We start from the raw sequence: 64,466 nt of genomic DNA, 5'->3' as shown, positions 1-64,466 counted from the left end.
CGAACGCGGGAACATTGCTTTTATATTTCAATCGAGCTATAGTGTGGATCCTCCACGATACTTCTGCAATACGGATTTAATCCAGCCCTTAGTCTTTTGTACTGAAACAGCTGTGGCCACTGTTTCTCCCATTAACCATTCTCCTCCATCTAGTGAAATGGCGTGAGGAGTTCATGTTAAGAAAGGCCTTCATCCTGAGTTCCCTCAGCTCCTTATGAGACCAGGCTGGAATTCCAGGAAATTTGCTTTAAAACCACAACATTTTCTCTCCATCCTGTGGGGAAAAGAAATGTGTAGAACTGCAGGAAATTCGCTTTAAAATGGCAAAGTGTCCTCTCGGCCCCACGGAATTTTGAAATAAAAGGTCAATAACAGAGTTTTTTTAATGAACTGCCCTCTTGTCCAGGTCTCCCTTGTGAGATACGCTGGATAAAAGGTTCAATAAAGGCTCTATAATAATGAGCTGATGTTGATCTCTGATGTTGATCTCTGATGTTGGTCTCTGATGTTGATCTCTGATGTAGGTCTCTGATGTTGGTCTCTGATGTTGATCTGTGATGTTGATCTCTGATGTTGGTCTCTGATGTTGATCTCTGATGTTGATCTCTGATGTTGATCTCTGATGTTGGTCTCTGATGTTGATCTCTGATGTTGGTTTCTGATGTTGGTCTCTGATGTTGATCTGTGATGTTGATCTGTGATGTTGGTCTCTGATGTTGATCTCTGATGTAGGTCTCTGATGTTGATCTCTGATGTTGATCTCTGATGTAGGTCTCTGATGGTAATCTCTGACGTTGGTCTCTGATGTTGGTCTCTGATGTTGGTTTCTGATGTTGGTCTCTGATGTTGATCTCTGACGTTGGTCTCTGATGTAGGTCTTAAGGAGCGTTAGAGTCTCGTGAAAGGTGACTCCTCCTAGTTGGAGTCTGTAGTGATTAGAAATCTGACAGGGAATATTTTGTTTGCTGATTTCTCTCTCTCACCAATGTTGATAGAACTCTGGTGGTTGCATTTGTGGTCTGCTGTTTACGATGTCTTTCATAAAACCGGCCCATTATGTATGACAGAACTCCGGAAAGCACCAGTAATTCAGTACAGAAGTAAGCTACAGAGTACGGGGCTACGTTCCAAATAGCGCCCTATTCCCTACATAATGCACTAATTTTGACCAGAGCCCTATGAGGCTTGGCTTAAAGTAGTGCACTACAGTACATAGGGCACAGGGTGCCATTTGGGATGCATACGGATCTGTGATTATGAGAACCATACACACCAGGATAGATACAGTAATGAAAAACACACATTAGTTAAACACGGTAACTCACTGCTTCACCATAGAGACCAATCTGAGAGAGAGTATTTACTCTGCCATTATGCTTTCAGATGTTAAGCAGTTAGGCGTAGCTAGCAGGCTGATACAGAGCAGAGCCCCATGGCGGGGTTCACCCCTGGCCAGTGGTGGTTACAGTATTTCCCCTCTCTGTACTTTCCCCTATGTGCTGTTTTCCATTCTACCTGCATGAAGATATCCTCGTCATCTCGTTTGCAGAAATGTTTGAATCACTCTCTCTGATGTGGTTCTGGCTGTTCCAGAAGCCTCCTGTGAATTCTAGAACATCTCCTCATTGCAGTGCTAACTGGTAGGACACTGAACAGATTCCATCCATAAGGTTCCGGAGGTGCATTTATGAGTATGATTGAGAGAGAAAAGCAAATAGAGGAGAATTTGACAAACAGGTCTAGAAATGAATTGATTGCTAATGGCATGTCGTTTGTTCCTTCCCTGCTAAAATATACTGTACATGATGTTCGGTTTGATGCAAAAACAAATCTGCAGTCAATTAAATATCCAAAATCACGTGGAGCTCAGATGATTATTGTTCATGAATAAACCACCCCAGTGCTGAACACTTCTATAACAGTGAGGTTACAAAGATCATCGGATAACAAACTCATTTGAACTACTATTGTACCTCAGAACGAGTTTCCTTTAAACTCGTTCAAGGGGAGAATACTTTAAACCGAACAACATTCTTCTCTGTTGGAAGGAACCAGGACGGTTGTTACTGTGGTTTCCTCTGATACAATCCTGTCTCGACCAATCAAATAGTGTTTCTTTTTTTGCGGGGATTTTAAAACCACATATCTGGCAACCCCAACCCTATCACTGCCTGTCCTGCTGTGCTCCAGTCTTGTGGCTAACATGGCAACCCATAATAAAGTGCTAATCACATATCATCTCAATGGGAGGTCGGGATGGATTTCAAGTCGTTTGGGATCCAGTTCCATTAGTGTCCTGTATAACACAGCTTCAAACAATCTAATCTGATCTCTGTAACCTCGTTCTCTATAATCTGACAGCTCAGACATTTATTTAAAAAATATATATATTTAACCTTTATTTAACCAGGTAGGCTAGTGGAGAACAAGTTCTCATTTGCAACTGCGACCTGGCCAAGATAAAGCAAAGCAGTTCGACACATACAACAACATCCCTCAATCTGAATCAAAACCAGCACAGAGCCTTTACTGAGATCAAAAATATAAGACTCATGAAGGCCATTGGAGAATAGAGACCAAGACAACTAACTTCCTCTCCAACTTCTCAAAGGGGGACATGGGGATTTAAATTTAAGACTGTCTTTCTCTATCTCTCTCTCTCTCTCGCTTACTCTCTCTCTCTGTCTGTATGATATAAAAAGTAAGACGGTTCGAAAATAAAACTGGAATGCACCAAGTCTGAGAACCTCGGTGTGTCTCCATGGCAACCGTCTCCCCTCTCCAAAACACAAATAAACTCAGTCTTGATTTTCTCTCCAGATGAAAAAAAAGAGGGAGGGAAAGAGAGAGAGCAGAGAAAATGCTTTCCCAAGCTGTGTAGCTGTAGAGGGGAACCTGTGGTGGTTCTGCAGTATGTGGGAACGCTTTCAGACCACTGAAGAATTCAGTACAATAATATCTGGAGCTGCAACTGTGAACTGAACTGGGCTGGCATGCGAGAATGGGATTTTGGTTGATCCCTGCTTTTCCCGCCTGTTGACATTAGTTCTGGTGAATGTAACAGTACTGCACTATATTGTGAAGTTAGGGTGACCGAGGTTAAAAAGCCACAGATGTCAAAAAGCAACAGGCCACTGTGACTGAGTAGAAAACTACACAAGAAAATGTAGGCTATTCTTATTCTCAGGAATGATGTTAGCTATCCTTTTCACTACAAGTGTCAGGTGAGACTTGACACTTTGTATTCAACTTGAATGATTGTCTAATTGACACCTGTTCCACCTCTTTCGCTCATTATCTACTTACCCTCAAACTCATTATCATCCTCCTACTAACCACCTCCAGCACTTTGGTCCTCCACTCCCCTCAACAGTTTTTGGTAACACTTCATTTGAACGGTTCATACACCATTCATAAGGCATTTACAAACCGTTTGCTCACCATTTATTAATCATTACTCCCACATCTGTAAATGTTAGTAAGCTAGTTAGTCACACATGTACATATTTCATTAAACACCCTGTGTTGTGTGATTGTTCTTTGACCAGGTGCTGCAGGAATGTCTATTTTTGTGAGAAATTACTCTGGTCACTCATTTATAAAGTATTTATAAAGTATACATAGTGCTTACTCTAGATTAGGGACTGCAAAAATACTTACTAATACTAATGATTGGAAAATGGTTTATAAATGTGGAAGTAATGATGAATAAAGGGTGAACACACAAGATTGATTGATTTATTATAGTGTCTTCAGGATGCCCAGTGCATCTTCAGGATGCCCAGTCCACATGGGCTTATAAGACATTGTATTTGCTGTAGCAAAATACAAGAATAATGTCAATAAATGCACACATACATCTATATAAACATACGTTCATACGGCAGTGAAAAACAATTGAGAAAACAAAACAAAAACATTTAAAGTATACAACTTATCTTGTTGCATCTTCTATGGAGATAACATTTGCAACCAGAAATTATAAAGGGCACAAGGCGAGACCCAAATGCAGACACAGGAGGCAGATGGTTGAGCTCTGATATTTATTACAACAAAAATGGGTAGGCAAAAGGCCGGTCGGGGACAGGTAAGAGTTCATAAATCAGGTCCGAGTCCAAACAGTACCAGGGGATAGGCAGGCTCGAGGTCAAGACAGGCAGGGTGGTCAGAACCAGGAGGACTAGGAAAAAACAAAGACTGGGAAAAATAGAAGCTAGGAGAACCGTTGGTTAACATGGCATAACAAGACGAACTGGCCCAGAGAGACAGGAAACACAGGGATAAATACACCGGGGACTAATGGGGAAAACAGGAGACACCTGGAGGGGGGTGGAGACAATCACCAAGACAGGTGAAACAAATCAGGGCGTGACAGTAATACTTCTTTCCTAAATATCCATTCAAATTTTTATTAATCTCTAATCCAGAATAGTTCCTGTTTTCTTTGAAATATTTTATCAAACAGTATAGCTCTCAAATCATCATATAAAGTGCAATGCAGTTTATTCTCGACCTCTCCTAAATCACAGACAGTACATAGTCGCTCTTCTTCATCTATTGCATTGATTTCATTCAATTGCCAGAGACAGTATCCCGGTTCTCAACTGGGCACACAAGGACCTTTGGTTTCTGGTTAGGTGAAAGGTGACATAAGGTTCTGGATGTTAGCTATTTTTGATCTGGTTGTAAATTCAGAGTTTTGGTTTTAGCCATATGTCAGTTGACCATTTTTCTTTGTAGCGTAGAGTTAACTTGTGTTTGATCATATTGACATTGCGTCATAACTTGTTTCTAAATATGTGTTGAAGATCAGCTTCCTTAAATATGTCAATTAGCTCCTTTGTCCAACGGTAGTTGTGTGTTTAATCCCAGTTTTTAAACCTTTTTGTTACTGTTTTGTTATAAATGCCTTATAAATGGTTTATTACGGACCCTTAAAATATAGTACCAAATATTCCATCCCAGTCTGGTAGCCCTGACACTGGGGCCATTGTGTGACGATAGGCCTTCCTTTCCCTGGTTCCCCAGGCCGGAAAGCACAACCACAACAGAATGTTGACATCCCTGAGGTGTGGTCTTGGGATGCTGGGCTGAAAGCTGAAGGTGAAACCTGATCAAAGATTTATATAACTAACCCCAAGATAGACCACCGTGTCATTTCCAATGGGAGCAAATGAATCATAGTGGGCAGAACAAGCAAGGAGATGAGCAGAGCCAAGCACAAGCTGGCACGTTTTAGCATGTATTTGCATATTTTCGTTAGGGAACGCCTACTCTGTGAAGTGTGTGTGTGCAATAACTCAATTAGCCTTATAAAGTACAATTTTTTTTGACACTTTGGCAAAGAGTAAAGTCTAAAAAGCTTAGTCCACTCTGTCCATAACATATTCTAGTTTTGGAAACAGAAACTGTATTGAGATCAAACGTTTCATCGATGAGAAAATGTGCAGAATGTCGGCCAAAGTCCATCTTCTTACATCTTCTCCCACTGGGCTTCCTCTCATCACCATATTTGGTATTGAGTGGAAACGCCAACCGAATTCTTCACATTTATACATTCGGTGAAATATCTGGCTCATTGTTCTATCTGTGACCTGGTGAGTTGAATAAAAACTAGCTAATTATACTGTAGACTGGAATGGACTATTAAGCGATCTAGCTAATTGGTAGGCTGCTATCTAGCTAACTGGCAGACTGCTAGCTAGCTAACTGATAAGCTACTAACTAGCTAACTGGTAGGCTATTAGCTAGCTAACTGGTAGGCTGCTAGCTAGCTAACTGGTAGACTACTAGCTAGCTAACTGGTAGGCTAACTGGTAGGTTGCTAGATAGCTTTTGATGGTTATGTTGCTCAAATTAAATAAAGAGAAACTCAAACATGGTTTCTCATGTGTGCCCTGTGCATGCCAGGAAGAATACCACTTAAGACGAGTTACTATGTTTCAATAAATAGGTCCTTAGGCCTGTGATGTATTAAATGTCTACAGTACACTTCTCTAAGTTATTCACTTTGTTTGTATGCAGACTTAGCTTATATATAGGGAAAGGGGGGATACCTAGTCAGTTGTACATCTGAATGCCTTCAACTGAAATGTGTCTTCTGCATTTAACCCAACACCTCTGAAATAGAGCGGCGCTGGGGGCTGCCATAATCAACATCCACATCTTCAGCGCTCAGGGAACAGTGTGTTAACTGCCTCTCAACAGATTTTTACCTTGTCAGCTCGGGGATTCAATCTAGCAACCTTGCGGTTACTGGCACAACACTCTAACCACTAGGCTACCTGCTGCCCTCAGGCATATGTATAGGATATGACATCATGCAAGGTGATTTGCTTCTGTCCAAATATTGAGTAATGATTTAAAATGATACAATTATAACTTTAGCTCACGTTATTCTCATTATATTATTGTTTAACAGTTAGGTGTACATGTCATCACAGGGCATTACAACACAGTAAACACATGAGAGCTGACAGGGTTACTGTAAAGAGTAACAACAGAAAAGGCAGCGACGTTATGAGGGACAGACAGATGTATTGAGGGGCATTGAGGCCCATAATAAGTGATCAGCTAGCCATCTGTTTCCTGATGTCTGAGAGGTGCTACAGTAGACTGAGATTACATGGACATTATAAAACCCAATGACTCTATAGGGTTGACTTCCACATTTACGGTTCAATCACACCAGTGCTAAAGGAAGAATATGTGTGTGTTCACATGTATGTATGTATATCAGTATTGCTTCCGGCCCTCTCCTCGCCCCTACCTGGGCTCGAACCAGGGACCCTCTGTGCACATCAACAACTGTCTCCCACGAAGCATCGTTACCCATTGCTCCACAAAAGCCGCAGCCCAACAACTACTTCAATGTCTCAGAACGAGGGACGTCACCGATTGAAACGCTATTAGCTAGCCATTTCACATCGGTTACATGTGTGTGTGTGTGTGTGTGTGTGTGTGTGTGTGTGTGTGTGTGTGTGTGTGTGTGTGTGTGTGTGTGTGTGTGTGTGTGTGTGTGTGTGTGTGTGTGTGTGTGTGTGTGTGTGTGTGTGTGTGTGTGTGTGTGTGTGTGTGTGTGTGTGTGTGTGCATGCGTGCATCCATTTGTGCGTGTGTGTAATGTGTATAGTTGCTTATCTCTGTAGTAAAGGCGGAGAGGAAACTCAGTGATAGCTCCCTCTCAGAAACATGGCCGCCTCCAACCAGAAGATAAAGAGCAGGGGAAAGGCCTGGTATTGGTGTTGGAACAGAAACCAAAGGGAACTGGTGAGCTGCTGTTGGATGGCTTCACTAGCTAATCTATGATGTGATTCCCTGCCTGGACTGGACTGTGTATACTACAGTAGACCAGGGGCCAACTGTTTACACCAGGGGCCCAGAGACAAATCAACACTTATCCCTGTGTGTCCTCCACTGGCCTCCGCTGTCCCCACTGTCAACTCTCATCACAAAACAGACACACAGCAGGCAATAACATGATAAACAGCTGGTTCCTATGAGATACAGTAGACACATACATCATATCAATTCCTACAGACGCCCATCCATAACCCCTGTACAAAAAGCTCATAGAATATTCTTTGATCAAGTGTTGGTCTTTCTGCCTCATAGGGCCAATAGGGAGAGAGGAACATAGTCAACTGTGGTATAGGAAAGCAGAGGAGAAGGTGGAGGAGAGGAGGGAGGGAGGATTTTGGCTCCTGGCCTTGACAGGAGCAGGGAGCCATGGTCTTGAGTGTCTCTGCTACTCTCATCAATTGGAAACGTTAGTGTGCCTGCCAGGCCGGCCCACCTGTGCCGAACTGAGCCATTATGTGATAATGTAGAGGAGTGGGAGGATCAGGGGGGGTGGGGTAGTCAGGGCCAGTCCAGGGTTGGGGTCGGTGGGTCCAAACATGGGGTAAGGACCGGGTCGGGCTGGGAATCTGTCTTGGCCCTCAGGGTAGCAATGGAGCTCTGCGTCCCATTTGAACCTCCTCTTTCATCATTGTATCATTACGACATTAAACCTGATCACAGTTTTAAGGGGTAGTAAGTTCATTGCTCTCTTTCTCTTCAGCATGAGTAGCGAGGATGTCCTAAGCAGAGAGAAATAGGGTCTGGAGAGAGAGAGAGAGAGAGAGAGAGGGTGGAGAGATAGAGAGAGAGAGGGAGAGGGAGAGAGAGAGAGAGAGAGACAGAGGAGTCATCGATGTGAAGCACACCCATCTGGGATCCAAGTAACACATCTGTGTCTAAGCCTGAGCATGACTCCAACTGCATTTCTTTTGATTGGTCCTGTTTATCTCCTCCTATCTGACTGTCTGTACTACCCAGGGCCTTGCTGATCTCCTCCTATCTGACTGTCTGTACTACCCAGGCCCTTGTTTATCTCCTCCTATCTGACTGTCTGTACTACCCAGGCCCTTGCTGATCTCCTCCTATCTGACTGTCTGTACTACCCAGGGCCTTGCTGATCTCCTCCTATCTGACTGTCTGTACTACCCAGGCCCTTGTTTATCTCCTCCTATCTGACTGTCTGTACTACCCAGGGCCTTGTTTATCTCCTCCTATCTGACTGTCTGTACTACCCAGGCCCTTGCTGATCTCCTCCTATCTGACTGTCTGTACTACCCAGGGCCTTGTTTATCTCCTCCTATCTGACTGTCTGTACTACCCAGGGCCTTGTTTATCTCCTCCTATCTGACTGTCTGTACTACCCAGGGCCTTGTTTATCTCCTCCTATCTGACTGTCTGTGCTACCCAGGGCCTTGTTTATCTCCTCCTATCTGACTGTCTGTGCTACCCAGGGCCTTGTTAATCTCCTCCTATCTGACTGTCTGTACTACCCAGGGCCTTGTTAATCTCCTCCTATCTGACTGTCTGTACTACCCAGGGCCTTGTTAATCTCCTCCTATCTGACTGTCTGTGCTACCCAGGGCCTTGTTAATCTCCTCCTATCTGACTGTCTGTACTACCCAGGGCCTTGTTAATCTCCTCCTATCTGACTGTCTGTACTACCCAGGGCCTTGTTTAATCTCCTCCTATCTGACTGTCTGTACTACCCAGGGCCTTGTTAATCTCCTCCTATCTGACTGTCTGTACTACCCAGGGCCTTGTTAATCTCCTCCTATCTGACTGTCTGTGCTACCCAGGGCCTTGTTAATCTCCTCCTATCTGACTGTCTGTACTACCCAGGGCCTTGTTAATCTCCTCCTATCTGACTGTCTGTACTACCCAGGGCCTTGTTAATCTCCTCCTATCTGACTGTCTGTACTACCCAGGGCCTTGTTAATCTCCTCCTATCTGACTGTCTGTACTACCCAGGGCCTTGTTAATCTCCTCCTATCTGACTGTCTGTACTACCCAGGGCCTTGTTAATCTCCTCCTATCTGACTGTCTGTGCTACCCAGGGCCTTGTTAATCTCCTCCTATCTGACTGTCTGTACTACCCAGGCCCTTGTTAATCTCCTCCTATCTGACTGTCTGTACTACCCAGGCCCTTGTTAATCTCCTCCTATCTGACTGTCTGTACTACCCAGGCCCTTGTTAATCTCCTCCTATCTGACTGTCTGTACTACCCAGGGCCTTGTTAATCTCCTCCTATCTGACTGTCTGTACTACCCAGGGCCTTGTTTATCTCCTCCTATCTGACTGTCTGTACTACCCAGGGCCTTGTTAATCTCCTCCTATCTGACTGTCTGTACTACCCAGGGCCTTGTTAATCTCCTCCTATCTGACTGTCTGTACTACCCAGGGCCTTGTTAATCTCCTCCTATCTGACTGTCTGTACTACCCAGGGCCTTGTTAATCTCCTCCTATCTGACTGTCTGTACTACCCAGGCCCTTGTTAATCTCCTCCTATCTGACTGTCTGTACTACCCAGGCCCTTGTTAATCTCCTCCTATCTGACTGTCTGTACTACCCAGGGCCTTGTTAATCTCCTCCTATCTGACTGTCTGTACTACCCAGGGCCTTGTTTATCTCCTCCTATCTGACTGTCTGTACTACCCAGGGCCTTGTTAATCTCCTCCTATCTGACTGTCTGTACTACCCAGGGCCTTGTTAATCTCCTCCTATCTGACTGTCTGTACTACCCAGGGCCTTGTTAATCTCCTCCTATCTGACTGTCTGTACTACCCAGGGCCTTGTTAATCTCCTCCTATCTGACTGTCTGTACTACCCAGGGCCTTGTTAATCTCCTCCTATCTGACTGTCTGTACTACCCAGGCCCTTGTTAATCTCCTCCTATCTGACTGTCTGTACTACCCAGGGCCTTGTTGATCTCCTCCTATCTGACTGTCTGTACTACCCAGGGCCCTGTTTATCTCCTCCTATCTGACTGTCTGTACTACCCAGGGCCTTGTTAATCTCCTCCTATCTGACTGTCTGTACTACCCAGGGCCTTGTTTATCTCCTCCTATCTGACTGTCTGTACTACCCAGGGCCTTGTTTATCTCCTCCTATCTGACTGTCTGTACTACCCAGGGCCTTGTTTATCTGATCTCCTCCTATCTGACTGTCTGTACTACCCAGGGCCTTGTTAATCTCCTCCTATCTGACTGTCTGTACTACCCAGGGCCTTGCTGATCTCCTCCTATCTGACTGTCTGTACTACCCAGGGCCTTGTTTATCTCCTCCTATCTGACTGTCTGTACTACCCAGGGCCTTGTTAATCTCCTCCTATCTGACTGTCTGTACTACCCAGGGCCTTGCTGATCTCCTCCTATCTGACTGTCTGTACTACCCAGGGCCTTGTTTATCTCCTCCTATCTGACTGTCTGTACTACCCAGGGCCTTGTTAATCTCCTCCTATCTGACTGTCTGTACTACCCAGGGCCTTGCTGATCTCCTCCTATCTGACTGTCTGTACTACCCAGGGCCTTGTTTATCTCCTCCTATCTGACTGTCTGTACTACCCAGGGCCTTGTTAATCTCCTCCTATATGACTGTCTGTACTACCCAGGGCCTTGTTAATCTCCTCCTATCTGACTGTCTGTACTACCCAGGCCCTTGTTAATCTCCTCCTATCTGACTGTCTGTACTACCCAGGGCATTGCTGATCTCCTCCTATCTGACTGTCTGTACTACCCAGGGCCTTGTTTATCTCCTCCTATCTGACTGTCTGTACTACCCAGGCCCTTGCTGATCTCCTCCTATCTGACTGTCTGTACTACCCAGGGCCTTGCTGATCTCCTCCTATCTGACTGTCTGTACTACCCAGGGCCTTGTTTATCTCCTCCTATCTGACTGTCTGTACTACCCAGGGCCTTGTTAATCTCCTCCTATCTGACTGTCTGTACTACCCAGGGCCTTGCTGATCTCCTCCTATCTGACTGTCTGTACTACCCAGGGCCTTGTTTATCTCCTCCTATCTGACTGTCTGTACTACCCAGGGCCTTGTTAATCTCCTCCTATCTGACTGTCTGTACTACCCAGGGCCTTGCTGATCTCCTCCTATCTGACTGTCTGTACTACCCAGGGCCTTGCTGATCTCCTCCTATCTGACTGTCTGTACTACCCAGGGCCTTGTTTATCTCCTCCTATCTGACTGTCTGTACTACCCAGGGCCTTGTTAATCTCCTCCTATCTGACTGTCTGTACTACCCAGGGCCTTGCTGATCTCCTCCTATCTGACTGTCTGTACTACCCAGGGCCTTGCTGATCTCCTCCTATCTGACTGTCTGTACTACCCAGGGCCTTGTTTATCTCCTCCTATCTGACTGTCTGTACTACCCAGGGCCTTGCTGATCTCCTCCTATCTGACTGTCTGTACTACCCAGGGCCTTGTTTATCTCCTCCTATCTGACTGTCTGTACTACCCAGGGCCTTGTTAATCTCCTCCTATCTGACTGTCTGTACTACCCAGGGCCTTGCTGATCTCCTCCTATCTGACTGTCTGTACTACCCAGGGCCTTGTTTATCTCCTCCTATCTGACTGTCTGTACTACCCAGGGCCTTGTTAATCTCCTCCTATATGACTGTCTGTACTACCCAGGGCCTTGTTAATCTCCTCCTATCTGACTGTCTGTACTACCCAGGCCCTTGTTAATCTCCTCCTATCTGACTGTCTGTACTACCCAGGGCATTGCTGATCTCCTCCTATCTGACTGTCTGTACTACCCAGGGCCTTGTTTATCTCCTCCTATCTGACTGTCTGTACTACCCAGGGCCTTGCTGATCTCCTCCTATCTGACTGTCTGTACTACCCAGGGCCTTGCTGATCTCCTCCTATCTGACTGTCTGTACTACCCAGGGCCTTGTTTATCTCCTCCTATCTGACTGTCTGTACTACCCAGGGCCTTGTTAATCTCCTCCTATCTGACTGTCTGTACTACCCAGGGCCTTGCTGATCTCCTCCTATCTGACTGTCTGTACTACCCAGGGCCTTGTTTATCTCCTCCTATCTGACTGTCTGTACTACCCAGGGCCTTGTTAATCTCCTCCTATCTGACTGTCTGTACTACCCAGGGCCTTGCTGATCTCCTCCTATCTGACTGTCTGTACTACCCAGGGCCTTGCTGATCTCCTCCTATCTGACTGTCTGTACTACCCAGGGCCTTGTTTATCTCCTCCTATCTGACTGTCTGTACTACCCAGGGCCTTGTTAATCTCCTCCTATCTGACTGTCTGTACTACCCAGGGCCTTGCTGATCTCCTCCTATCTGACTGTCTGTACTACCCAGGGCCTTGTTTATCTCCTCCTATCTGACTGTCTGTACTACCCAGGGCCTTGTTAATCTCCTCCTATCTGACTGTCTGTACTACCCAGGGCCTTGCTGATCTCCTCCTATCTGACTGTCTGTACTACCCAGGGCCTTGTTTATCTCCTCCTATCTGACTGTCTGTACTACCCAGGGCCTTGTTAATCTCCTCCTATCTGACTGTCTGTACTACCCAGGGCCTTGCTGATCTCCTCCTATCTGACTGTCTGTACTACCCAGGGCCTTGTTTATCTCCTCCTATCTGACTGTCTGTACTACCCAGGGCCTTGTTAATCTCCTCCTATATGACTGTCTGTACTACCCAGGGCCTTGTTAATCTCCTCCTATCTGACTGTCTGTACTACCCAGGCCCTTGTTAATCTCCTCCTATCTGACTGTCTGTACTACCCAGGCCCTTGTTAATCTCCTCCTATCTGACTGTCTGTACTACCCAGGGCCTTGTTAATCTCCTCCTATCTGACTGTCTGTACTACCCAGGCCCTTGTTAATCTCCTCCTATCTGACTGTCTGTACTACCCAGGCCCTTGTTAATCTCCTCCTATCTGACTGTCTGTACTACCCAGGCCCTTGTTAATCTCCTCCTATCTGACTGTCTGTACTACCCAGGCCCTTGTTAATCTCCTCCTATCTGACTGTCTGTACTACCCAGGGCCTTGCTGATCTCCTCCTATCTGACTGTCTGTACTACCCAGGCCCTTGTTAATCTCCTCCTATCTGACTGTCTGTACTACCCAGGCCCTTGTTAATCTCCTCCTATCTGACTGTCTGTACTACCCAGGGCCTTGTTAATCTCCTCCTATCTGACTGTCTGTACTACCCAGGCCCTTGTTAATCTCCTCCTATCTGACTGTCTGTACTACCCAGGCCCTTGTTAATCTCCTCCTATCTGACTGTCTGTACTACCCAGGCCCTTGTTAATCTCCTCCTATCTGACTGTCTGTACTACCCAGGGCCTTGCTGATCTCCTCCTATCTGACTGTCTGTACTACCCAGGCCCTTGTTAATCTCCTCCTATCTGACTGTCTGTACTACCCAGGCCCTTGTTAATCTCCTCCTATCTGACTGTCTGTACTACCCAGGCCCTTGTTAATCTCCTCCTATCTGACTGTCTGTACTACCCAGGCCCTTGTTAATCTCCTCCTATCTGACTGTCTGTACTACCCAGGGCCTTGTTAATCTCCTCCTATCTGACTGTCTGTACTACCCAGGGCCTTGTTAATCTCCTTCTATCTGACTGTCTGTACTACCCAGGGCCTTGTTCACATCAGATAGGAGGAGATAAACAAGGCCCTGGGTAGTACAGACAGTCAGATAGAAGGAGATCAGCAATGCCCTGGGTAGTACAGACAGTCAGATAGAAGGAGATTAACAAGGCCCTGGGTAGTACAGACAGTCAGATAGAAGGAGATCAGCAAGGCCCTGGGTAGTACAGACAGTCAGATAGAAGGAGATCAGCAAGGCCCTGGGTAGTACAGACAGTCAGATAGAAGGAGATTAACAAGGCCCTGGGTAGGGGACCAAGTGGTCCACTGGAGTCTTGGTTCCATTTTAGTGACACGTACAGTCCCTCAGATCCAATAAGCCCAGACTCTGACCACTTTACTGAGGTTTGGGACCGGCCCATGTGTTAGATGAGTCCCAGTAGATATTTATATTTAGGGCTGTAGATGATGGTGGAAATATTATTTTATGATGTGAGTCAAAATCTCTTCCCTCAATGAGGAAGCAATGGTCCAGGACTGAATATAGACAGAATAAGTAGAGGACTAAGTGTGTCCCTCTGTTGAAACAATAGTCATTAAAGGGATAGGGTAAGATTTTGGCAATTAAGTCCTTTTTTTTCAGGTCCTACTACAGTTTTTAACAATCACTATGACACTAATTTCAGAACCTTGTGGACATTTTTCAAAACTTTAGACACAAAACTTAAAACGGTCATCACTTGTAACACAGGCTGTCCAATGTTCAAAACATTGCATTGTGCATTCATATCGTTAAAGAAACCTTGCACTTGCAGAATCATTGGTTCAAATAACTAATTTATCATGAAATACCATAGGAACATTCATTTAGATCACCCACACACAAGATACCGAGAGTTTCACTGTGTAGTTGTTTGTACAATCATTAAATATTGTAGTACAAAATATGTGATACATGTTTCATTATGCTACTACACGTAAATACATCACTGTAAAATGACTAGTAGAGAGAATACTACAGACACAGTGGAGTCATTGAACAAAATATGAAATGTATTGATGAAATACAATAAAATCACAACATAGGTTTCTTTGAATCAAAGCAAAAATAATTAGCTACAAAAAAATTTAAAACAGTTAAAGGTCAACTGCAGTGTTCCTCACCTGGCTTACTGTAAAACATCAACTGCAGTGTTCCTCACCTGGCTTACTGTAAAACATCAACTGCAGTGTTCCTCACCTGGCTTACTGTAAAACATCAACTGCAGTGTTCCTCACCTGGCTCACTGTAAAAAGCAGAACAAAAGATTGATTACTGTACTTCATTATTTCCATCAACCCTGTCTTGTGGATTTGGCCACAGGTTCTCATTCACATCACAATGGATGTTTTCATTAACCAAACATCTTGGGAAGAATCTTCGGGCGAATCCAGGCCTGACACTGGTCTGCCGTGATGTCATTGCATGCGTCATCCATGGCCTGGAGAAGGGTGGCTTGTTCGTGAGGTAGCCTATCATATACCTTCCATCTCCATGTGGAGAAAAATTCCTCAATCGGGTTAAGAAAAGGAGAGTATGGGGGTAAGTAAAGGGTGGTAAATTGTGGATGGGCCTGAAACCATGCTTATCCCATTTGAGCATGGTGGAACCTGACATTATCCCACACAATGACATAGGTCATGCCATCAGCTCTACAGACCTGATTTAGCTCATCAAGGAAGGTTACATTCGAACAGAGAATCATGTGGCTGCCTGCAACTCAATATATAGAGTATATAGAGTAGAGAGCTTTAGATGTTGTTCGACCAAACATTAGAACAGGCAAGATGAGTAATCTAAGCAACTTTGACCGTGGTATGATTGTTGATGCCACACATGGTGATTCCAGCATCTCAGAAACAGCTGCCTTCCTGGGATTTTTATGCACTACAGTCTCTAGAGTTTACAGAGAATGTTGCGATAAATAAAACACATTCAGTGAGCAGCAGTTCTGTGGGCAAAACACCTTGTTAATGAGAGAGGTCAGAGGAGAATGTCCAGACACATTCAAGCTGACAGTAAGGCCACAAATGCTCAAATAACAGCTGTTTAAAACAGTGGTGTGCAGAATGGCATCTCTTAACGTACAACATCGTGAATAATTCAGGTTGTTGTGAAGGCAAAAGGGGGTCCTACCCAGTACTAGATAGGTGTACCTAATAAAGTGGCCGGTGAGTGTACATTAATGTCAAATCTGAAAACATGGCCTGGAAAAGTGGTACATGGGACAATAGAAACAGTGTCTGATAAAGAATGATGATGAAATTTTACATCCATAGATAATGTAGTCCAATTGGTTCATATTCCACGGTAATTGGTGTCAATGGATCTCGTTATCCTGAAACTTTCATGATCTAAACATGGAATATTGTTTGTCCGTTTCCATAAAACTATGCATTAAGAGTAATGCAACAGTTACTTATCGTTTTGAGCAGTTGTATCAATTGATAGTTAGATCATTGTAATGAAATGAATAGACAGTCATTTCAGATGTAATGTGTGAATTTCATTTTGAAATGGTAATACTTTGATGTTAAGTTGTGTCATTTCGAACAGGTGATTTTAGTTCAATGAACAAATGATCTTAGCTTTATGTGTATTGTATCCAAGCAATTGGAAAAAGTGAGTTTTGAAAAATTTGCATTTTGATCATTGGTTGTGAGTTTTGTGTCTAGAGTTTTGAAAAATGACATCAAGGTTCTGAAATTAGTGCCAAAGTGATTGTAAAAAACTGTAATCATCCCAAAGAACCCCAAACAACCCAAACAAGTACACAAAACAACCCAAAAGTACCCCAAAGTACACAAAACACCCCAAAGTACCCAAAAGAACCCTAAAGTACCTAAAAGAACCCTAAAGTACCTAAAAGAACCCCAAAGTACCCAAAAGAACCCTACAATACCTAAAAGAACCCTAAAGTACCTAAAAGAACCCTAAAGTACCTAAAAGAACCCCAAAGTACCCAAAAAGAACCCTAAAGAACCCCAAAGTTCCAAAAAGAACCCCAAAGTTCCCAAAAGAACCCCAAACAACCTCAAGTGGGTACCCTTGTTTTCTACTTACCCAGAGTCAGATGAACTCATGGATACCATTTTTATGTCTCTGTGTGCAGTTTGAAGGAAGTTAAATGCAGTGTCTGGAACCATTGATAACTAGCGTTAGTGCAATGACTGGAAGTCTACCGGAGCAGCTAGTATGCCAAAATCTCACACTATCCCTTTAATGATCATACAGATGACGTTCTAGTACTGTGGTGGGAGCTATGCAGCTGTACCTGTTCCTGTTCTATAGAGTGTAACTGTTGTACACAGTGAGGTAAGACTGAAACTGCATCGTAGGCAGTAGGCATTCTTTTGTTTGTGTCTGTGTGTGTATCTTTGTGTGTGTGTGTATGTTTGTGTGTGTTTTTGTTTGTGTCTGTGTGTGTATGTGTGTGTATGTGTGTGTGTGTGTGTGTGTGTGTGTGTGTGTGTGTGTGTGTGTGTGTGTGTGTGTGTGTGTGTGTTATTCTACTCCTATTGAGACAACCTGGAGGCTAGGTAAGTTCAGTTAGTTCTGCACTAGGTAAGGTCAGTTAGTGCTGCACTAGGTAAGTTCAGTTAGTTCTGCACTAGGTAAGGTCAGTTAGTGTTGCACTAGGTAAGGTCAGTTAGTGTTGCACTAGGTAAGGTCAGTTAGTGTTGCACTAGGTAAGGTCAGTTAGTGTTGCACTAGGTAAGTTCAGTTAGTTCTGCACTAGGTAAGGTCAGTTAGTGCTACACTAGGTAAGTTCAGTTAGTTCTGCACTAGGTAAGGTCAGTTAGTTCTGCACTAGGTAAGGTTAGTTAGTTCTGCACTAGGTAAGGTCAGTTAGTGCTGCACTAGGTAAGGTCAGTTAGTGCTGCACTAAGTAAGGTCAGTTAGTGCTGCACTACGTAAGGTTAGTTAGTGCTGCACTAGGTAAGGTTAGTTAGTTCTGCACTAGGTAAGGTTAGTTAGTTCTGCACTAGGTAAGGTCAGTTAGTGTTGCACTAGGTAAGGTCAGTTAGTGCTGCACTACGTAAGGTCAGTTAGTTCTGCACTAGGTAAGGTTAGTTAGTGCTGCACTATGTAAGGTCAGTTAGTGCTGCACTAGGTAAGGTCAGTTAGTTCTGCACTAGGTAAGGTTAGTTAGTTCTGCACTAGGTAAGGTCATTTAGTGCTGCACTAGGTAAGGTCAGTTAGTGCTGCACTAGGTAAGGTTAGTTAGTTCTGCACTAGGTAAGGTCATTTAGTGCTGCACTAGGTAAGGTCAGTTAGTTCTGCACTAGGTAAGGTTAGTTAGTTCTGCACTAGGTAAGGTCATTTAGTGCTGCACTAGGTAAGGTCAGTTAGTGTTGCACTAGGTAAGGTCAGTTAGTGCTGCACTAGGTAAGGTCAGTTAGTGCTGCACTAGGTAAGGTCAGTTAGTGCTGCACTAGGTAAGGTCAGTTAGTGCTGCACTAGGTAAGGTCAGTTAGTTCTGCACTAGGTAAGGTCAGTTAGTTCTGCACTAGGTAAGGTCAGTTAGTGCTGCACTAGGTAAGGTCAGTTAGTGCTGCACTATGTAAGGTCAGTTAGTGCTGCACTAGGTAAGGTCAGTTAGTGCTGCACTAGGTAAGGTCAGTTAGTGCTGCACTAGGTAAGGTCAGTTAGTGCTGCACTAGGTAAGCCATGTTGAGTTGATCCCAGGATTCAGGTCTCTCAAACACACCCACACTTGGACTGGGTTGCATGGCCGACCCCTCTCTCCACACCACATGCTGGCTGTTCCTATGGGTTTTGGAGACGGATTGTGTTGGGGTTGATCTCCTCTCTCTGATAAATGAACCAGAATACCATCACCACCAACAGCCAGTTACAAATGAGTCTCGCTAGCTGCGTCCCAAATGCCACATAGAGGCCACTGGACTGGGAGAATTATTTGAGAATTATTTGTGACTCACATTCAGTCCCAAATAGGTCTCTGTTCCCTATATAGTGTGTAATGGCAAATTAAATATAAGTCCCATTCAGTTAAGTGATTAACACGTTTTATAGTTTTCCTTTCTGTAATACACAAGATTCTGTTTGTGCAAGGTCAATGTTCACTAGACTTAAATGTTATGGACAGTGCTCCTATCTGCTGATAGTATTGGCGCCAGTCTGATGGTGCCAATTCCGAGGACACACTGGTTCATATTGTATTCTGTGAGACTGTGTTGTTCACTGCCGTGTGTTATGTCTTTTGTGATGTGTTTCCAGAACATATGTGATAAGGATATAAGGGCTCAGAGACTCTGTGCTGAAGGTGTCTCGCTTTTGCAACTTAAACCAGATTTTGTTTGACAAAATCATCAATAACTGCTTTATTTTTTCTTCACCTGGAAAGTCCCATTACAGAGCAATAGAGAATAGTGTCCCATTACAGTGCAATAGAGAATAGTGTCCCATTACAGAGCAATAGAGAATAGTGTCCCATTAGAGTGCAATAGACAATAGTGTCCCATTACAGAGCAATAGAGAATAGTGTCCCATTACAGAGCAATTGAGAATAGTGTCCCATTACAGAGCAATAGAGAATAGTGTCCCATTACAGTGAAATAGAGAATAGTGTCCCATTACAGAGCAATAGAGAATAGTGTCCCATTACAGAGCAATAGAGAATAGTGTCCCATTACAGTGCAATAGAGAATAGTGTCCCATTACAGTGAAATAGAGAATAGTGTCCCATTACAGAGCAATAGAGAATAGTGTCCCATTACAGTGAAATAGAGAATAGTGTCCCATTACAGAGCAATAGAGAATAGTGTCCCATTACAGAGCAATAGAGAATAGTGTCTCATTACAGAGCAATAGAGAATAGTGTCCCATTACAGAGCAATAGAGAATAGTGTCCCATTACAGAGCAATAGAGAATAGTGTCCCATTACAGAGCAATAGAGAATAGTGTCCCATTACAGAGCAACAGAGAATAGTGTCCCATTACAGAGCAATAGAGAATAGTGTCCCATTACAGTGCAATGGAGAATAGTGTCCCATTACAGTGCAATAGAGAATAGGGTGCCATTACAGTGCAATAGAGAATAGTGTCCCATTACAGGGCAATAGAGAATAGGGTCCCATTACAGTGCAATAGGGTGCCATTACAGTGCAATAGAGAATAGGGTGCCATTACAGTGAAATTGGGTGCCATTACAGTGCAATAGAGAATAGTGTCCCATTACAGTGCAATAGAGAATAGGGTGCCATTGCAGTGCAATAGAGAACAGTGTCCCATTACAGAGCAATAGAGAATAGTGTCCCATTACAGTGCAATAGAGAATAGTTTCCCATTACAGTGCAATAGAGAATAGGATCCCATTACAGAGCAATAGAGAATAGGGTCCCATTACAGTGCAATAGAGAATAGGGTCCCATTACAGTGCAATAGGGTGCCATTACAGTGCAATAGAGAATAGTGTCCCATTACAGAGCAATAGAGAATAGGGTGCCATTACAGTGCAATAGAGAATAGTGTCCCATTACAGAGCAATAGAGAATAGGGTGCCATTACAGTGCAATAGAGAATAGGGTCCCATTACAGAGCAATAGAGAATAGGGTGCCATTACAGTGCAATAGAGAATAGGGTCCCATTACAGTGCAATAGAGAATAGGGAATAGGGTGCCATTGCAGTGCAATAGAGAATAATGTCCCATTACAGAGCAATAGAGAATAGTGTCCCATTACAGTGCAATAGAGAATAGGGTGCCATTACAGTGCAATAGAGAATAGTGTCCCATTACAGTGCAATAGAGAATAGGGTCCCATTACAGAGCAATAGAGAATAGGGTCCCATTACAGTGCAATAGAGAATAGGGTCCCATTACAGTGCAATAGAGAATAGGGTGCCATTACAGTGAAATAGGGTGCCATTACAGTGCAATAGAGAATAGTGTCCCATTACAGTGCAATAGAGAATAGGGTGCCATTACAGTGAAATAGGGTGCCATTACAGTGCAATAGAGAATAGTGTCCCATTACAGTGCAATAGAGAATAGGGTGCCATTACAGTGCAATAGAGAATAGGGTGCCATTACAGTGCAATAGAGAATAGGGTGCCATTACAGTGAAATAGGGTGCCATTACAGTGCAATAGAGAATAGGGTGCCATTACAGTGCAATAGAGAATAGGGTGCCATTACAGTGCAATAGAGAATAGGGTGCCATTACATTGCAATAGAGAATAGGGTGCCATTACAGTGCAATAGAGAATAGGGTGCCATTACAGTGCAATAGAGAATAGGGTGCCATTACACTACTCAATAAATGAATGTTAACAAATCAAATCCAATTTTTTATTGGTTGTGTACACAGATTTGCAGATGTTATCGCAGCTGCAGTGAAATGCTTGTGTTTCTTGCTCCAACAGCAATAATACCTAGCAATCACATAATCCAAAAAGTAAAAAGAAAGAAATTAAGAAATATCAGAAGGAGCAATGTCGGAGTCTCGAGTAGGTGGACCATTTCGGTCGTCAGTGATGTGCACGCCTTGGAACTTGAAGCTTTTGACCCTCTCCAATGCGGCCCGTCGATGTGGATGGGGGCGTGTCGATGTGGATGGGGGCGTGTCGCTGTGGATGGGGGCGTGTCGATGTGGATGGGGGCGTGTCGATGTGGATGGGGGCGTGTCGCTGTGGATGGGGGCGTGCTCTCTCTGCTGTCTCCTGTAGTCCACGATCATGTCCTTCATTTAGTTGACCTTGAGGTTATTTTCCTGGCACCACTCTGCCAGGGCTCTCACCTCCTCCCTGTAGGCTGTCTCGTCGTTGTTGGTAATCAGGCCTACCACTGTTGTGTCATCAGCAAACTTGATGATTGAGTTGGAGACTTTGTGGCCACGCAGTCATGGATGAACAGGGAGTACAGGAGGGGTCTGAGCACTACCTTCACAACTTGGGGCCCAGGACCCAGTGCACAGGGAGGGGTTCAGACCCAGGGCCCTGAGCTTAGTGATGAGCTTGGAGGGCCCTGAGCTTAGTGATGAACTTGGAGAGCCCTGAGCTTAGTGATGAACTTGGAGGGCCCTGAGCTTAGTGATGAACTTGGAGGGCCCTGAGCTTAGTGATGAACTTGGAGGGCCCTATGGTGTTAAAGGCTGAGCTACACATGACTCTGATCTCTGATTGTTCCCAGATGCTGTCACAGCTTACAAGATAAAGCAACGTTTCATGTTGAAGAATCCTCTTCAGTTCAAACCCCACTTCTCCTAACCCGTCTTTCCTCCCTTCTTCCCTATATTCCTACCTCTTTCAATACACCCCTCCCTCCTCCCTCCCTTCTCCCAGGCTTTGGACCCCTTTGGACCCCTTACATACAGTGTGTGTGTGAGCATAGAAATAGAATGGGGAAGTCTGTTCTATTCATTCCATTTCTATGGAGGAGACATCTGAGCCTCATACAGTTCTTGTTTTGACTGTGAATATTGTCTGTCATCCTGAGCCAACTCTGTTCTAGTAGCCTACTGCAGCTCTGTCCAGCACTACTGATCAAGCTAGTCCAACACTTTCCCTGTAGAGAGAAACAACAGAAGGGGGAGAGAGAAAATGACAGAGTGAAAGGACAAACAAAAGAGCCGAACAAAGATTTAAGAGGAACACGTGCAGAAAAAACATTCTAAAATTGAATAAATCAATCCAAAAACATACTACCAAACAGCCACAAGCTCCATCCAAACCAACATCTAACCACCAGTGTGGATGTTCCACCAAAACAGCCACATCTGACCAATGACTCACGACACGGCCACATGAGTTTGATATGAGAAGCAGCAGATGTCTAACTTACTTAATGACTCTTACATTACAAAGAGTAAATCCAGTATTGTACATAGTATAACATTATTCTAGCTCAATCTGGAATAAAGCTATTTATATAGGCCAGAAAAAAAAGACAAGAAAAGTCAAATGAACATACAATTTGAAACAATGATGCCCTCTTATGCTTGAGATATGTAAAGGCATGTAAGATTCCTACTACAATACTGCCCCGTAGTGGATCTTAGTAAAATAACAGCTACAGACACGGTGTAGGGTGAAGTTGCCCCTAGATGCTGATCTTGGGTCAGTTTACCATTTCCCGCACTAATGGTTGGGGTTAATATTGGCGGAGGGGAAGCTGATCCTAGATCTGCACCTAGAGAAAACTTTACCCTGGAGCCAGGCACACACACTGAATGAAACAGTGACTACCTGGACTTAGTCTAATAACCTGGACCAATAACATGTCAGCTTATAGATACTAGCACGTTTTGTAAAGGACCAAAACACTTATTTCATGAGTATTGTAACATTTTAATAAACAGTGCTTTCCCCATTTTTTATTACAAAAACACACAGGTAGTAAAAATCTAATTTAACCAAATAAGTTACATTGTAGTAAAAAGCACTTGAGATTCCATTCCATTTTACATCATTAGTGTGAAATGAACCCCATAGGAAAATAGCATACAAATTATGCATTCATAGAGTTGAATTCATAGATATTCTTAATGTAAATAAAATGTAAAGTGTTTTATTCCCTTAACTAATTGAATGAAAGTGAATAAGGCTTCCAGCTTCTTGGCATTCGTGGCATGCCCTCCCTCAATTTCCTCCTTAATTCTGTTTTACAGTATTAAAATTACATTTCAAAACAAACAATTCCCCATGACAATCTTGTTGGGAGTAAAATAATCATTTAAAAAAGGGTAAGGAGAGATAAATTGAGATAACAAAAGTGAACAGTCAGAATAATACCTCTTCTCTCAACTGGCTAAATTATATTTCATGATATTTGACTAGAAAAAGCAAATTTGCAAGCGGCATTCTACACACTCACAAACACTCCAGAATGCATACACATCACACACTCACAAACACTCCAGAATGCATACACACCACACACTCACAAACACTCCAGAATACATACACACCACACACTCACAAACACTCTAGAATGCATACACATCACACACTCACAAACACTCCAGAATACATACACATCACACACTCACAAACACTCCAGAATGCATACACACCACACACTCACAAACACTCCAGAATACATACACACCACACACTCACAAACACTCTAGAATGCATACACATCACACACTCACAAACACTCCAGAATACATACACATCACACACTCACAAACACTCCAGAATGCATACACACCACACACTCACAAACACTCCAGAATACATACACACCACACACTCACAAACACTCCAGAATGCATACACACCACACACTCACAAACACTCCAGAATGCATACACACCACACACTCACAAACACTCCAGAATACATACACACCACACACTCACAAACACTCCAGAATGCACACACATCACACACTCACAAACACTCCAGAATGCATACACACCACACACTCACAAACACTCCAGAATGCATACACACCACACACTCACAAACACTCCAGAATGCATACACATCACACACTCACAAACACTCTAGAATGCATACACACCACACACTCACAAACACTCCAGAATGCATACACACCACACACTCACAAACACTCCAGAATGCATACACACCACACACTCACAAACACTCCAGAATGCATACACACCACACACTCACAAACACTCCAGAATGCATACACACCACACACTCACAAACACTCCAGAATATATACACATCACACACTCACAAACACTCCAGAATATATACACCTCACACACTCACAAACACTCCAGAATACATACACATCACACACTCACAAACACTCCAGAATGCATACACATCACACACTCACAAACACTCCAGAATACATACACATCACACACTCACAAACACTCCAGAATACATACACATCACACACTCACAAACACTCCAGAATGCATACACATCACACACTCCAGAATGCATACACATCACACACTCACAAACACTCCAGAATGCATACACATCACACACTCCAGAATGCATACACACCACACACTCACAAACACTCCAGAATGCATACACATCACACACTCACAAACACTCCAGAATATATACACCTCACACACTCACAAACACTCCAGAATGCATACACACCACACACTCACAAACACTCCAGAATATATACACCTCACACACTCACAAACACTCCAGAATGCATACACACCACACACTCACAAACACTCCAGAATGCATACACACCACACACTCACAAACACTCCAGAATGCATACACATCACACACTCACAAACACTCCAGAATATATACACCTAACACACTCACAAACACTCCAGAATGCATATACACCACACACTCACAAACACTCCAGAATATATACACCTCACACACTCACAAACACTCCAGAATGCATACACACCACACACTCACAAACACTCCAGAATGCATACACATCACACACTCACAAACACTCCAGAATGCATACACATCACACACTCACAAACACTCCAGAATGCATACACATCACACACTCACAAACACTCCAGAATGCATACACATCACACACTCACAAACACTCCAGAATGCATACACATCACACACTCACAAACACTCCAGAATGCATACACATCACACACTCACAAACACTCCAGAATACATACACATCACACACTCACAAACACTCCAGAATGCATACACATCACACACTCACAAACACTCCAGAATACATACACATCACACACTCACAAACACTCCAGAATGCATACACACCACACACTCACAAACACTCCAGAATGCATACACATCACACACTCACAAACACTCCAGAAGAGGGTGGTGGGAGGAGCTATAGGAGTATGGGCTGTTTGTAATGTCTGGAATGGAATCAGTGGAATGGAGTCAAACACGTTGTTTCTGGTGGTGGCAGGTAGCCTAGGAGATAAGAGCATTGGACCGGTAACCAAAAGGTTGTTGGTTGGAATTCCCGAGCTGACTAGGCGAAAAATATGTCGATGTGTCCTTGAGCAAGGCACTTAACCCTAATTGCTCCTGTAAGTTGCTCTGGATAAAAGTGTCTGCTAAATGACTCAAATGTAAATGTTTGATACTGTTCCATGTATTCCATTACAATGAGCCCGTCCTCCTATAGCCCTCCCCGCCAGCCTCCTCTGACACACACACAGTGCATAGTACCCAGGTAGGTTTAACTGGGTCCAGTAATTGGAGCTGTTCCTCTCTGCTCCCCACTGTGGTTGACTGCTTAAGGAGAAGAATCTTCAGCCTGCTCGTTTGTTGCCTTGGCGACAGATAGAGTCTGGTCTGGCGCTTGGCAGAGGCAATAGAGATAGAGATATGGAGCTTGATAGAACGAGATATGTCGACAATAAGATAGTCAGATAGATAGAGACATCCTTTTCGAAGAGTCCAGACATTATAAATAGAGTGGACATACCCATTCAAGTCAACATCATCATCATGTTTTCCTCACTCTTTCCTCCTGCCGTAATGATGTGGTTAGTGCTATCCCGGAATCCTTGGGATGTCCATACCCTAAACCCAACCCTAACCCTGACCTTAACCCCTACCGTTACCTTACCTAAACCGTTTTACATTTGGGTGACATCTGGATACAAGAAATAAGGGGGAGGGGGTGTTGTCATCAGGGATCACGTGGTTGTTCTATCTACTGCACGTTTACAATTCTGTTTCACATCTCTTCTCTACTCAGACTGTCTTTAGATGTAATTCTAAAACCTCACAGTTCAAAACAGACAGCGAAAGCAATGTCTTAAATAACCCGAAACTACAGTCAAATGAGAAAGAGATCTCCAAAGCAACCTGCCGCAAAAACAACCCAAAATCACAATAATACAAGAGACAACAGTGACATTATTAATAACAATATTATTAACAAAAAACAACATTAACAATTTGATATAATAAGCAAAAAAGCAACAGTAATTCGTTGAATATAAAAAGAACCTTTGTAAAATTGATTGTCGTTCATCCAAAGATAAAAAGCGTTAAAAACATCCAAGGCATCGACAGTGAGGAGAAACACCACATGCTGACTATAAACAAAGTGATCAGGGTAGGGATTCACACAACTAAAACCCAAAAGAACAGCATTTGAAACGAAGACGAAACCAGTGAACTGAGGACCGATGCATCTGTGCAAGGCAGCCTTGAGTGAAAAAGTCCCAAACAGGAAAAACGCTGAAACTCACACAACGATGTGTGTTCTGTTCCATAAACTGTTCCTTCCTTCACATGTAGGTAAGCCTCCATACAGGCAGTGTTACGAGAGACGGAAGAAGTGAGACATCCCACTTTTTCTGGTTCATGTACAGTCAATGATCAGACCCAGCTACTAATGCATTGGTGCCTATGGGAGAGCCACCCCCTTAAGCACTGACCATTTTTTTCAATGGTAAACTGCCTGAGTGGGAAATCTTCATTTATCCACCATCTTTGGTGTTACCACCACATCAGTCTATCTGGGCTTTTCATGACCTGGAAGTCCTTTCAACTTCAATATTGCATGGTCCCAATCACTCATATGGTGTCCTTCTATTCATAATAACATATCAAACTGGGGAGCAGAGAGTAGAGAAAGCAGTGGCCAAGCCAGGTTGCATTGTGGTTCATGTAGTCTTGCATTGCCAGGCATCACAAACTATTCTAGTTTTTAAAGGCTGGGCTGGGGGCGTGGCTATATAGTTCCCACCTGATGAGTCTGTGTGCTGTGTTGTGATTGGCTGAAAGTGCTGACAGGAAGAGGAAGAAGCCAGGGGTGGATGGCAGACAGGAGAAAGAAAAGTATTGGTGTTAGAGAGAGAGATGGCATGGCTTTCTTTCCTGCCCTACTGTGTGCCTGAGAGAGAGTTAACCCCTGAACACTTCACAAGCAGGTTAAAGGGAAGAGAGAGACAACGCGTGAGAGAACTTGTCCCTGAAAGAGTCAAGATAGGAGATCCTGTTCCATGAAACAATAAAAAAGCAGTTGGTTTATAAAGACAGTTTTTTTCCCAGAGAAATGCTGCTAAATCAGGCGTAACAAGAGGGCGTAAAATGTCCCTTGAGCTCTAGGAGCCGTAGCTGAACACTCGAGTGCACTAGGGTTCTGAGGCCTCAGAGTTCTGCTCTGTTCTGTTTGTTACCCCTCACCCTGACAGTGGAGAGGGCTGTCTGTCTGTCTGTCAGTGTGTCTGTCTGTCTGTCTTAGCCAGATAGATTGAGTGTGCACTTTCCATAATGGCAAAGACAGGTGGGGTGGGCTCGTTTTCTATCTCTATGGTCTTAGTGCCAGTCCTCATCTTCCTCTTCATCATCATTTTCCTCAGATGAGTCATCGTTTGTGCTGTCTCCTCCGGCTGTGTTCCCCTCCCGTTCCCCGTTCTGCCGCGCGGCCAGTAACGCTGCAGCCTCTGCCGTCGCCTGGGCCGCCGCCTTCTCCTCCGCCTCCTTCTGCCTCAGCGCTGCGGCCTTCTTCTCCTGCTCCGCGTGGCTCTTCATGTGGGCACTGCGGCTCTTCACCTTGTAGAAGATCCTAAGGGGAGAAGGAGGAGGAGGAGAGGCACAGAGGTTAGAGGTCAGAGAGAAGACTGGGTTGGCTTCATTGTAAGCTTTCGTATCTGTAGACAAGCACTGTATGGTGTTGGTTTATGGTTTGGTGTAAAAAAAAAAATAGGTCCGCACTTCAATTCGAGGAGTGTAGACTTTGTCTTTGCACAATCACTGTACTGTGTGTGAACCTTGAATCTGAAGGAAGGAGAACTGATGAAGTCCAGATGCCAGAAACATTTGTCCAGGTGTAAATGAAATATCAGTTTCCCTCACTTCATAATCTAGGTTCACAAACCACACAGTGCTTGTGCAGAAGAGAAGGTCCGCTCTCGTGGTTGTTCTACTGTGAATCTAGAATTGGATGAAGTGCAACACCATGATAAGGCAGAATAATGCAGAGTAGTCTACAGTATATGGGCCAATGAGGACCCGGATAATGGGCGTGTTGATAATTAGTACACAGTCAGTCGCTGGGCAGAGCTGCATAGACTGGGGGCATGGCATGCCATATCACTGCTGTGTTTCAGTTGCTAGGAGACAGTTGATAATAACAGGACTGCGGTTGCTAAGGGTGAGCTCTTCTATCAAAATTGGCCAAATCTGCTTTATTCCTTCCTGCTCAAACAACCACCAAGGAGCACTTCTCACTATGTTATACACGCGCATGCACACACACAAACACACTCACCCACGCACACACAGTGCTCGGAGTGCTTCTCAAATCAGTGTTTTTACAACCAACAACATCTCCAAGATTCCAACCAACCAGTAGAAGACAGTTATCCTGCAGATGTTGTCGATATCTCAGCACCCTTTGATCAAGGGTTCTTCTCCAATATACAGTACACATCACTACTACCAGTCCATACAATTCACTCTCAGAGTGGACAACTTCTAATTGCAAAACAGCAGGTTGGTATTTATTGTCATGAGTCTTGCCCTGGAGGCAGCTCTGCAGAGTGGACACTAGTTGGCACAGACACAATGTCATAAAATCTGATTTTAAACCTAACCTTTACCCTAAACTTAACCTCACTGATAACCCTAATGCCTAAGCCTAACCTCAAATTAAGACCAAAAAGCAATTTTTGTCATGATTTTTTTTAAATATATAGCCAATTTGGACTTTGCAGCTGGCCCATCAAGCGGAAATCGCTCAGTTCTGCCTCAAGGGCAAAATTCATGGTAATAAACGTCAACCTGCTGCAAAATATAGACAGATGTTTTACACTTTGCAATCAATCAATTGGAATAGCTTTATCCAAATCTTGGATCTCAAGACTATGTTTCTTTTATATGCCATTTAGCATTTACTCCATGCTCTACCAACTGAGCTTCCATGTACCTTCAACCAGAAACCAACTGAGCTTCCATGTACCTTTAACCAGAAACCAACTGAGCTTCCATGTACCTTTAACCAGAAACCAACTGAGCTTCCATGTAGCTTTACCAGAAACCAACTGAGCTTCCATGTAGCTTTAACCAGAAACCAACTGAGCTTTCATGTACCTTTAACCAGAAACCAACTGAGCTTCCAAGTACCTTTAACCAGAAACCAACTGAGCTTTCATGTACCTTTAACCAGAAACCAACTGAGCTTCCAAATACCTTTAACCAGAAACCAACTGAGCTTCCAAGTACCTTTAACCAGAAACCAACTGAGCTTCCATGTACCTTTAACCAGAAACCAACTGAGCTTCCAAGTACCTTTAACCAGAAACCAACTGAGCTTCCATGTACCTTTAACCAGAAACCAACTGAGCTTCCAAGTACCTTTAACCAGAAACCAACTGAGCTTCCATGTACCTTTAACCAGAAACCAACTGAGCTTCCATGTACCTTTAACCAGAAACCAACTGAGCTTCCATGTACCTTTAACCAGAAACCAACTGAGCTTCCAAGTACCTTTAACCAGAAACCAACTGAGCTACCATGTACCTTTAACCAGAAACCAACTGAGCTTCCATGTACCTTTAACCAGAAACCAACTGAGCTTCCAAGTACCTTTAGTCAGAAACCAACTGAGCTTCCATCTACCTTTAACCAGAAACCAACTGAGCTTCCAAGTACCTTTAACCAGAAACCAACTGAGCTTCCAAGTACCTTTAACCAGAAACCAACTGAGCTTCCATGTACCTTTAACCAGAAACCAACTGAGCTTCCATGTACCTTTAACCAGAAACCAACTGAGCTTCCATGTAGCTTTACCAGAAACCAACTGAGCTTCCATGTAGCTTTAACCAGAAACCAACTGAGCTTTCATGTACCTTTAACCAGAAACCAACTGAGCTTCCAAGTACCTTTAACCAGAAACCAACTGAGCTTTCATGTACCTTTAACCAGAAACCAACTGAGCTTCCAAATACCTTTAACCAGAAACCAACTGAGCTTCCAAGTACCTTTAACCAGAAACCAACTGAGCTTCCATGTACCTTTAACCAGAAACCAACTGAGCTTCCAAGTACCTTTAACCAGAAACCAACTGAGCTTCCATGTACCTTTAACCAGAAACCAACTGAGCTTCCAAGTACCTTTAACCAGAAACCAACTGAGCTTCCATGTACCTTTAACCAGAAACCAACTGAGCTTCCATGTACCTTTAACCAGAAACCAACTGAGCTTCCATGTACCTTTAACCAGAAACCAACTGAGCTTCCAAGTACCTTTAACCAGAAACCAACTGAGCTACCATGTACCTTTAACCAGAAACCAACTGAGCTTCCATGTACCTTTAACCAGAAACCAACTGAGCTTCCAAGTACCTTTAGTCAGAAACCAACTGAGCTTCCATCTACCTTTAACCAGAAACCAACTGAGCTTCCATGTACCTTTAACCAGAAACCAACTGAGCTTCCAAGTACCTTTAACCAGAAACCAACTGAGCTTCCATGTACCTTTAACCAGAAACCAACTGAGCTTCCATGTACCTTTAACCAGAAACCAACTGAGCTTCCAAGTATCTTTAGTCAGAAACCAACTGAGCTTCCAAGTACCTTTAACCAGAAACCAACTGAGCTTCCAAGTACCTTTAACCAGAAACCAACTGAGCTTCCAAGTACCTTTAACCAGAAACCAACTGAGCTTCCATGTACCTTTAACCAGAAACTAACTGAGCTTCCAAGTACCTTTACCAGAAACTAACTGAGCTTCCAAGTACCTTTACCAGAAACCAACTGAGCTTCCAAGTACAGTACCTTTAGCCATAGAACCACATAGAGAGTTGGGCCATCTTTGACAGTTGATGGGAACATGTTGCTCTGCCTATACCCATCTAAGACCTTCTAATCTAAGACATGTCTCAGACACTTACCTGCCACACTTCTTGCAAGGGAACTCTCCCTCTGGTCCGGCGGGGCCCTTGGTCCCTGATATGGTCCCGGTCTTGGGAGGCGGCCGTGGTTTCGAGGGGGCGCTGGGAGGGCGCTGAGGGGGGTGACTGACCCGGGAAGACATCTGGTCTCTCCTCATATCCTCCTGTGTCTTCAGCACCAGGACCGCTCCAGCCTGCACACACATTTACATACTTAATTTGCCTACATTATTTAAGCATTCAAAAGATCATAGATGCAAGGTCACAGGCATGCATACAAAACGCACCTTCTCCTCCACATTGCCAAGCTGCGCATGACAGCTGATCACTGTCAGAGTAGTATCTTGCCAACTGCTTTGCACACACACACCTCTGGTCAGCACACACACTCACACACCTCCCAGCTAGAGCCAAACTAACCTGAACATTGCGTACCTGGTTAGTACAAAATACACTTAATATAATAAGGCTTGTTTTTGACACCTTTTTACATCAGACCATACAAAACATAACAAAGCTCAATGTTTCACCAAAGCTCAAGAGGCCACCTTTTAAAACCATAGCTTTCTACCAGGGCACCCAACTAACTGCAGAAAATGGGGAATGGGGTCAGTTTTATGAGTCATCGTTTGCTGACAGAGTCAAATTACGCAACATGGGGAGAGAGGAAGCCAGCCAAGTCAGCTGTTCAGTGTTTAGCCACTAGAGGGCAACAGACTTAACAACGCTGCAGCTTGGTTTCCCTATCCACTATCCTACTGTGAACTCAGTCAAGGCAAGTTCAAAAGTGCAAATGTTGTTTACTGCATGGGGGCATCAGTGTTGATAACACAAGAATAAACATAACACATACATCCATGAAAATGCTCATTCATCTTCTAGTCAGCGTCTCCTCCGTTCCAACACAGACACACACACTGTCCCCCTGAATCTCCCACTCACGTTCTCTGTGGCCTGTAACGTCTGTGTCATCCTGCTTGGACTGGAGCCCCGCTGCTTCCTGTCAAATGACCCCTCCCAGTTCCTGTTGTCTTCCTCTTCCTTCCGAGATTCTAATCTCTGAGAGCTCTGAGAGCTCTGAGAGAGAGAGAGAGAGAGAGAGAGAGAGAGAGAGAGAGAGAGAGAGAGAGAGAGAGAGAGAGAGAGAGAGAGAGAGAGAGAGAGAGAGAGAGAGAGAGAGAGAGAAAGAAAGATAAGCAATGTTCCCTAGGGACTGCCGTGCAGAAGAAATATCAGCCCGCGCAGAGAAGCACGATATTGAACTTTACTGAACTTTCTAGAGTTTTCCCCGTCAGTTAACACTATAAATGTTTCCCTTTACTGTTGGAATTGTGATAGAATCAACACAATATTAGCCACTTTCAATGGAACATACCGAAACAAAACGAACTATAAAATACTTTAGTATGCAAAACTAACTATGCAAAAGATTTTGTTGTAGGCAGAACGCATCGGAGTCGGATTCTATTGACAGGCACAAGTCAGGCTAGTACTCTACACAGACCGGTGTGCCATAACCGATCAGAGCTGCAGTAGGCCTATATGCAAATAGACCATTGCCATATATGAATCTGTGCCATTCACTTTGATCTGGACTGTGTTTACAGCATGAGCGGTCGTCAGTAGATGTGCTTGTTTTGAGATCAAAGAGAAAGCTACATGTAGCAACATGTGCACATTTGTTCATCTGTTCATATCCTTTGCTAGTTAGTGAATTATTAGCCCAGTTATAGATCATTTGTAGTCAGCAATGGGGGAGTGATTGCTTCCTACAAGAGCACAAAACGTGTACATTTCTACCCATCTTAGAAAAGTGAGTCAGTTATAGGTTTTTTTGTGTCTTGAAGGGGCAGTGTTGCATTTTTGAGACAGGCTTGAATAAGCTAAGTAGCCAATAGGCAGAGGGTAATATAATTTGTCTGATTCTCTGTAATAATGTATGGGAATAATAATGCATTTTATTTTGTAAAGTGGTTTCTGGCATCAAACAACACAACAACATTTTCAGTCACCTCCGTGTCTGAAGGACAAGTAGATAAACAGGTTAATGTAAAGCCCTGCATGTTTTTTTCTAAAGTCTCATGGACTGTAGGTCTACATTGAACACCACACATTGGCTGCTACTGTAGGCTAAATGATAGAACAGCTATTTCCATGTTAAAATGCTATGGCATGCATTTTCTCCATTGTTTTTGATGGTAGGCCACACTGGTAGGCCTACATTATGATAAAATAGCCACAGTAGCCCACATGGCCACGTTTAAAACTGTAACTTAAAGCGGGTACAGCCTCAGTGTTCACATTAAACACGCGCCGGAAGTTGTACAGAATTTTCAAGTTTGCGCTCAGCAGACCTGAATTTTTTGGGAGGGAACATTGAAGACAATAATAATTGTACAAAGATTGCTTATGTAGTGTTGTATCTGTTGGTAAAAGGATGGATTGTTTATAGAATCTGTAAATGCTTATGTACTGCTTGTGAATGTGTTATAACATCCTTTTGTAAGTAGTCAATCAACTCACCTTGTGGTCCAGCTCCTCCTCAGTGTTCCTGCTCTCAGGTGGATCCATGTCTCCGTAGATCAGAGCTCCGTTCCGACCCGTCTTCACCTGCCTCTTATAGCTGTAGTAGAACTCCACACACTGAGCCACCGTCTTAGTGCTTACCTGAACCACCAGACACACACACATCAACAGACACTTCATATCTAGGTCTAGTACATGTTTTAACATACTGTACTGTGTTTTCCTGCTTATAGAGTCTCAAAACTCTATTTGAGTGGTCCACCATGTGGCTTTTAAATCTCTATTTTGTATTGTCAACTAATGTATCTGTAACGTCTGCTTCCAACTCACAGTCTCAAACACATAGATCCCCTGAACGCAGCTCACTCTCTAAATCCCAATCACCTGAATTCTGATCACCTGTTCACACACCTGTATGTCATTATCACACACTATTTAGTTCAGTTCTTTCACCCCATCACTGTGAGCTATTGTTTGTTTTGTGACACACGTCTTTCGGAGTGCTGGGTTTCCCGTGATTATTCCTCCTGTGTATGATAGTTTTTGCCTGCCTCACTAACGACGCCTTTTGCCTATTCCCTGCCTGTACTTTAGCCTATCGGATTTCCTGTTATCTACCTATTGCCTGATCTCCCAGACAATGTTACTAGCCTTTTCCCTGCCTGTACTGTTTCCCTTTTGGACCCCCTGTGTATGACCTTCTGCCTGCCCCTGGACCCAGCTACGTGCCTCCTCCTGTGGTCCTTTGCAATAAACACCTGCTGCGCCCTGCGCATGAAACCAGCTCTGTCTCCCCTCATGTTCATTACAGTATCATTGTGGAGTGACACTTTAATACATGTTTCTGACTCTGACTCAAACTTTATAGCAGAAGAGTTAACCTCAGATGAAGGGAAACAACATCAACTATATCTCAACTCGATCCACTCACTTGATTCAATTGCACTTAAGATTATTTTATTTTTTAAAGAAACCTTTCATCATATTACAGTAATCACGTAGTAATTCTGAATGGGAACAGATTTATCAAAACCCTCAGTTGACTTGTGTATTCTCATTGTCACTCTTGCAGCCCATACCATCACACCTCCTCCTCCATGCTTCACGGTGGGAACCACACAAGCAGAGATCATCCGTTCACATACTCTGCGTCTCACAAAGACACAATGGTTGGAACCAAAAATCTCAAATTTGGACTCATCAGACCAAAGGACAGATTTCCACTGGTTTAATGTCCATTGCTTGTGTTTCTTGGCCCAAGCAAGTCTCTTCTTCTTCTTGATGTCCTTTAGTAGTGGTTTCTTTGCAGCAATTCGACCATGAAGGCCTGATTCATGCAGTCTCCTCTGAACAGTTGATGTTGAGATGTGTCTGTTACTTGAACTCTGTTAAGCATTTATTTGGGCTGCAATTTCTGAGGCTGGTAACTCTAACGAATTTATCCTCTGCAGCAGATGTAACTCTGTTCTTGCCATAATATGGACTTGGTCTTTACCAAATAGGGCTATCTTCTGTATACCACCCCTACCTTGTCACAACACAACTGATTGGCTCAAACAAATTCAATTAACATTCAACAAGGCACACCTGTTAATTGAAATGCATTCCAGGTGACTACCTCATGAAGCTGGTTGAGAGAATGCCAAGAGTGTGCAAAGCTGTCATCAAGGCCAACGGTGGCAACTTTGAATAATCTCATATATCAAATATATTTTGATTTTTTAAACACTTTTTGGTTACTACATGATTCTATATCTGTATTTTTAATCGTTTTAAATGTCTTCACTATTATTCTACAATGTAGAAAATATAAAAAATAAAAACCCTGGAATGAGTAGGTGTGTCCAAACGTTTGACTGGTACTGTACATGGACTGGTACATACCAGTTTCTGGACCATGAAGAAGTCTTTTTTATAGGCAGCGATTCCTTTGTTAAAGCAACTTCTCTCTACTGAGGTCCAGCTGTCTGACCCTGAGAGAGAGAGAGAGAGAGAGAGAGAGAGAGAGAGAGAGAGAGAGAGAGAGAGAGAGAAAACGAGAGAGAAAGAAAGAGAGAGAAAACAGAAAAAAGAGTGGTGGGGAATTAGACGGACAGACATTGACTGGTGACTGTGACTGTCTGCTTCTGTATGCACAGGGTGGACACACACACACACACACACACGACTGGTTGGACAAACAATGGTTCTCTGTCCTCTGCTTGGGATTAACCAAACGCCACAAACCCAATACCCCCCTCCACCCCCTCCTCTCCCACTCTACCTCTCACTCCGCTCCCATCACCCCCAGCGACACTCTCAATCCTCCACAGTTTCCCTTCCACAGCCAATCCCCCCTCTCTCCACGGACCCACAGCCCTCCACCCACTCCATCCCCCACCAGCTAGCACCTCCCCTCCCTTCAGCTGCCATTGTTTAAGGCTGAGGGGGGCTCTGGAGCCCATCCCTGTTACTAGAGGGGAGGAGAAAAGGACTCATACAAGTATTCAGACAGCACAGGCATGCCTGCAGGAATGCACTTTGACATAATCCAGTGAAGTTTGATTATTCTAATTTTGTAAAAGTACCCACAGAGATTTCTGCACCGAGGCTTGTCTGCAGGAAGAGTAGACAACCCACAGAGAGTTCTGCACCGAGGCTTGTCTGCAGGAAGAGTAGACTACCCACAGAGTGACTTAGAAACAAAGTAAGAGAGTGCCAGAGGAGAGAGCAGCGCAGTAACCATAGACATAATACTGTACAGATATAAAGTGTTATATGTAGGGTTGTAGAATTTCTGTAACTTTTCAAAAAATTCCCAGGTTTTCCATAAATCCTAGTCAGAGGTTTAGGGATTTTCTGCTTTTCCCTCCTGATTCCTGGAATTTTACAACCAGGATTTCTGCAAAACCTGGGACTTTCAGAAAAGTGATCAGTATTTTGCAACCCTAGTTCTCTGTCTTGACCAACCGGAGTAGTGGTAGTATCCTAGACGGTGGTTCCTTGGGAAGATGGGGGTTTTCAATAGCAGGAGGACCAACGCTTCCTGAAAACCAAGAAGAACAAATCAACCATTTACAAATTCACTCTAAAAAGTAATACATGAAAAATGTCCTGTTTGTTTATTTTTTGCAACAGCTTATGAGTCTCTGAGCAATACTTCAAATCAAGGTTTACTTGGCTGGAGCGCACACAGGACACTGATCAGAGTTCTACTGGATATTGAGAGGCTGATCTGTCCCTAATAATGAGGGGGTGAACTGGGAGATATACTGTAAGAGAGCAACATGCCTCCTGCTGCTGCAGAGACAGAGAGAGCACTTCACACACTGACAGCCACCCTCTGTCTCCTTGACAACAACATGGCCAAATGCTGCAAGCTGGGGCCACTAGTATAGGCCGTCTTCCTCTATCTTTCTCTCTATCTCACCCCCTCTAGCTCACTGTCTCTCTATCTCTCTCATTGAACACATTGCTGTGTTTCTGCCCAAGGCCCCATACATGACCTTTACTCCAGTGTGTCAGCATGTGTGTGTCTATCAGTGTATGTGTGTGTGTAAGTGTTTTCTACATTGGGAAGATGGAGCACTGAGCATATCTGATAACAAAACAACCCCTAGATTCAAGGAGAACATGGCTACTAGCAGGAATAGTGAACTCACTAGCCACTGTGCTGCACCACATCTGTTACATGTTATATACACAGTAGTTCACTTTGCTGAGTGACAACACAAACAATTCCTCCACCCCTAATACCCTTACCATATCATACACCCTAATACCCTTACCATACACCCTAATACCCTTACCATATCATACACCCTAATACCCTTACCATACCATACACCCTAATACCCTTACCATACCATACACCCTAATACCCTTACCATATCATACACCCTAATACCCTTACCATATCATACACCCTAATACCCTTACCATACACCCTAATACCCTTACCATATCATACACCCTAATACCCTTACCATACCATACACCCTAATACCCTTACCATACCATACACCCTAATACCCTTACCATATCATACACACTAATACCCTTACCATACACCCTAATACCCTTACCATATCATACACCCTAATACCCTTACCATATCATACACCCTAATACCCTTACCATACCATACACCCTAATACCCTTACCATACCATACCATACACCCTAATACCCTTACCATATCATACACCCTAATACCCTTACCATATCATACACCCTAATACCCTTACCATATCATACACCCTAATACCCTTACCATACCATACACCCTAATACCCTTACCATATCATACACCCTAATACCCTTACCATATCATACACCCTAATACCCTTACCATATCATACACCCTAATACCCTTACCATACCATACCATACACCCTAATACCCTTACCATACCATACACCCTAATACCCTTACCATATCATACACCCTAATACCCTTACCATATCATACACCCTAATACCCTTACCATACACCCTAATACCCTTACCATATCATACACCCTAATACCCTTACCATATCATACACCCTAATACCCTTACCATACCATACACCCTAATACCCTTACCATACCATACACCCTAATACCCTTACCATATCATACACCCTAATACCCTTACCATACACCCTAATACCCTTACCATATCATACACCCTAATACCCTTACCATATCATACACCCTAATACCCTTACCATACCATACACCCTAATACCCTTACCATACCATACCATACACCCTAATACCCTTACCATATCATACACCCTAATACCCTTACCATACCATACACCCTAATACCCTTACCATACCATACACCCTAATACCCTTACCATATCATACACCCTAATACCCTTACCATATCATACACCCTAATACCCTTACCATACCATACACCCTAATACCCTTACCATATCATACACCCTAATACCCATACCATACCATACATCCTAATACCCTTACCAAATCATACACCCTAATACCCTTACCATACCATACACCCTAATACCCTTACCATATCATACACCCTAATACCCTTACCATACCATACACCCTAATACCCTTACCATATCATACACCCTAATACCCTTATCATACCATACACCCTAATACCCTTACCATACCATACCATACACCCTAATACCCTTACCATATCAAACACCCTAATACCCTTACCATATCATACACCCTAATACCCTTACCATATCATACACCCTAATACCCTTACCATACCATACACCCTAATACCCTTACCAAACCATACAGCCTAATACCCTTACCATACCATACACCCTAATACCCTTACTATACCATACACCCTAATATCCTTACTAAACCATAAATCCCTAATACATTACCATACCATACACCCAGTGGTAGAAAAAGTAAACAATTTTACTACTTGAGTAAAAGTAAAGATACCTTAATAGAAAATTACTCAAGTTAAAGTAAAAGTCACCCAGTAAAATTCTACTTGAGTAAAAGTCTAAAAGTATTTGGTTTAAAATATACTTAAGTATCAAAGGTAAAAGTTTAAATAATTTCAAATTCCTTATATTAAGCAAATCAGATGGCACCATTTTCTTGTTTTTGGAATTTACGGATAGCCAGGGGCACACTCCAACATTCAGACATTATTTACAAACTAAGCCTGTGTGTTTAGTGAGGCCACCAGATCAGAGGCAGTAGATGACCAGGGATGTTCTGTTGATACGTGCGTGAATTGGACCATTTTCCTATCCTGCTAAGCATTCAAAATGTAACGAGTACTTTTGGGTGTCAAGGTAAATGTATGGAGTAAAAAGATAAATAATTTCTTCAAGAATGTAGTGAATTAAAAGTAGTATAAAATCTAAATAGTAAAGTAAAGTACTGATACCCCCCCCAAAAAAAGTACTGATACCCCCAAAAGTAGTAATTTAAAGTATTTTTACTTAAGTACTTTACACCACTACATACACCCTAATAGCCTTACCATACCATCCCATACCATACACCCTAATACCCTTACCATCCCATACCATACACCCTAATACCCTTACCATACCATACCATACACCCTAATACCCTTACCATACCATACCATACACCCTAATACCCTTACCATACCATACCATACACCCTAATACCCTTACCATACCATACCATACACCCTAATACCCTTACCATACCATACACCCTGATACCCTTACCATACCATACCATACACCCTGATACCCTTACCATACATACCATACACCCTAATAGCCTTACCATAGCATACCATACACCCTAATACCCTTACAATAGCATACCATACACCATAATACCCTTACCATACCATACACCCTAATAGCATTACCATATCATACACCCTAATACCCTTACCATAGCATACACCCTAATACCCTTACCATATCATACACCCTAATACCCTTACCATATCATACACCCTAATACCCTTACCATACCATACACCCTAATACCCTTACCATATCATACACCCTAATACCCTTACCATATCATACACCCTAATACCCTTACCATATCATACACCCTAATACCCTTACCATACCATACACCCTAATACCCTTACCATATCATACACCCTAATACCCTTACCATATCATACACCCTAATACCCTTACCATATCATACACCCTAATACCCTTACCATAGCATACACCATTTGTGTTTGCTGGTGGTAGAGAGTGCTGCGCTAAATGGCTCAAATTAAAACATAAAAAATAGAATGCATTGTGTATGCATTCTGTGGTGGTATAGCAAGAAATGCTGGTATGGATATTGGAACACAGCCGGGGTCCAGTTAAATCCCACCCACCAAAGCCAAGATTGTACTCTGTTCAGTACACGCAAGATGGAAGAAAACCCTCACAAACAGAGGTACAATCTGTCAACACCTAAACACTCTTTTTCATTTTCATTTTCAAACCATTTTGCTACAGTGTGCCCTAATGAATGCGACCCAGCTCTCACCCCTCCCTGTCATCCCTCTTCAGTCATCATGACTCATCATGCATTGCTCACCATGATGTCACCCTTGCACTCGTACAGGCAGTGCAGAGCCAGCTCCTGATTGGTCCCTCCGCCGTGCAGAGCGCTTGAGCACGCCAGGTTCATGAGGTCATCCACTGAAGAGAGAGAGAGGGTGGGGGGAAGGGGGAGAGAGGGGGGGGAGGGAGAAAGAGAGATTGTGATTGAGATACTGTATGATCAGCAAATGTTTTCCACTGGGTTCTTCAAATCACTACTGAATGCTTGATTTACTGACTCATTTCTATTGGATAATACCAACCTGGTTAATGACAGTATTATGACAGTATTAATGGTGGGACAGTTAGCTGATACTTTTGTTAGTGTATTACCTCTCTCCTGGTCTCCAGGTTTAGCCTCCAGGTCGTGGAGAGGAGCCCAGACCAGCTCAGCCTTGGGATGGTCTTGTTGGGCCGCTGAACGCTGCCTCAGCTCTGGTACCTCTGCCTGGTACCTCACACCGATGTTTATACGCCTGAGATGACAGAATGTATAGTCAGTGGTCAGTTGGAGAGACGGGAGACACTTTCAGAAATGCGCATGGTATGCAGTCTCTCTGTCCTGCTATAGCATAGCCTCCATTATTACAATTCTAGATCATATTGTTGTGATTGACAGGGAAGGTTTCGTAACTTAGGTACATTTTCTATTTAAAGAAAATTCATGTGAATAAATGTTCTTATACAGACATGTGGTTAACTAGTGGAATGTTTACATATCTCGCATTACTCATCTCGTATGTATATACTGTATCCTTCACTATCTATTCTATACTATCATTGCATCTTAGCCGCTCTGTCACTGCTCATCCATGTATTTTATACTTACAGTGGGGAGAACAAGTATTTGATACACTGCCGATTTTGCAGGTTTTCCTACTTACAAAGCATGTAGAGGTCTGTAATTTTTATCATAGGTACACTTCAACTATGAGAGACGGAATCTAAAACAAAAATCCAGAAAATCACATTGTATGATTTTTAAGTAATTAATTTGCATTTTATTGCATGACATAAGTATTTGATACATCAGAAAAGCAGAACTTAATATTTGGTACAGAAACCTTTGTTTGCAATTACAGAGATCATACGTTTCCTGTAGTTCTTGACTAGGTTTGCACACACTGCAGCAGGGATTTTGGCACACTCCTCCATACAGATCTTCTCCAGATCCTTCAGGTTTCGGGGCTGTCGCTGGGCAATACGGACTTTCAGCTCCCTCCAAAGATTTTCTATTGGGTTCAGGTCTGGAGACTGGCTAGGCCACTCCAGGACCTTGAGATGCTTCTTACGGAGCCACTCCTTAGTTGCCATGGCTGTGTGCTTCGTGTCGTTGTCATGCTGGAAGACCCAGCCACGACCCATCTTCAATGCTCTTACTGAGGGAAGGAGGTTGTTGGCCAAGATCTCGCGATACATGGCCCCATCCATCCTCCCCTCAATACGGTGCAGTCGTCCTGTCCCCTTTGCAGAAAAGCATCCCCAAAGAATGATGTTTCCACCTCCATGCTTCACGGTTGGGATGGTGTTCTTGGGGTTGTACTCATACTTCTTCTTCCTCCAAACACGGCGAGTGGAGTTAGATCAAAAAGCTCTATTTTTGTCTCATCAGACCACATGACCTTCTCCCATTCCTCCTCTGGATCATCCAGATGGTCATTGGCAAACTTCAGACAGGCCTGGACATGCACTGGCTTAAGCAGGGGGACCTTGCGTGCGCTGCAGGATTTTAATCCATGACGGCGTAGTGTGTTACTAATGGTTTTCTTTGAGACTGTGGTCCCAGCTCTCTTCAGGTCATTGACCAGGTCCTGCCGTGTAGTTCTGGGCTGATCCCTCACCTTCCTCATGATCATTGATGCCCCACGAGGTGAAATCTTGCATGGAGCCCCAGACCGAGGGTGATTGACCGTCATCTTGAACTTCTTCCATTTTCTAATAATTGCGCCAACAGTTGTTTCCTTCTCACCAAGCTGCTTGCCTATTGTCCTGTAGCCCATCCCAGCCTTGTGCAGGTCTACAATTTTATCCCTGATGTCCTTACACAGCTCTCTGGTCTTGGCCATTGTGGAGAGGTTGGAATCTGTTTGATTGAGTGTGTGGACAGGTGTCTTTTATACAGGTAACGAGTTCAAACAGGTGCAGTTAATACAGGTAATGAGTGGAGAACAGGAGGGCTTCTTAAAGAAAAACTAACAGGTCTGTGAGAGCCGGAATTCTTACTGGTTGGTAGGTGATCAAATACTTATGTCATGCAATAAAATGCAAATTAATTATTTAAAAATCATACAATGTGATTTTCTGGATTTTTGTTTTAGATTCCGTCTCTCACAGTTTAAGTGTACCTATGATAAAAATTACAGACCTCTACATGCTTTGTAAGTAGGAAAACCTGCAAAATCGCCAGTGTATCAAATACTTGTTCTCCCCACTGTATATATTCTCATCCCATTCCTTTACTAGATTGTGTGTATTAGGTTTTGTTGTGGAATTGTGAGATATTACCTGTTAGATATTGCTGCACTGTCAGATCTAGAAGCATAAACATTTCGCTACACTCACAATAACATCTGCTAACCATGTGTATGTGACCAATAACATTTGATTTGAATTGATTTGGTCGGCTGGTTTACAGAAATAAGCCACAGCTAATAATTTAATAAACTGTCTGCTGCACTGAAGCAACCGGACGGTGATAAAGCGGTAAGTCAATCAGGTTACCCCCAGGATACCCCTCCAATGATAGCTAATGGCAGCTTCGAAAACAGTCTGGAACGCAGACACTATTCGGCCTTCTCCCTCCCTGTGTACTAATTGCACCCGGCTGCAGCCTGCTAGCTCAGTTCAGGTCCCCTCCCAGAATGAGCTAGCTGGAGTGTGTTCAGCAGGGCACAACGTTGTAGAACGTTCAGATAAAAAATATATTAGGCCTCTGTGGTAAAACAAACAAGCATCTGGGGATGTAGAATAAAGAATCACTTCAGCTCTATTCATTTGATTTCTATCAGCAACGTTCACAAAGTTTGCCTCCTAAACTGACCCTGCAGTAATCTGATCTGGCTCACGACTACATGTACTTTTCCAATAAGAAACAATTGTGTTTGTTTCCCCGTTGCAAAACGTTTTGCTACATTGTACACTAATCAAAAGGCCCCTGATGTAAGCTGATCTTGCTTAGGGGGTTGAGGGGGGGGGTGTTTAAGGAGGAAGCAGAGGAGGCTGGCTGCTCTAGACTCAGCTGAAAGACCTGATTTATCACCACTGGAGATAACCCCTGCCTGGCCTGCCCGGCCGCCCTGATTACTAGCCAGCTGCTACCAGTCAGAGAGAGGAAGAAAGGGAAGACAATCCACAATGCACCCTGTTTTTCTCTCACCAAGCAATCACCACTCCCCCACCTCCCACACACACACACACACACACACTCCTCTGTCTTTGTGAATAAAATCAGGACCGTGATACAGGCTAACTGGGTCAGATCCAAAGCACCCAATCTATCCTTTCATAACTAACACAAAAACAGTCCTCCTCTACTGCAGCACATATCAATAGACTCAGCACCATCACTGAGAAAGACACAGTGTACCATTTGACTAGTTGTTTGGCCTTGGATGAATATCTTCTCTGACTCTAACTTTGATTTAAGAGTACTTTGATTCAAGAGTACTTTGATTTAAAAGTACTTTGATTTAAGAGTACTTTGATTTTAAAGTACTTTGATTTCAGACTATTTTGATTTAAAAATACTTTAGCCTCTCAGGCTCGAATCTTAAACTTGAGATCCATACACGTAACTGATAATGCGATGAAAGGAGTATGGAGGGTGGTGTGTTGTGTGTGTGTGTGTGTGTGTGTGTGTGTGTGTGTGTGTGTGTGTGTGTGTGTGTGTGTGTGTGTGTGTGTGTGTGTGTGTGTGTGTGTGTGTGTGTGTGTGTGTACTCACGGTTCTATGCTGACTGGAGTGGCCTCACCGATCGCCGAGAGCAGTGGTGGGGTTATGTCAACGCTGTCTGAAAAACACAACAACAACAAATTGTCTGTTAAATGTACTATTCTTATCTCTTTTAACCTTCTTACAACAGAACATATTTAGTATAGCAGATTTTGAGGAAGTGAGCTTACTTCATGCGTATTACTCAAGAAACGTTTATATGAGGGAATAAAGTTATGGTCCAACTCACACAGCTACAGTTCATTCTGATGACAGCTTGTTTAAATCCTAATGGCCGGTTTCACGTTCCCAGATTAAGTTTACCCCTGGACTAAAAAGAATGCTCAATAGAGAACCTTAGCTTTATCTGGATCTGGGGAAACCAGTGCTAAGGCATCTGCAAACTCCAGTAGCACTCAGGTAAGCTATGTTTGAACTACAACCCCCAGAAGCACCCAGCTAGGTAGAGTATGTTTGGACTACAACCCCAGTAGGACACAGGTTGAGCAGGTTTGGACTAAAACCCCCAAAAGAAACAGTTTAAGTAGGTTTGGACGACAACCCCCAGAAGCACAGGGGGTTGAGTAGGTTTGGACTACAACCCCAGTAGGCCCCAGATAGTGGTACTCACTGGATCGCAGCAGGCTGCGAGTGGCTGATTTGGGCGTGATGGGTGGAGGCAGACCCTGGTTGGAGGCAGACCCTGGCTGGAGGCAGACCCTGGGTGGAGGCAGACCCTGGCTGGATGCAGCAGAGGAGAGGAAGGTAGAAAAGTAGAGACCTGATCCCTCTCTCACCGGGCTGAGGATGGGCGGGGGGGTGTAGGGTGGCATGGTCAGGGGGTTGTCTATAAGCCGGACAGGGGAGCGGAGGTGGCTCTGGTAGGGAGTGATGCAGGAGTAGACAGGAGGGGCGATGAAGGTGCCAGGCTTGGGAGGGGGGATGAAGAGGGGTTCGGGCCGGGGACGGCGTTTGGGCTTCTTGCCGTCGTTGTCGTTCCCTCCCTCGATTCCGCTGTTCTAAAGAAGGAGGTAGAACATCAGTATAAACACAGAAATACATGACTACTACTGTCCACCCTGTCCTCCTGTCCACCCTGTCCCCATGTCCACCATGTACCCATGTCCTCCTGTCCACCCTGTCCCTATGTCCACCCTGTCCTCATGTCCACCCTGTCCTCCTGTCCACCCTGTCCCCATGTCCACCATGTACCCATGTCCACCCTGTCCTCCTGTCCACCCTGTCCTCATGTCCACCCTGTCCCCATGTCCACCCTGTCCTCCTGTCCACCCTGTCCACCCTGTCCCCATGTCCACCATGTACCCATGTCCACCCTGTCCTCCTGTCCACCCTGTCCCCATGTCCACCATGTACCCATGTCCACCCTGTCCTCCTGTCCACCCTGTCCCCATGTCCACCCTGTCCCCATGTCCACCCTGTCCTCCTGTCCACCCTGTCCCCATGTCCACCATGTACCCCTGTCCACCCTGTCCTCCTGTCCACCCTGTCCCCATGTCCACCATGTACCCATGTCCACCCTGTCCTCCTGTCCACCCTGTCCCCATGTCCACCATGTACCCCTGTCCACCCTGTCCTCCTGTCCACCATGTACCCCTGTCCACCCTGTCCTCCTGTCCACCCTGTCCCCATGTCCACCATGTACCCATGTCCACCCTGTCCTCCTGTCCACCCTGTCCCCATGTCCACCATGTACCCATGTCCACCCTGTCCTCCTGTCCACCCTGTCCCCATGTCCACCATGTACCCCTGTCCACCCTGTCCTCCTGTCCACCATGTACCCCTGTCCACCCTGTCCTCCTGTCCACCATGTACCCCTGTCCACCCTGTCCCCATGTCCACCCTGTCCACTATGTCCTCCTGTCCACCATGTACCCCTGTCCCCATGTCCTCCTGTCCACCCTGTCCCCATGTCCACCCTGTCCTCCTGTCCACCATGTACCCCTGTCCACCCTGTCCCCATGTCCACCCTGTCCTCCTGTCCACCCTGTCCCCATGTCCACCCTGTCCTCCTGTCCACCATGTACCTCTGTCCACCCTGTCCCCATGTCCACCCTGTCCACTATGTCTCCCTGTCCACCCTGTTCCCCTGTCCACCATGTCCACTATGTCTCCCTGTCCACCCTGTTCCCCTGTCCACCATGTCCCCATGTCCACCCTGTCCACTATGTCTCCCTGTCCACCCTGTTCCCCTGTCCACCATGTCCACCCTGTCCACTATGTCTCCCTGTCCACCCTGTTCCCCTGTCCACACCCCTATACACCAGTTAGTATGAAGCAATGTTTACAGCCTGCAGTCTAAGTGAGTTGTTCATCTGGTCAGACACTAGAGAGGATACATTCTACATCAGGGGTCTCCAGCAGGTCGATCGCAGCCCACCGATGAGTGGCTCGCCAAACAATTCTCAAAGTACATGCAATTTTCACGTGTTCTACCGCAAACTGTCATAAAGAGATCTCACAAGTAACAGACACTGCAAGCTCCCAGCTACTATCTAATCAAAGCAACACTGACATTTTCCCACCCCTGGTTAGCCACTATTGGCTTAAAAAGACAAACCAAACACAATATCTACCAATTAATTTCCAGCAGTATTGCCCGTCTGTCTGTCTGTGTGGTGGGCTCGTTTGTCTATCACTGTGTGTAGCCAGTTGATGTGATAACCGACTTGTGGGTTGACAGAAAAACTTTCCCCAAAACCTGCTCAATTAAATGTTAACTGTATAGTAGGCTTACCTGGCAGAAGTATACTATGAGAAAGTATATCATTTGTATATATTATTTATTATTTGCAAACTTTGCCACGAAATGAGCAGCAGCAGTACAGAACCATCGCTAGACCAGCACATAAAAACGGCACTTTCCTCACTAAAGGGGAATTAAAGGAGAAATGTGGAATATTTGTTAATTTTCTATTTTGTACATTATCCCCCTACACATAACATGTCCAGTACACCCCCACCCTGGTTATTGTACAGTACAGTACAGTAGTAGGCTATACCTCCATCTATAGTATGGATAACCCCTGCTAATCTCCTTGACCTGATCTGTGGCAGCAGGGAGGGAGGGGGAGGGGCAGGGGCAGGGTTGGAATGAGGGCAGGGGGGAGAGAGAGACATGGGGGGAAACAGGGGAGAGTGGGCTGCTGGATGGGGGGGGGGGTCTAGAGCATGGTGGCAGGATATGTAGGATTGTAATAGATTATATGGAAACAGAGGTGTGAACCAAGCCCCTACTTATGGTACTAGAGGAGACGTTACTAAATTGTGTGTGGGGAGGGCACTAGCACCTACCTGTCCTGAGCTCTCTGACAGAGAGTTCCTGAGAGATCGCCTGCGGGTGACAATGACGGAGGGTTTGCCGTCCATACTGGTCACGTCCTGGAGGGTGAAGGGTCTCTGTGGCCAGCCTGTCCCCGGGGTAGAGTGCTCCCCGTCTGGGGAGGACGAGGACGAGGAGGGGTCTGGCCTCCGTACAGGGACTGACACAGGGATGACCAGGGGCATCATGCTCTCATCACGGGGCCGCTTGGCACTGTGGCCCCCTGAATCCTTGTCCATGGTCCCTCGCCCTGGCGCTGGTCTCTGGGGGCTCCAGGGCCTGTGGTGCTGTGCCTGACGACGAGACAGACAGATACACATCATCAAATACCTGACTGGAGAGGCTACCTGAACAGGCTTCCTTTACAGATCAAATGAGCAAACAAACAACTTACGACTTCATGTGTTGTCGTACTGAAGTGAACCTACAACAGAATTATACTACCAGGAAGGAAAAACTAGCAGAATGCTGTGAATTTACTTTCAATTCCCTAAACAAACATCATACAATTAAGTGAAGATGTTGGAGTATTTCATCAGCTGAAGCCCATAGGAGTGAGTGTGGCAGACACCTATAGGAGTGAGTGAGTGTGGCAGACACCTATAGGAGTGAGTGAATGTGGCAGACACCTATATGAGTGAGTGAGTGTAGCAGACACCTATAGGAATGAGTGAGTGTGGCAGACACCTATAGGAGTGAGTGAGTGTGGCAGACACCTATATGAGTGAGTGAGTGTATCAGACACCTATAGGAGTGAGTGAGTGCGGCAGACACCTGTAGGAGTGAGTGTAGCAGACACCTATAGGAGTGAGTGAGTGTGGCAGACACCTATATGAGTGAGTGAGTGTAGCAGACACCTATAGGAGTGAGTGAGTGTGGCAGACACCTATAGGAGTGAGTGAGTGTAGCAGACACCTATAGGAGTGAGTGAGTGCGGCAGACACCTGTAGGAGTGAGTGTAGCAGACACCTATTGGAGTGAGTGAGTGTGGCAGACACCTATAGGAGTGAGTGAGTGTGGCAGACACCTATAGGAGTGAGTGAGTGCAGCAGACACCTATAGGAGTGAGTGCAGCAGACACCTATAGGAGTGAGTGAGTGTAGCAGACACCTATAGGAGTGAGTGAGTGTAGCAGACACCTATAGGAGTGAGTGAATGCGGCAGACACCTATAGGAGTGAGTGAATGCGGCAGACACCTATAGGAGTGGGTGTAGCAGACACCTATAGGAGTGAGTGAGTGTGGCAGACACCTATAGGAGTGAGTGCAGCAGACACCTATAGGAGTGAGTGAGTGTGGCAGACACCTATAGGAGTGAGTGAGTGTAGCAGACACCTATAGGAGTGAGTGTAGCAGACACCTATAGGAGTGAGTGTGGCAGACACCTATAGGAGTGAGTGAGGCAGACACCTATAGGAGTGAGTGAGTGAGGCAGACACCTATAGGAGTGAGTGAGTGAGGCAGACACCTATAGGAGTGAGTATGACCTGATGCTGGAGGCCTATACACTGTTAATTCCCAGTGGAAAACTCCAGCCCCAACACCAGGACAGGAGAAAGAGATGCATACATTTTGCTGAGCACTGCACACGTACACCCCCCCATAGGAGTTTCAGCCCTATGATGGAATGAACGGGGGAGGGGTTTCAGCCCTATGATGGAATGAACGGGGGAGGGGTTTCAGCCCTATGATGGAATGAACGGGGGAGGGGTTTCAGCCCTATGATGGAATGAACGGGGGAGGGGTTTCAGCCCTATGATGGAATGAACGGGGGAGGGGTTTCAGCCCTATGATGGAATGAATGGGGGAGGGTGGAGGAGTGCTGAGTGAAACGGGTCCAGTCAGCATTCAGCAGGTTAACCTAGCAGTCCTAGTCTATATTCTATATGGTGAGGCACGAGGCAGACACGAGGGATGCACCGGTACACGCTAGATGTAACTGCACCGTCATGTAGGGGAAGACCAAGTCTGCATATACCTCTTACCATCCCCACGTTGTAAAATATATAGAGAGTAAAAGCAGGGGAGCAGGTTCTACTCTTTATGGCCCTTTTCTGCTGTTTTGTAGTGGAAAACTAAGCTGGTCGAGCGTAACACGTCAACCCTGTTACCGTAGATAGACAAGATAGAAATGTTTTAACAACAACAACAAAATTGTGAAGTTTGCATTCAATTGCCCCTCCCTGCTGCACACAACACGCTTCCATTTCCTGTCACAAGGGGATTAATGGCTGATTTAAGATGAAATCATCAACCCTGTTACGGTGAACATTGTTACTTTATTTGGCACTTACTATAGTCATTTTTTTTATTATCCTCTTGAGATTCTCTTTTATGAAGTTGAACATTTGCTCTTTATGACAGAATGTTAATATGAGGTGAAATCAAACTTTTTTTCAATCAAGTTCCACCTCTCAAAAGGCACTGAATTGGTGGAACGACATATAGGGCACTAGGTTGGTGGAACGACATATAGGGCACTAGGTTGGTGGAACGACATATAGGGCACTAGGTTGGTGGAACGACATATAGGGCACTAGGTTGGTGGAACGACATATAGGGCACTAGGTTGGTGGAACGACATATAGGGCACTAGGTTGGTGGAACGACATATAGGGAACTAGGTTGGTGGAACGACATATAGGGCACTAGGTTGGTGGAACGACATATAGGGCACTAGGTTGGTGGAACGACATATAGGGCACTAGGTTGGTGGAACGACATATAGGGCACTAGGTTGGTGGAATGACATATAGGGAACTAGGTTGGTGGAACGACATATAGGGCACAAGGTTGGTGGAACGACATATAGGGCACAAGGTTGGTGGAACGACATATAGGGCACAAGGTTGGTGGAACGACATATAGGGCACAAGGTTGGTGGAACGACATATAGGGAACTAGGTTGGTGGAACGACATATAGGGCACAAGGTTGGTGGAACGACATATAGGGCACAAGGTTGGTGGAACGACATATAGGGCACAAGGTTGGTGGAACGACATATAGGGCACAAGGTTGGTGGAACGACATATAGGGCACAAGGTTGGTGGAACGACATATAGGGCACTAGGTTGGTGGAACGACATATAGGGAACTAGGTTGGTGGAACGACATATAGGGCACAAGGTTGGTGGAACGACATATAGGGCACAAGGTTGGTGGAACGACATATAGGGAACTAGGTTGGTGGAACGACATATAGGGAACTAGGTTGGTGGAACGACATATAGGGAACTAGGTTGGTGGAACGACATATAGGGCACAAGGTTGGTGGAACGACATATAGGGAACTAGGTTGGTGGAACGACATATAGGGCACTAGGTTGGTGGAACGACATATAGGGCACTAGGTTGGTGGAACGACATATAGGGCACTAGGTTGGTGGAACGACATATAGGGAACTAGGTTGGTGGAACGACATATAGGGGCACTAGGTTGGTGGAACGACATATAGGGAACTAGGTTGGTGGAACGACATATAGGGCACTAGGTTGGTGGAACGACATATAGGGCACTAGGTTGGTGGAACGACATATAGGGCACTAGGTTGGTGGAACGACATATAGGGCACTAGGTTGGTGGAACGACATATAGGGCACTAGGTTGGTGGAACGACATATAGGGCACTAGGTTGGTGGAACGACATATAGGGCACTATGTTGGTGGAACGACATATAGGGCACTAGGTTGGTGGAACGACATATAGGGGCACTAGGTTGGTGGAACGACATATAGGGCACTAGGTTGGTGGAACGACATATAGGGCACTAGGTTGGTGGAACGACATATAGGGCACAAGGTTGGTGGAACGACATATAGGGGCACTAGGTTGGTGGAACGACATATAGGGGCACTAGGTTGGTGGAACGACATATAGGGCACTAGGTTGGTGGAACGACATATAGGGCACTAGGTTGGTGGAACGACATATAGGGCACAAGGTTGGTGGAACGACATATAGGGCACTAGGTTGGTGGAACGACATATAGGGCACTAGGTTGGTGGAACGACATATAGGGCACTAGGTTGGTGGAACGACATATAGGGCACTAGGTTGGTGGAACGACATAGAGGGCACTAGGTTGGTGGATGACATATAGGGCACTAGGTTGGTGGAACGACATATAGGGCACTAGGTTGGTGGAACGACATATAGGGCACTAGGTTGGTGGAACGACATATAGGGCACTAGGTTAGTGGAACGACATATAGGGCACTAGGTTGGTGGAACGACATATGGGCACTAGGTTGGTGGAACGACATATAGGGCACTAGGTTGGTGGAACGACATATAGGGCACTAGGTTGGTGGAACGACATATAGGGCACTAGGTTGGTGGAACGACATATAGGGCACTAGGTTGGTGGAACGACATATAGGGCACTAGGTTGGTGGAACGACATATAGGGCACTAGGTTGGTGGAACGACATATAGGGCACTAGGTTGGTGGAACGACATATAGGGCACAAGGTTGGTGGAACGACATATAGGGCACTAGGTTGGTGGAACGACATATAGGGCACTAGGTTGGTGGAACGACATATAGGGCACTAGGTTGGTGGAACGACATATAGGGCACTAGGTTGGTGGAACGACATATAGGGCACTAGGTTGGTGGAACGACATATAGGGCACTAGGTTGGTGGAACGACATATAGGGCACTAGGTTGGTGGAACGACATATAGGGCACAAGGTTGGTGGAACGACATATAGGGCACTAGGTTGGTGGAACGACATATAGGGCACTAGGTTGGTGGAACGACATATAGGGCACTAGGTTGGTGGAACGACATATAGGGCACTAGGTTGGTGGAACGACATATAGGGCACTAGGTTGGTGGAACGACATATAGGGCACTAGGTTGGTGGAACGACATATAGGGCACTAGATTGGTGGAACGACATATAGGGCACTAGGTTGGTGGAACGACATATAGGGCACTAGGTTGCACTGAGGACAAAATACACACATGTGGTTTGCATTTCTTGCTGTTTTTTGCACACACAAAATAGGAGTATTACTTATCATTTTTAGAATTTGCGTTATATCATGAGTAATTGTGCATCTATAACCAATCAATAAAACCCTTCCCTGAAGACAGACCGAGCTAAATCAGTCAGATCGGCTGTGTTCATATTGGGATGATGATTATTCTGCTCAGTGCTAATCATTCATAAACAACATCATTTCAGGCTCGATTGGCCAATGGCAGATGCATTAGGCTTTTTGTTTCTGATCTACTTCTAGATAAGGGAGCCAGAATCCCTCTGCCATTATACAAAGGTAAACAACAAGGAAATTGATTGTTTTAACAACATTCATCAAAGAGGACTGTTATTGCAACTCCTCAAGCCCAACAATACTAGCAGAAACAGTTACCAGGGTAGCAGAAACAGTTACCTTGACGATGTGTGGCGGTAGGGACTCCATCTCTGAGGCTTTCTGGGCCAGCGTCTCCAGGTTAACCTCCTGGGAGACCCTCCGTTTCCTGCGTGTGCTCTGGATGACCCCTGTAGGGGCCATCTGGGCAACGTGGACTTCATCCGCCTTCGGTGCTCCACCTGGCTCCTCAGAGGCCCCATTCTGGGCCCCATCAGATGGTATGAGGAAGGGGTTGTCAACTGGTGGTGGTCCACCTTCCTTGGAGAGTCTCCTGGACCTTCGAGGCTGCAGCTGGATATGGGGAGGTTGGAGCTGGGTCTCCGTGGGGGGGAGCTGGGAGTCTGTGTGTGGGGGGGTGTTTGGAGGTACTGGGGACATCTCCTGGAGGTCTGTGGAGGATGCTGCCTGAGCACAGGGCTCTTGGGAGGGCACTAACACGGGCGGCTGGGAGTGAGGGTGTGGGTGGGTAGGTGGGTTCTGGCTGCTGGGGTAGTATTCTAGAACATGTTGGGGTTGTTGTTGCTGCAATTGCTGTTGTTGTGTTGCTGTAATTGTTGCTGTATTTGCTGTTGCTGTTGTATTTGTTGTTGCTGTTGTAACTGTTGCTCTTGTTTTATGTGTAGTTGTTGTTGCTGTTGTTGTAGTTGCTGTTGATGCTGAAGCATTTGCTGCTGTTGCATCTTATGATGTTGTTGTTGCATTTGTTGTTGTTGCTGTAATATTTGTTTCTGTTGCTGTTGTCGTTGTTGCAGCTGCTGCTGGAGTTGTGGATGCTGTTGAGTCTGTTGCAGCTGCTGCTGGAGTTGTGGACGCTGTTGGGTCTGTTGCAGCTGCTGCTGGAGTTGTGGACGCTGTTGGGTCTGTTGCAGCTGCTGCTGGAGTTGTGGATGCTGTTGAGTCTGTTGCAGCTGCTGCTGAAGCTGTGGACGCTGTTGGGTCTGTTGCAGCTGCTGCTGGAGTTGTGGACGCTGTTGGGTCTGTTGCAGCTGCTGCTGGAGTTGTGGATGCTGTTGAGTCTGTTGCAGCTGCTGCTGGAGCTGTGGACGCTGTTGGGTCTGTTGCAGCTGCTGCTGGAGTTGTGGATGCTGCTGGGTCTGTGGATGTGGTTGGGGTTTGGGCTGTTGGGCATTGTAGTTCAGATTAGGTAAAGTCCTATTGCCCCCCTGAAACACCTGGTAGTAGCCAGCCGTTAGGTGTTGCTTAGGCTGGCCGAAGGCTAGCTGGAAGGGCTGAAGCACGGAGCTGCTCCCAGGGTTGGATGTGCTGTGCTGCTGGGCATTTAGAGCCCCAGGCTTAAGGGTCTGTGGGAATTCCTGAGTCTGGGACTGCTGTTGCTGTTGGGAAGCCTGATGCTGCTGCTCCCACTCTAGGCTGCGAGGCTTGGCCACGTCTCTAACGTCTCTGTAGGCCTCTCCTCCAGCAGGCAGAGGGTTAGGGTTAACCACCTGCTGCTGCTGGGGAGGCTGCTTCTCTGCAGCCCTACTAGGAGGCTGTGGCTGCTGTGGCTGCAGGGGTGGAGGCCCCTCACGGATCTGCTGCTTGGCAAAGGTAGTCTGGGTCTGGGACCGTGAGTCACTGACGTTGACGCCCCCTAGGTAGGGAGCAAAGTTCTGACCCCAGTTAGCCATAGTGACACCCTGTGTCCAGTTCCCAGTCCCAGTCCCAGTTCTCTGTTGAGGCTGTGGTTGAGCTGCTGGGTCCTGGTGTGCCCACTTCATGGGTACAGTCTGTTGGTAATGTCCCCGACTCTGGTCTCCTTTCTCTGGACTGAAGATCACTGAGTTGAGGTACACACCAGTATGTGGAGCCTCTGGGTTGGAGGTTGTGGAGGTGACGGTGCCTGCAGCCTCACTCTGCCCAGGACCAGGCCCTGAGGCTGGGGCACCAAGGCCGTAGCAAGAACCTTCTGGATTCTGCTGAGAAGACGTCTCCTTCATCGCCACTCCTTGGTCGTTGAAAAAAGAGATGCGCTTGCCTGTTCTCTTACTGTTGGGTTTCTGCTGGGGTGGTAAACTCATGGCTGGCATGAATAACGGGGCGAGGTGGGGGGACTATGAGGTACTAGGTGCATAACAGTCCCCCAACCACACAGACCACCAATCAACGTATGTCCCAACGTGGTCCTCTTCCACTGGCCTTATCTGAAGATAAAGGGAATAGAAAGTTCACAGCACACACCCTAGGAGAGGGGGTTGCATATTTTAACGGAAATCACCAAACCACATATGCAACCAAAAGCCAAGGAGTTGGATTGGACGTAGACAAAACCCAATCTTCTCCTTCTCCCCTTGAACTCCTCTTCCTGCTGTATTGAGAGGTTGCCGGTGCTGATAGAGATGTCTGGATGTCCACTGGCCTCGTTCATTCATGGGAGACACCCTGTGAAGAGACCAGAGGGGTCATGTTACAGGACAGTCCAGAGAGGTCCCAATAGGGTTCCTAATGGACCTATTGTTAAAGCTGCCTGCAGCCATGTAAAAACCCTTTCCAACACAATGGAGTACCAGTGAAAGGTAACGGGTTGGGTGGGAAAGAAAGAAAGAAAGAAAGGAATGAAAGTGTGCCTGCCTGGCTCCATGCATGTAGTGTGTCCTTACCCCTGTCATGTGAGCTGAGCTAGTAATGACACAGCCTAGCGCACACATACATAGTCACACACACACACACACACACACACACACACACACACACACACACACACACACACACACACACACACACACACACACACACACACACACACACACACGCACGTAGTCGCTCAGTTACACGCACAGTCACACACACACACACACACACACACACACACACACACACACACACACACACACACACACACACACACACACACACACACACACACGCACATAGTCGCCCAGATACACGCACAGTTACACAGTCACACACACACACACACACACACACACACACACACACACACACACACACACACACACACACACACACACACACACACACACACACACACACACACGCACATACGTACGCACACAGATACACGCACACGCTTACACACGTCACACACACACAGCACACGCACAGCACAGTCACACACACACACACACACACACACACACACACACACACACACACACACACACACACACACACACACACACACACACACACACACAGTCACACACACGCACATAGTCGCCTAGTTACACGCACAGTCACACACAAACACTGAAGCTGGACTCCCTTGCAGAAGAAATGTTGTTATAAAGGTTAAATACTTCCTGATCACATCAAATGACCGCTTCAAGCCACCATCACTTTACATTAGGTTCTGAGAGTGACACAGCAGGAGATAGGAGGATGCACTACAGCCATCACACACACAGACACACAAACGCACACACACAGACCCTGGCCGTCTCAGGGAGAGTTGGGATACGCAAAAAACACACATTTCCAATTCACACATGCGTATTAATACCCACTTGTACATGTGTGAAATAGGGCAAATATAAGCATCTATGTATTATTATTACACCCACCACACGGTGTGAGAATGAGTGCGATTTTACCAATATTCACCGTTGTGGCCCATTTGCTCATTTCTACTGTCATATTAAAGATTCCTCTTGAATTGAATTGACTTGCTGTAACAAGGGCTTTATAAATAAACTTTATTGATTGGTTAACTTGTCTGTCTGGGTAGGAACAGTGAGAGCTGCTCTCCTTTCTGACGAATGAATGCACCAAAAAGAGATTCTGAGGCTAAATGCTACTTGTTGTGCCCCAAATAAATTGCACCCTATTCCATATGGGTCCTGGTCTAAAGCAGTGCACTATTTAGGGAATGTTGTGCCATTTGGGATGCATCCTACTTTGTCTTTTTGCACTGGGAACCTGACTCAATGAGTCAGAGCCCCAGTGAGTCAATGAGTCTCTGAGTCATTCAGGACAAAATGGGAACCTGACTCAATGAGTCAGAGCCCCAGTGAGTCAGTGAGTCAATGAGTCTCTGAGTCATTCAGGACAAAGTGGGAACCTGACTCAATGAATCAGAGCCCCAGTGAGTCAGAGCCCCAGTGAGTCAATGAGTCTCTGAGTCATTCAGGACAAAGTGGGAACCTGTCACCTCTTGACCCTGCTTCTCCATCCTCAAAAGGGGAACCTGTCACCCCTTGACCTTGTTCCTGCTTCCTCAAAAGGGGAACCTGTCACCCCTTGACCTTGTTCCTGCTTCCTCAAAAGGGGAACCTGTCACCCCTTGACCTTGTTCCTGCTTCCTCAAAAGGGGAACCTGTCACCCCTTGACCTTGTTCCTGCTTCCTCAAAAGGGGAACCTGTCACCCCTTGACCTTGTTCCTGCTTCCTCAAAAAGGGAACATGTCACCCCTAGACCCTGTTCCTGCTTCCTCAAAATGGGAACCTGTCACCCCTTGACCTTGTTCCTGCTTCCTCAAAAGGGGAACCTGTCACCCCTTGACCTTGTTCCTGCTTCCTCAAAAGGGGAACATGTCACCCCTAGACCCTGTTCCTGCTTCCTCAAAAGGGGAACCTGTCACCCCTTGACCCTGTTCCTGCTTCCTCAAAAGGGGAACATGTCACCCCTAGACCCTGTTCCTGCTTCCTCAAAAGGGGAACCTGTCACCCCTTGACCCTGTTCCTGCTTCCTCAAAAGGGGAACATGTCACCCCTAGACCCTGTTCCTGCTTCCTCAAAAGGGGAACCTGTCACCCCTTGACCTTGTTCCTGCTTCCTCAAAAGGGGAACATGTCACCCCTTGACCCTGTTCCTGCTTCCTCAAAAGGGGAACATGTCACCCCTTGACCCTGTTCCTGCTTCCTCAAAAGGGGAACCTGTCACCCCTTGACCCTGTTCCTGCATGTTCAATAGGAAAAGGCAAGAGACGGGACAATGAGTGAACAAACATGACTCACAATGACCCTTAGAAAAACATTAAAAAAGGCACATTTATTGTAGTCCAAATCTTTCTGGGCATCACTTCCATTGCCATGACAACACATTATGATAATCACAATCTGGATACACAGAGATACAGAAACCCTCTGCAATTGAAATATTTTACAACTGGCACTGATAGCATGCACTACAATATCCAAATGAACTGTATGGCCTAGGCAGCAACCATCTAGTAAACACACACACACACGCCTTAAAGCTAGAGTCCTTAATTGAAACAATAACAATTTTGTTTTGGTAAAAAGCCAAAGGATGGGCCTGGAGAAATCTAACCACTCTCAAATTCATAGACAGAGCTATGGATGCAAGGACAGACCATCCACAATATCAAAATTATCATTTTAACCATGTTTTGAGGCTATACAGTGTCGGTTTATATTTACTTTATTTAGAAACATTGTATTTGGGAGGGAGACACTCAAGTTTTTTAATACTATATCTCTTGACACATTGAAGAAAATAGTAATGGCCTTTAAAACTTCAAGCTGCATACTGGACCCTATTCCAACTAAACTACTGAAAGAGCTACTTCCTGTGCTTGACCTCCTATGTTGAACATGATAAACGGCTCCCTATCCACCGGATGTGTACCAAGCTCACTAAAAATGGCAGTAATAAAGACTCTCTTTAAAAAGCCCAACCTTGACCCAGAAAATATAAAAACTATCGGCCTGTATCGAATCTCCCATTCCTCTTAAAAAAAAAATGAAAAAGCTGTTACGCAGCAACTTACTGCCTTCCTGAAGACAAACAATGTATACGAAACGCTTCAGTCTGGTTTTAGACCCCGTCATAGCACTGAGACTGCACTCGTGAAGGTGGTAAATTACCTTTTAATGGCGTCAGACCAAGGCTCTGCATCTGTCCTCGTGCTCCTAGACCTTAGTGCTGCTTTTGATACCACATTCTTCTGGAGAGATTGGAAACCCAAATTGGTCTATACGGACAAGTTCTGGCCTGGTTTAGATCTTATCTGTCAGAAAGACATCAGTTTGTCTCTGTGGATCGTTTGTCCTCTGACAAACCAACTGTAAATGTCGGTGTTCCTCAAGGATCCGTTTACGGACCACTATTGTTTTCACTAAATATTTTACCTCTTGGTGATGTCATTCAGAAACATAAATGTTAACTTTCACTGCTATGCGGACGATACACAGCTGGTGAAGCCCCAAAATTGCCCTCCCTGGAAGCCTGTGTTTCAGACGTAAGGAAGTGGATGGCGGCAATTTTTTAAACTTTTAAACTCGGACAAAACAGAGATGCCAGTTCCAGGTCCCAAAAAACCAAGAGATCTTCTATTGGATCTGACAATTAATCTTGATGGTTGTACAGTCGTCTCAAATAAAACTGTGAAGGACCTCGGCGTTACTCTGGACCCTGATCTCTCTTTTGGCGAAGATATCAAGACTGTTTCAAGGACAGCTTTTTCCATCCATGTAACATTGCAAAAATCAGAAACTTTCTGTCCAAAAATGATGCAGAAAAAGTTATCCATGCTTTTGCCACTTAGACTACTGCAATGCTCTACTTTCCGGCTACCCAGATAAAGCACTAAATAAACTTCAGTTAGTGCTTAAACACGGCTGCTAGAATCTTGACTAGAACAAAAAAATGTGATCATATTACTCCAGTGCTAGCCTCTCTATACTGGCTTCCTGTTAAGGCAAGGGCTGATTTCAAGGTTTTACTGCTAACCTACAATGCATTACATGGGCCTGCTCCATGTAATGCCGTACATACCTACACGTATGCAGGCCTCCTTATTGTCCCTAGAAGTTCTAAGCAAACAGCTGGAGGCAGCTGGAGGCAGGGCCTTCTCCTATAGAGCTCCATTTTTATGGAATGCTCTTCCTATCCATGTGAGAGACACAGACTCGTCTCAACCTTTAAGTCTTTATTGAAGACTCATCTCTTCAGTAGGTCCTATGATTGAGTGTAGTCTGGCCCAGGGGTGTGACGGTGAACGGAAAGGCACTGGAGCGACGAACCGCCCTTGCTGTCTCTGCCTGGCTGGTTCCCCTCTCTCCTCTGGCATTCTCTGCCTCTAACTCTATTACAGGGGCTGAGTCACTGGCTTACTGGTGTCTTCCATGCCGTCCCTAGGAGGGGTGCGTCACTTGAGTGGGTTGAGTCACTGACGTGATCTTCCTGTCTGGGTTGGCGCCCCCCTCGGGTTCGTGCCGTGGGGAGATCTTTGTGGGCTATACACGGCCTTGTCTTAGGGTAGTAAGTTGGTGGTTTGAAGATATCCCTCTAGTGGTGTGCGGGCTGTGCTTTTGCAAAGTGGGTGGGGTTATATCCTGCCTGGGGGTATCGTCGGACGGGGCAACAGTGTCTCCCGACCCCTCCTGTCTCAGCCTCCAGTATTTATGCTGCAATAGTTTGTGTCAGGGGGCTAGGGTCAGTGTGTTATATCTGGAGTATTTCTCCTGTCTTATCCGGTGTCCTGTGTGAATTTAAGTATGCACCCGCTAATTCTCTCTCTTTCTCTCTCTCTGTCTCTCTTTCTCTCTGAGGACCTGAGTCCTAGGACCATGCCTCAGGACTACCTGGACTGATGACTCCTTGCTGTCCCCAGTCCACCTGGTTGTGCTGCTGCTCCAGTTTCAACTGTTCTGCCTGACCTGTTCACCGGACGTGCTACCTTCTACCGCACTTGCTGTCTCTAACTCTGAATGATTGACTATGAAACGCCAACTGACATTTACTCCTGAGGTGCTGACCTGTTGCACCCTCTACAACCACATCTTGGCCATGTACTGTTATAATCTCCACCCGGCACAGCCACAAGAGGACTGGCCACCCCTCAGAGCCTGGTTCCTCTCAAGGTTTCTTCCTAGGTTCCTGCCTTTCTAAGGAGTTTTTCATAGCCACCGTTCTTCTACATCTGCATTGCTTGCTGTTTGGGTTTTTTAGGCTGGGTTTCTGTATAGCACTTTGTGACATCAGCTGATGTAAAAAGGGCTTTATAAATACATTTGATTTAATATTTCAAAATATATAATATTTTGGGCTGATGAGGTAGGACAGTTGAACTAAGCTCATGAGACATTTATAAGTCATATTTTTCCAGAATCAATACTTAGGCCTATATATATTTAATTTCTAAGTCCAAACATGGATGTAGCAACTTTCAAATAGACAGCTGCATCAGTTCATATCCTGCACTGGGCAAACATTGTAACTGTCTGACCGACCACACTTCACAGTGAGGTAGCTCTGAGTGATTAGCCAAAATGTATGTTATGTTTTTGTTTTTAAACAACTAACTGAGTGACATCAGTTCATTCAATTGTTTTTTTCCCCCTGTGAGTTCAATGCGCACATTGCACATTTTCTCTAGAGATAAATCAGATCAAGCCTGAACTGTGCAATGTAGTAGGGGGTTGTAGTTTACAACAACTCATTATTCTAAATAGTTTAGCACAGAGAACATGGTAATTTACTACAATGACCCTAAACCATTGCACACCTACTTATCCCTCTCGTGCATTTTTTCTGTCTGTTTTACGTTGCAGGCAGAAAAAATGAATGAGAGGGATAGAGAGAAGTTGCTTCACGAGGTATCTCTAAGTGAAAATACATGATGTAAGTGACTGATAGTTGTCATTCAGCAGTCATAAAAGTATGCCGTATTCATTTTGAAGAACTACTCAAATAGTAATTATTTTTTAATGATTAAACGGAAAGACTTCAAAAAGCACTAATCACTCAGCACCATGGTGAGGACCTGACACCCTGGTGCACCGGCGAGGATAATTATACCATGTTCTTAATTAGGAACATTTATGTAGATGCTGTTCCAATGTAGGCTATAAAAAACTATGTGGATGCATCACCGTGTTTATGAAGAAATACCTATGATCAATTTCAGGGAATTGGAGTGTGAGCACCCTATGCCAAGAACGTGCAAGACGCATTGCCTTGGCCTATTTTGCTGAACAACAGAAATCATGTGGAGTGTGTTTTGCAGTGTGGTTTTTCAAGAAGGGTTTATACAATATGAAACATGTGCACAGTAACACGATGTCCACCTAACCTTTCTGTACGCTATTGAGTGTAGGCTAGTAGGATAATGACACAGTAACAACCCCCGGTAGGTTTTAACCAATGTAACGCAGTGAATATATAGCCTAGGTTTGTACCTCAACCGTAATTACCTAATCCCTGAGCGTTTCTTAATTTAAACAGCGAATACGCACCGCGGTGAAAGCGAACGCACAGTCGTTGTATTTGACATGGGGGAGTGGGAAGAATTGCCCACAGACATCAAAAAAAGGAAAAGAAAAACATGTTGCGTCCTACATCGGAACAACCCTTGCTGGACCCCCCACCTCTGCATCGCGTCCCCACCGCCAGCCAGCTCAGCGCTATTTACGAGAAGGCAGTCCTTTGTTGCAGAACACGGATTATCCAGCCACTAATTCCATGGCACGTTGCAACAAAGTGAAGCAACAATGTAACCTATATAGGCTATACAAGCACGAGCTCCAAAATAAAAGAAAGATAGGATATAGCCCACGCGCAGCGGATCTAGGACTGCTCAACATGTCAATATGGTTAATAGCCTACGTCATATGAACGGTTATATCCTCTTTTTCTAAAGAAACACTCCATATTAACCAATAAACACACACAGAGATGTCTAAACCGCTGATCATTAGGTTTAATATGCATGAAGGCCTATTTAATGCAATGGTGAACTTTGTTTACAACAACCATTCACTTGCATGCTTCTCATATTCTGATCAACAAGCCCAGATATATAAATCCCAGTTCCTATCCGATCACTCACTGTGCTTGCCATGTTTCTGCGGTGACCACCAGTGCAGCAACTGTCCCCGGGTCCACGCGCCCCACAGTGTGCAATCGAACGGAGATATGACTGCATGCATCTCTAGCGTTGAGTCATTCTATGCTGACCTCACTATTATTTTTCAAGTCAAAGAATGAGGTAGATCGATGTCATTAAAACAAACGTGCTATCCGGTCCAAAATGGAGCAACGATCTGCAGGAATATGGACAATGTCGCACAATAAGTGTTGCACATTATTTCGTTACTATTGGACAAATAGCCTACATGTACACAACACATCCGCTGTCCTAAGAGGCCTTGTTTCTCCCGCTGTAGAACGCTCTCTCAATCGAACAACACATTCTTTCGGCTCATCCTTGTGATCCTCTCCAGTCTGCTCGCCACACCTACTTCCACGACCATATATGGTTTTCCTCTTGCATGAGGGGCGATGTAATTTACGCGTCAAAAGTACTACTCAGATCCATGCGGTGAAATACCGCAAATCAGTGGGTCATTGATACATTTACAAGGTGCAATATGCAGAAACCGCGACGCCATTTCCTGGTTGCTAAAATTCAAATAGTTCGCCTGATTTCATTTTGTGACAAAACAACCAGTCATTGTGTTGAGTATCTTTGTAACATCGAAACCACCATGAAATCTATTTTCCATAACCAAAAGTATTGTATTTTCAGCTGTTTGAAGCTGGTGTAGTTTTAGTATTACACATGTCAGAGGCCCTTGCATAGTTTTA

The 64,466-nt window shown here is 45.0% G+C and overlaps 1 protein-coding gene across 1 annotated transcript; it reads right to left on the bottom strand.

Moving 5' to 3' along the window:
• Positions 1 to 23,236: 23,236 nt before the first annotated feature.
• LOC139563833 (mitotic deacetylase-associated SANT domain protein-like) lies at positions 23,237 to 63,415 on the bottom strand. Its single transcript, XM_071382762.1, is given in 14 exon segments — positions 23,237 to 28,424; positions 31,752 to 31,945; positions 32,694 to 32,828; positions 34,275 to 34,418; positions 36,162 to 36,250; positions 37,227 to 37,302; positions 41,295 to 41,398; positions 41,633 to 41,775; positions 45,243 to 45,309; positions 45,862 to 46,249; positions 48,543 to 48,863; positions 53,976 to 54,503; positions 54,506 to 56,336; positions 63,116 to 63,415. Coding segments are annotated over 13 exon segments (3,918 nt in total). The 5' UTR covers positions 55,985 to 56,336; positions 63,116 to 63,415; the 3' UTR covers positions 23,237 to 28,174.
• Between the last annotated feature and the right edge of the window lie 1,051 nt (positions 63,416 to 64,466).

The sequence above is a fragment of the Salvelinus alpinus genome, chromosome 34 (genome assembly GCF_045679555.1).
Source record: "Salvelinus alpinus chromosome 34, SLU_Salpinus.1, whole genome shotgun sequence".
Taxonomy (NCBI): Eukaryota; Metazoa; Chordata; class Actinopteri; order Salmoniformes; family Salmonidae; genus Salvelinus; species Salvelinus alpinus.
This window is presented reverse-complemented; position numbering and strand designations above follow the sequence as displayed.